Below are 65,757 nucleotides of genomic sequence, written 5' to 3' on the forward strand. Positions count from 1 at the left end.
GAGAGATAGAGAGGTCAGAGAGGGAGAGAGAGAGAGAGGTTAGAGAAGGAGAGAGAGACGTCAGAGAGGGAGAGAGAGAGAGGTCAGAGAGTAAGAGAGAGAGAGATGTCAATGAGGGAGAGAGAGAGGTCAGAGAGGGAGAGAGAGAGAGAGAGAGGTCAGAGAGAGAGAGGAAGAGAGAGAGAAAGAGGTCAGAGTGGGAGAGAGAGAGAGAGAGGTCAGAGAGGGAGCGAGAGAGAGGTCAGAGAGTGAGAGAGTGAGAGAGATCAGTGAGGGAGAGGTCAGAGAGGGAGAGAGAGAGAGAGAGAGGGGGAGGTCAGAGTGGGAGAGGGAGTTGAAGAGAGAGAGAGGTCAGTCGGGGAGAGAGGTCAGATAGGGAGAGAGAGATAGAGAGGTCAGAGAGGGAGAGAGAGAGAGACGTCAGAGAGGGAGAGAGAGAGGGAGGTCAGTGAGACAGAGGGAGAGGAAGAGAGAGAGAGGTCAGAGAGGGAGAGAGAGAGAGGTCAGAGAAGGAGAGAGAGTGAGAGAGAGTTCAGAGAGGGAGAGAGGGATGTCAGAGAGTGAGAAAGAGATAGACAGAGATGTCAGAGAAGGAGAGAGAGAGGTCAGAGAGGGAGAGAGAGAGTGAGATGTGAGAGGGAGAGAGAGAGAGATTAGACATGGAGAGAGGGAGGTCAGAGAGGGAGAGAGAGAGAGGTCAGAGATGGAGAGAGAGAGAGAGGTCAGAGGGAGAGAGAGAGAGATATTCGGGAGAGAGAGAGAGAGGTCAGAGAGGGAGAGAGGGAGAAGTCAGATAGAGAGATAGGTCACAGAGGGAGAGATAGGTGTCCAAGAGGGAGAAAGAGAGAGAGGTCAGAGAAGTAGAGGGAGAGGAAGAGAGAGAGAGAGACAGGTCAGGGATGGAGAGAGAGGTCAGAGAGGTAGAAAGAGTGAGAGAGAGTTCAGAGATGGAGAGAGGGATATCGCAGAGGGAGAGAGAGATAGAGAGAGAGGTCAGAGAAGGAGAGTGAGAGGTCAGAGAGGAGGAGGGCTAGAGAGAGAGAGTTCAGAGAGGGAGGGGGAGCAGGAGAGAGATAGAGAGAGAGAGTGGTCAGAGAGGGAAAGAGAGAGACGTCAGAGAGGGATAGAGAGAGATAGATCAGAGAGTGAGAGAGAGAGAGAGGTCAGAGCAGGAGAGAGACAGAGGTCAGAGAGAAAAAGAGAGAGAGGTTAGAAAGGGAGAGTGAGAGAGAGAGAGGTCAGAGAGGGAGAGCGAGAGAGGTCATAGAGTGAGAGAGAGAGAGAGGTCAGTGAGGTAGAGAGAGAGGTCAGAGAGGGAGAGAGAGAGAGAAGGTCAGAGAGGGAGAGGAAGAGAGAGAGAAAGAGGTCAGATTGTGAGAGAGAGAGAGGTCAGAGAGGGAGAGAGGGAGAAGTCAGATAGAGAGATAGGTCACAGAGGGAGAGATAGGTGTCCAAGAGGGAGAAAGAGAGAGAGGTCAGGGAAGGAGAGGGAGAGGACCAGAGAGAGAGAGACAGGTCAGAGATGGAGAGAGAGAGAGGTCAGAGAGGTAGAAACAGTGAGAGAGAGTTCAGAAAGGGAGAGAGGGATATCAGAGAGGGAGAGAGAGATAGAGAGAGAGGTCAGAGAAGGAGAGAGAGAGGTCAGAGAGTAAGAGGGCTAGAGAGAGAGAGTTCAGAGAGGGAGGGGGAACAGTAGAGAGATAGAGAGAGAGAGAGGTCAGAGAGGGAAAGAGAGAGAATTCAGAGAGGGATAGAGAGAGAGAGATCAGAGAGTGAGAGAGAGAGAGAGGTCAGAGCAGGAGAGAGACAGAGGTCAGAGGGAATGAGAGAGAGAGGTTAGAAAGGGAGAGTGAGAGAGAGAGAGGTCAGGGAGGGAGAGCGAGAGAGGTCAGAGAGTGAGAGAGAGAGAGGTCAGTGAGGGAGAGAGAGAGGTCAGAGAGTGAGAGAGAGAGAGAAGGTCAGAGAGGGAGAGGAAGAGAGAGAGAAAGAGGTCAGATTGTGAGAGAGAGAGCTCAGAGAGGGAGAGAGAGAGAAGTCAGAGAGGGAGAGAGGGAGAAGTCAGATAGAGAGATAGGTCACAGAGGGTGAGATAGGGGGCCTAGAGGGAGAAAGAGAGAGAAGTCAGAGAAGGAGAGGGAGAGGAAGAGAGAGCGAGAAGTCAGAGAGGGAGTGAGAGAGGTCAGAGAAGGAGAGAGAGATGACAGAGAGGGAGAGAGAGGGAGTTCAGAGAGGGAGAGGAAGAGAGAGAGAGACAGGTCAGAGATGGAGAGAGAGAGAGGTCAGAGAGGTAGAAAGAGTGAGAGAGAGTTCAGAGAGGGAGAGAGGGATGTCAGAGAGGGAGAGAGATAGAGAGAGAGGTCAGAGAAGGAGAGAGAGAGGTCAGAGAGGGAGAGGGCAAGAGAGAGAGAGGTCAGAGAGGGAGGGGGAGCAGGAGAGAGATAGAGAGAGAGAGAGTTCAGAGAGAGAAAGAGAGAGAAGTCAGAGAGGGATATAGAGAGAGAGATCAGAGAGTGAGAGAGAGACAGATGTCAGAGGGAACGAGAGAGAGAGGTTAGAAAGGGAGAGTGAGAGAGTGGGAGGTCAGAGAGGGAGAGCGAGTGAGGTCAGAGAGTGAGAGAGAGAGAGATGTCAGTGAGGGAGAGAAAGAGGTCAGAGAGAGAGAGAGAGGTCAGAGAGGGAGAGAGAGTGAGAGAGCTCAGCGAGGGAGAGAGAGAGGTCAGAGAGTTAGAGAGAGAGAGATGTCAATGAGGGAGAGAGAGAGGTCAGAGTGGGAGAGAGAGAGAGAGAGAGGTCAGAGAGAGAGAGGAAGTGAGAGAGAAAGAGGTCAGAGTGGGAGAGAGAGAGAGGTCAGAGAGGGAGCGAGAGAGAGGTCAGAGAGAGAGAGAGTGAGAGAGATCAGTGAGGGAGAGGTCAGAGAGGGAGAGAGAGAGAGAGAGAGGGAGGTCAGAGTGGGAGAGGGAGTTGAAGAGAGAGAGAGGTCAGTCGGGGAGAGAGAGAGGTCAGAGAGGGAGAGAGAGATAGAGAGGTCAGAGCGGGAGAGAGAGAGAGAGGTTAGAGAAGGAGAGAGAGACGTCAGAGAGGGAGAGAGAGAGGGAGGTCAGCGAGATAGAGGGAGAGGAAGAGAGAGAGAGGTCAGAGAGGGAGAGAGAGAGAGGTCAGAGAGGGAGAGAGTGTTCAGAGAGGGAGAGAGGGATGTCAGAGAGGGAGATAGAGATAGAGAGAGATGTCAGAGAAGGAGAGAGAGAGGTCAGAGAGGGAGAGAGAGAGACAGGTCAGAGAGGGAGAGAGAGAGAGCGGTCAGAGAAGGAGAGAGAGACGTCAGAGAGGGAGAGAGAGAGGGAGGTCAGCGAGGAGAGGGAGAGGAAGAGAGAGAGACGTCAGAGAGAGAGAGAGAGGTCAGTGAGGGTGAGAGAGTGAGAGAGAGTTCAGAGAGGGATGTCAGAGAGGGAGAGAGATAGAGAGAGATGTCAGAGAAGGAGAGAGAGAGAGGTCAGAGGGAGAGAGAGAGAGAGGTCAGAGAGAGAGAGGAAGAGAGAGAGAAAGAGGTCAGATTGTGAGAGCGAGAGAGGTCAGAGAGGGAGAGAGGGAGAAGTCAGATAGAGAGATAGGTCACAGAGGGAGAGATAGGTGTCCAAGAGGTAGAAAGAGAGAGAGGTCAGGGAAGGAGAGGGAGAGGAAGAGAGAGAGAGAGACAGGTCAGAGATGGAGAGACAGAGAGGTCAGAGAGGTAGAAACAGTGAGAGAGAGTTCAGAGAGGGAGAGAGGGATATCAGAGAGGGAGAGAGAGATAGAGAGAGAGGTCAGAGAAGGAGAGAGAGAGGTCAGAGAGTAAGAGGGCTAGAGAGAGAGAGTTCAGAGAGGGAGGGGGAGCAGGAGAGAGATAGAGAGAGAGAGAGGTCAGAGAGGGAAAGAGAGAGAATTCAGAGAGGGATAGAGAGAGAGAGATCAGAGAGTGAGAGAGAGAAAGAGGTCAGAGCAGGAGAGAGACAGAGGTCAGAAGGAATGAGAGAGAGAGGTTAGAAAGGGAGAGTGAGAGAGAGAGAGGTCAGAGAGGGAGAGCGAGAGAGGTCAGAGAGTGAGAGAGAGAGAGAGGTCAGTGAGGGAGAGAGAGAGGTCAGAGAGTGAGAGAGAGAGAGAAGGTCAGAGAGAGAGAGGAAGAGAGAGAGAAAGAGGTCAGATTGTGAGAGAGAGAGAGGTCAGAGAGGGAGAGAGAGAGATGTCAGAGAGGGAGAGAGGGAGAAGTCAGATAGAGAGATAGGTCACAGAGGGTGAGATAGGGGGCCTAGAGGGAGAAAGAGAGAGAAGTCAGAGAAGGAGAGGGAGAGGAAGAGAGAGCGAGAAGTCAGAGAGGGAGAGAGAGAGGTCAGAGAAGGAGAGAGAGATGACAGAGAGGGAGAGAGAGGGAGTTCAGAGAGGGAGAGGAAGAGAGAGAGAGACAGGTCAGAGATGGAGAGAGAGAGAGGTCAGAGAGGTAGAAAGAGTGAGAGAGAGTTCAGAGAGGGAGAGAGGGATGTCAGAGAGGGAGAGAGATAGAGAGAGAGGTCAGAGAAGGAGAGAGAGAGGTCAGAGAGGGAGAGGGCAAGAGAGAGAGAGTTCAGAGAGGGAGGGGGAGCAGGAGTGAGATAGAGAGAGAGAGAGGTCAGAGAGAGAAAGAGAGAGAAGTCAGAGAGGGATATAGAGAGAGAGATCAGAGAGTGAGAGAGAGACAGATGTCAGAGGGAACGAGAGAGAGAGGTTAGAAAGGGAGAGTGAGAGAGAGAGAGGTCAGAGAGGGAGAGAGAGAGAGAAGGTCAGAGAGGGAGAGGAAGAGAGAGAGAAAGAGGTCAGATTGTGAGAGAGAGAGAGGTCAGAGAGGGAGAGAGGGAGAAGTCAGATAGAGAGATAGGTCACAGAGGGAGAGATAGGTGTCCAAGAGGGAGAAAGAGAGAGAGGTCAGGGAAGGAGAGGGAGAGGACCAGAGAGAGAGAGACAGGTCAGAGATGGAGAGAGAGAGAGGTCAGAGAGGTAGAAACAGTGAGAGAGAGTTCAGAGAGGGAGAGAGGGATATCAGAGAGGGAGAGAGAGATAGAGAGAGAGGTCAGAGAAGGAGAGAGAGAGGTCAGAGAGTAAGAGGGCTAGAGAGAGAGAGTTCAGAGAGGGAGGGGGAACAGTAGAGAGATAGAGAGAGAGAGAGGTCAGAGAGGGAAAGAGAGAGAATTCAGAGAGGGATAGAGAGAGAGAGATCAGAGAGTGAGAGAGAGAGAGAGGTCAGAGCAGGAGAGAGACAGAGGTCAGAGGGAATGAGAGAGAGAGGTTAGAAAGGGAGAGTGAGAGAGAGAGAGGTCAGGGAGGGAGAGCGAGAGAGGTCAGAGAGTGAGAGAGAGAGAGGTCAGTGAGGGAGAGAGAGAGGTCAGAGAGTGAGAGAGAGAGAGAAGGTCAGAGAGGGAGAGGAAGAGAGAGAGAAAGAGGTCAGATTGTGAGAGAGAGAGCTCAGAGAGGGAGAGAGAGAGAAGTCAGAGAGGGAGAGAGGGAGAAGTCAGATAGAGAGATAGGTCACAGAGGGTGAGATAGGGGGCCTAGAGGGAGAAAGAGAGAGAAGTCAGAGAAGGAGAGGGAGAGGAAGAGAGAGCGAGAAGTCAGAGAGGGAGTGAGAGAGGTCAGAGAAGGAGAGAGAGATGACAGAGAGGGAGAGAGAGGGAGTTCAGAGAGGGAGAGGAAGAGAGAGAGAGACAGGTCAGAGATGGAGAGAGAGAGAGGTCAGAGAGGTAGAAAGAGTGAGAGAGAGTTCAGAGAGGGAGAGAGGGATGTCAGAGAGGGAGAGAGATAGAGAGAGAGGTCAGAGAAGGAGAGAGAGAGGTCAGAGAGGGAGAGGGCAAGAGAGAGAGAGGTCAGAGAGGGAGGGGGAGCAGGAGAGAGATAGAGAGAGAGAGAGTTCAGAGAGAGAAAGAGAGAGAAGTCAGAGAGGGATATAGAGAGAGAGATCAGAGAGTGAGAGAGAGACAGATGTCAGAGGGAACGAGAGAGAGAGGTTAGAAAGGGAGAGTGAGAGAGTGGGAGGTCAGAGAGGGAGAGCGAGTGAGGTCAGAGAGTGAGAGAGAGAGAGATGTCAGTGAGGGAGAGAAAGAGGTCAGAGAGAGAGAGAGAGGTCAGAGAGGGAGAGAGAGTGAGAGAGCTCAGCGAGGGAGAGAGAGAGGTCAGAGAGTTAGAGAGAGAGAGATGTCAATGAGGGAGAGAGAGAGGTCAGAGAGGGAGAGAGAGAGAGAGAGAGGTCAGAGAGAGAGAGGAAGTGAGAGAGAAAGAGGTCAGAGTGGGAGAGAGAGAGAGGTCAGAGAGGGAGCGAGAGAGAGGTCAGAGAGAGAGAGAGTGAGAGAGATCAGTGAGGGAGAGGTCAGAGAGGGAGAGAGAGAGAGAGAGAGAGGGAGGTCAGAGTGGGAGAGGGAGTTGAAGAGAGAGAGAGGTCAGTCGGGGAGAGAGAGAGGTCAGAGAGGGAGAGAGAGATAGAGAGGTCAGAGCGGGAGAGAGAGAGAGAGGTTAGAGAAGGAGAGAGAGACGTCAGAGAGGGAGAGAGAGAGGGAGGTCAGCGAGATAGAGGGAGAGGAAGAGAGAGAGAGGTCAGAGAGGGAGAGAGAGAGAGGTCAGAGAGGGAGAGAGTGTTCAGAGAGGGAGAGAGGGATGTCAGAGAGGGAGATAGAGATAGAGAGAGATGTCAGAGAAGGAGAGAGAGAGGTCAGAGAGGGAGAGAGAGAGACAGGTCAGAGAGGGAGAGAGAGAGAGCGGTCAGAGAAGGAGAGAGAGACGTCAGAGAGGGAGAGAGAGAGGGAGGTCAGCGAGGAGAGGGAGAGGAAGAGAGAGAGACGTCAGAGAGAGAGAGAGAGGTCAGTGAGGGTGAGAGAGTGAGAGAGAGTTCAGAGAGGGATGTCAGAGAGGGAGAGAGATAGAGAGAGATGTCAGAGAAGGAGAGAGAGAGAGGTCAGAGGGAGAGAGAGAGAGAGGTCAGAGAGAGAGAGGAAGAGAGAGAGAAAGAGGTCAGATTGTGAGAGCGAGAGAGGTCAGAGAGGGAGAGAGGGAGAAGTCAGATAGAGAGATAGGTCACAGAGGGAGAGATAGGTGTCCAAGAGGTAGAAAGAGAGAGAGGTCAGGGAAGGAGAGGGAGAGGAAGAGAGAGAGAGAGACAGGTCAGAGATGGAGAGACAGAGAGGTCAGAGAGGTAGAAACAGTGAGAGAGAGTTCAGAGAGGGAGAGAGGGATATCAGAGAGGGAGAGAGAGATAGAGAGAGAGGTCAGAGAAGGAGAGAGAGAGGTCAGAGAGTAAGAGGGCTAGAGAGAGAGAGTTCAGAGAGGGAGGGGGAGCAGGAGAGAGATAGAGAGAGAGAGAGGTCAGAGAGGGAAAGAGAGAGAATTCAGAGAGGGATAGAGAGAGAGAGATCAGAGAGTGAGAGAGAGAAAGAGGTCAGAGCAGGAGAGAGACAGAGGTCAGAAGGAATGAGAGAGAGAGGTTAGAAAGGGAGAGTGAGAGAGAGAGAGGTCAGAGAGGGAGAGCGAGAGAGGTCAGAGAGTGAGAGAGAGAGAGAGGTCAGTGAGGGAGAGAGAGAGGTCAGAGAGTGAGAGAGAGAGAGAAGGTCAGAGAGAGAGAGGAAGAGAGAGAGAAAGAGGTCAGATTGTGAGAGAGAGAGAGGTCAGAGAGGGAGAGAGAGAGATGTCAGAGAGGGAGAGAGGGAGAAGTCAGATAGAGAGATAGGTCACAGAGGGTGAGATAGGGGGCCTAGAGGGAGAAAGAGAGAGAAGTCAGAGAAGGAGAGGGAGAGGAAGAGAGAGCGAGAAGTCAGAGAGGGAGAGAGAGAGGTCAGAGAAGGAGAGAGAGATGACAGAGAGGGAGAGAGAGGGAGTTCAGAGAGGGAGAGGAAGAGAGAGAGAGACAGGTCAGAGATGGAGAGAGAGAGAGGTCAGAGAGGTAGAAAGAGTGAGAGAGAGTTCAGAGAGGGAGAGAGGGATGTCAGAGAGGGAGAGAGATAGAGAGAGAGGTCAGAGAAGGAGAGAGAGAGGTCAGAGAGGGAGAGGGCAAGAGAGAGAGAGTTCAGAGAGGGAGGGAGAGCAGGAGTGAGATAGAGAGAGAGAGAGGTCAGAGAGAGAAAGAGAGAGAAGTCAGAGAGGGATATAGAGAGAGAGATCAGAGAGTGAGAGAGAGACAGATGTCAGAGGGAACGAGAGAGAGAGGTTAGAAAGGGAGAGTGAGAGAGTGAGAGGTCAGAGACGGAGAGCGAGTGAGGTCAGAGAGTGAGAGAGAGAGAGATGTCAGTGAGGGAGAGAAAGAGGTCAGAGAGAGAGAGGTCAGAGAGGGAGAGAGAGAGTGAGAGAGCTCAGCAAGGGAGAGAGAGAGGTCAGAGAGTAAGAGAGAGAGAGATGTCAATGAGGGAGAGAGAGAGGTCAGAGAGGGAGAGAGAGAGAGAGAGGTCAGAGAGAGAGAGGAAGTGAGAGAGAAAGAGGTCAGAGTGGGAGAGAGAGAGAGGTCAGAGAGGGAGCGAGAGAGAGGTCAGAGAGAGAGATTTTGAGAGAGATCAGTGAGGGAGAGGTCAGAGAGGTAGAGAGAGAGAGAGAGAGAGGGAGGTCAGAGTGGGAGAGGGAGTTGAAGAGAGAGAGAGGTCAGTCGGGGAGAGAGAGAGGTCAGAGAGGGAGAGAGAGATAGAGAGGTCAGAGCGGGAGAGAGAGAGAGAGGTTAGAGAAGGAGAGAGAGACGTCAGAGAGGGAGAGAGAGAGGGAGGTCAGCGAGATAGAGGGAGAGGAAGAGAGAGAGAGGTCAGAGAGGGAGAGAGAGAGAGGTCAGAGAGGGAGAGAGTGTTCAGAGAGGGAGAGAGGGATGTCAGAGAGGGAGATAGAGATAGAGAGAGATGTCAGAGAAGGAGAGAGAGAGGTCAGAGAGGGAGAGAGAGAGACAGGTCAGAGAGGGAGAGAGAGAGAGCGGTCAGAGAAGGAGAGAGAGACGTCAGAGAGGGAGAGAGAGAGGGAGGTCAGCGAGGAGAGGGAGAGGAAGAGAGAGAGACGTCAGAGAGAGAGAGAGAGGTCAGTGAGGGTGAGAGAGTGAGAGAGAGTTCAGAGAGGGATGTCAGAGAGGGAGAGAGATAGAGAGAGATGTCAGAGAAGGAGAGAGAGAGAGGTCAGAGGGAGAGAGAGAGAGAGGTCAGAGAGAGAGAGGAAGAGAGAGAGAAAGAGGTCAGATTGTGAGAGCGAGAGAGGTCAGAGAGGGAGAGAGGGAGAAGTCAGATAGAGAGATAGGTCACAGAGGGAGAGATAGGTGTCCAAGAGGTAGAAAGAGAGAGAGGTCAGGGAAGGAGAGGGAGAGGAAGAGAGAGAGAGAGACAGGTCAGAGATGGAGAGACAGAGAGGTCAGAGAGGTAGAAACAGTGAGAGAGAGTTCAGAGAGGGAGAGAGGGATATCAGAGAGGGAGAGAGAGATAGAGAGAGAGGTCAGAGAAGGAGAGAGAGAGGTCAGAGAGTAAGAGGGCTAGAGAGAGAGAGTTCAGAGAGGGAGGGGGAGCAGGAGAGAGATAGAGAGAGAGAGAGGTCAGAGAGGGAAAGAGAGAGAATTCAGAGAGGGATAGAGAGAGAGAGATCAGAGAGTGAGAGAGAGAAAGAGGTCAGAGCAGGAGAGAGACAGAGGTCAGAAGGAATGAGAGAGAGAGGTTAGAAAGGGAGAGTGAGAGAGAGAGAGGTCAGAGAGGGAGAGCGAGAGAGGTCAGAGAGTGAGAGAGAGAGAGAGGTCAGTGAGGGAAAGAGAGAGGTCAGAGAGTGAGAGAGAGAGAGAAGGTCAGAGAGAGAGAGGAAGAGAGAGAGAAAGAGGTCAGATTGTGAGAGAGAGAGAGGTCAGAGAGGGAGAGAGAGAGAAGTCAGAGAGGGAGAGAGGGAGAAGTCAGATAGAGAGATAGGTCACAGAGGGTGAGATAGGGGGCCTAGAGGGAGAAAGAGAGAGAAGTCAGAGAAGGAGAGGGAGAGGAAGAGAGAGCGAGAAGTCAGAGAGGGAGAGAGAGAGGTCAGAGAAGGAGAGAGAGATGACAGAGAGGGAGAGAGAGGGAGTTCAGAGAGGGAGAGGAAGAGAGAGAGAGACAGGTCAGAGATGGAGAGAGAGAGAGGTCAGAGAGGTAGAAAGAGTGAGAGAGAGTTCAGAGAGGGAGAGAGGGATGTCAGAGAGGGAGAGAGATAGAGAGAGAGGTCAGAGAAGGAGAGAGAGAGGTCAGAGAGGGAGAGGGCAAGAGAGAGAGAGTTCAGAGAGGGAGGGGGAGCAGGAGAGAGATAGAGAGAGAGAGAGGTCAGAGAGAGAAAGAGAGAGAAGTCAGAGAGGGATATAGAGAGAGAGATCAGAGAGTCAGAGAGAGACAGAGGTCAGAGGGAACGAGAGAGAGAGGTTAGAAAGGGAGAGTGAGAGAGTGAGAGGTCAGAGAGGGAGAGCGAGTGAGGTCAGAGAGTGAGAGAGAGAGAGATGTCAGTGAGGGAGAGAAAGAGGTCAGAGAGAGAGAGAGGTCAGAGAGGGAGAGAGAGGGAGAGAGAGAGAGGTCAGAGAGGGAGAGAGAGTGAGAGAGCTCAGAGAGGGAGAGAGAGAGAGGTCAGAGAGTAAGAGAGAGAGAGATGTCAATGAGGGAGAGAGTGAGGTCAGACAGGGAGAGAGAGAGAGAGAGAGGTCAGAGAGAGAGAGGAAGAGAGAGAGAAAGAGGTCAGAGTGGGAGAGAGATAGAGGTCAGAGAGGGAGCGAGAGAGAGGTCAGAGAGAGAGAGAGTGAGAGAGATCAGTGAGGGAGAGGTCAGAGGGGGAGAGAGAGAGAGAGAGAGAGGGAGGTCAGAGTGGGAGAGGGAGTTGAAGAGAGAGAGAGGTCAATCGGGGAGAGAGAGAGGTCAGAGAGGGAGAGAGAGATAGAGAGGTCAGAGAGGGAGAGAGAGAGAGAGGTTAGAGAAGGAGAGAGAGACGTCAGAGAGGGAGAGAAAGAGGGAGGTCAGCGAGATAGAGGGAGAGGAAGAGAAAGAGAGGTCAGAGAGGGAGAGAGAGAGAGGTCAGAGAGGGAGAGAGTGTTCAGAGAGGGAGAGAGGGATGTCAGAGAGGGAGAAAGAGATAGAGAGAGGTGTCAGAGAAGGAGAGAGAGATGTCAGAGAGGGAGAGAGATAGAGAGAGATGTCAGAGAAGGAGAGAGAGAGGTCAGAGGGAGAGAGAGAGAGAGGTCAGAGAGACAGAGAGGTCAGAGAGGGAAAGATAGAGGTCTGTGATGGAGAGATAGAGAGAGGTCAGAGAGGGAGAGAGAGAGAGAGGTCAGAGAAGGAGAGAGAGACATCAGAGAGGGGGAGAGAGTTGGAGGTCAGAGAGCTAGAGGGAGAGGAAGAAAGAGAGAGAGAGGTCAGAGAGCAAGAGGTCAGAGAGGGAGAGAGTGAGAGAGAGTTCAGAGAGGGAGAGAATGATGTCAGAGAGGGAGAGAGAGATGTCAGAGGAGAAAGAGAGGTCAGAGATGGAGAGGGAGAGAGAGAGAGAGTTCAGAGAGGTTGGGGGAGCAGGAGAGAGATAGAGAGAGAGAGATCAGAGAGGGAAACAGAAAGAGAGTTCAGAGAGCGAGAGAGAGAGGTTAGAGAAGGAGAGAGAGAGAGAGAGGTCAGTGAGGGTGAGAGAGAGAGAGGTCAGTGAGGGTGAGAGAGAGGTCAGAGAGAGAGAGAGAGATCACAGAGAGAGAGCAAAAGAGAAAGAGAGAGAAGTCAGAGAGAGAGAGAGGTCAGAGATGGAGAGAGAGCGAGAGGTCAGAGTGGGAGAGGGAGAGAGAGAGGTCAGAGAGGGAAAGAGAGAGGAGGTCAGAGTGGGACAGCAAGAGAAGTCATTGAGGGAGTGGGAGAGGGAGAGGAAGAGAAAGTGAGAGGTCAGAAAGGAAGAGATAGAGCGATCAGAGAGGGAGAGAGAGTGAGAGAGAGTTCAGAGAGGGAAAGAGGGATGTCAGAGTGGGAGAGAGAGATAGAGATAGAGGTCAGAGAAGGAGACAGAGAGGTCAGAGAGGGAGAGAGAGAGAGAGTTCAGAGAGGGAGGGGGAGCAGTAGTGAGTTAGAGAGAGAGGTCAGAGAGGGAAAATGAGGGAAGTCAGGGAGGGATAGAGAGAGAGAGGAAAGAGAGTGAGTGAGAGAGAAAGGTCAGTTAGGGAGAGAGAGAGAGGTCAGAGAGGGAGAGAGAGAGAGAGAGGTCAGAGAGGGAGAGGGAGTGGAAGAGAGGTCAGAGAGGGAGAGAGAGAGGTCAGAGAGGGGGAGTGAGAGAATTCAGAGAGGGAGAGAGAGAGGTCAGAGCGGTAGAGAGAGATAGAGAGAGAGGTCAGAGAATGAGAGAGAGAGTGGTCAGAGAGTGAGGGAGAGAAAGAGGTCAGAGAGGGAGAGAGAGAGGTCAGAGGGGGAGAGAGAGATAGAGAGAGAGGTCAGACTAAGAGAGAGAGAGGACAGAGAGGAAGAGAGAGAGAGGTCAGAGAGGGAGAGCGAGAGAAGTCAGAGAGGGAGAGGGAGTGGAAGAGAGAGAGAGGACAGAGAGGGAGAGAGAGAGAGAGGTTAGAGCAGGAGAGAGAGACGTCAGAGAGGGAGAGAGAGAGGGAGGTCAGCGAGATAGAGGGAGAGGAAGAGAGACAGATGTCAGAGAGGGAAAGAGAGAGAGGTCAGAGAGGGAGAGAGAGTGAGAGAGAGTTCAGAGAGGGAGAGAGGGATGTCAGAGAGGGAGAGAGAGATAGAGAGAGATGTCAGAGAAGGAGAGAGAGAGGTCTGAGGGAGAGAGAGAGAGAGGTCAGAGAGAGAGAAAGGTCAGAGAGGGAGAGAGGGAGAAGTCAGATAGAGAGATAGGTCACAGAGGGAGAGATAGGGGTCCAAGAGGGAGAAAAAGAGAGAGGTCAGAGAAGGAGAGGGAGAGTAAGAGAGAGAGAGAAGTCAGAGAGGGAGAGAGAGAGGTCAGAGAAGGAGAGAGAGATGACAGAGAGGGAGAGAGAGGGAGTTCAGAGAGGGAGGGGGAGAGGAAGAGAGAGAGAGACAGGTCAGAGATGGAGAGAGAGAGAGGTAGAAAGAGTGAGAGAGAGTTCAAAGAGGGAGAGAGAGATGTCAGAGAGGGAGAGATAGATAGAGAGGTCAGAGTAGGAGAGAGAGAGGTCAGAGAGGGCGAGGACTAGAGAGAGAGAGTTCAGAAAGGGAGGGGGAGCAGGAGAGAGAAGAGGGAGAGAGAGGTCAGAGAGAGAAAGAGAGAGAAGTCAGAGAGGAATAGAGAGAGAGAGATCAGAGAGTGAGAGAGAGAGAGAGGTCAGAGGAGGAGAGAGACAGAGGTCAGTGGCAACGAGAGAGAGAGGTTAGAAAGGGAGTGTGAGAGAGCGGTCAGAGAGTGAGAGAGAGAGAGAGGTCAGTGAGGGAGAGAAAGAGGTCAGAGAGGGAGAGAGAGAGAGGTCAGAGAGGGAGAGAGAGAGGTCAGAGGGGGAGAGAGAGATAGAGAGAGAGGTCAGACTAAGAGAGAGAGAGGACAGAGAGGAAGAGAGAGAGGTCAGAAAGGGAGAGAGAGAGAGAGGTCAGAGAGAGAGAGAGGCCAGAGAGGGAGAGAGGGAGAAGTCAGATAGAGAGATAGGTCACAGAGGGAGAGATAGGGGTCCAAGAGGGAGAAAAAGAGAGATGTCAGAGAAGGAGAGGGAGAGTAAGAGAGAGAGAGAAGTCAGAGAGGGAGAGAGAGAGGTCAGAGAAGGAGAGAGAGATGACAGAGAGGGAGAGAGAGGGAGTTCAGAGAGGGAGGGCGAGAGGAAGAGAGAGAGAGACAGGTCAGAGATGGAGAGAGAGAGAGGTCAGAGAGGTAGAAAGAGTGAGAGAGAGTTCAAAGAGGGAGAGAGAGATGTCAGAGAGGGAGAGATAGATAGAGAGGTCAGAGTAGGAGAGAGAGAGGTCAGAGAGGGCGAGGGCTAGAGAGAGAGAGTTCAGAAAGGGAGGGGGAGCAGGAGAGAGAAGAGAGAGAGAGAGGTCAGAGAGAGAAAGAAAGAGAAGTCAGAGAGGAATAGAGAGAGACAGAGATCAGAGAGTGAGAGAGAGAGAGAGGTCAGAGGAGGAGAGAGACAGAGGTCAGAGGCAACGAGAGAGAGAGGTTAGAAAGGGAGAGTGAGAGAGAGAGATGTCAGAGAGGGAGAGCGAGAGATGTCAGAGAGTGAGAGATAGAGAGAGAGGTCAGTGAGGGAGAGAAAGAGGTCAGAGAGGGAGAGAGAGAGAGGTCAGAGAGGGAGAGAGAGAGGTCAGAGGGGGAGAGAGAGATAGAGAGCGAGGTCAGACTAAGAGAGAGAGAGGACAGAGAGGAAGAGAGAGAGAGGTCAGAAAGGGAGAGAGAGAGACGTCAGAGAGGGAGAGCGAGAGAAGTCAGAGAGGGAGAGGGAGTGAGAGAGAGAGAGGACAGAGAGGGAGAGAGAGAGAGAGGTTAGAGCAGGAGAGAGAGACGTCAGAGAGGGAGAGAGAGAGGGAGGTCAGCGAGATAGAGGGAGAGGAAGAGAGACAGATGTCAGAGAGGGAGAGAGAGAGAGGTCAGAGAGAGAGAGAGAGTGAGAGAGAGTTCAGAGAGGGAGAGAGGGATGTCAGAGAGGGAGAGAGAGATAGAGAGAGATGTCAGAGAAGGAGAGAGAGAGGTCAGAGGGAGAGAGAGAGAGAGGTCAGAGAGAGAGAGAGGTCAGAGAGGGAGAGAGGGAGAAGTCAGATAGAGAGATAGGTCACAGAGGGAGAGATAGGGGTCCAAGAGGGAGAAAAAGAGAGAGGTCAGAGAAGGAGAGGGAGAGTAAGAGAGAGAGAGAAGTCAGAGAGGGATAGAGAGAGGTCAGAGAAGGAGAGAGTGATGACAGAGAGGGAGAGAGAGGGAGTTCAGAGAGGGAGGGGGAGAGGAAGAGAGAGAGAGACAGGTCAGAGATGGAGAGAGAGAGAGGTCAGAGAGGTAGAAAGAGTGAGAGAGAGTTCAAAGAGGGAGAGAGAGATGTCAGAGAGGGAGAGATAGATAGAGAGGTCAGAGTAGGAGAGAGAGAGGTCAGAGAGGGCGAGGGCTAGAGAGAGAGAGTTCAGAAAGGGAGGGGGAGCAGGAGAGAGAAGAGAGAGAGAGAGGTCAGAGAGAGAAAGAAAGAGAAGTCAGAGAGGGATATAGAGAGAGAGATCAGAGAGTGAGAGAGAGAGAGAGGTCAGAGGAGGAGAGAGACAGAGGTCGGAGGCAACGAGAGAGAGAGGTTAGAAAGGGAGTGTGAGAGAGAGGTCAGAGAGTGAGAGAGAGAGAGAGGTCAGTGAGGGAGAGAAAGAGGTCAGAGAGGGAGAGAGAGAGAGGTCAGAGAGGGAGAGAGAGAGGTCAGAGGGGGAGAGAGAGATAGAGAGAGAGGTCAGACTAAGAGAGAGAGAGGACAGAGAGGAAGAGAGAGAGAGGTCAGAAAGGGAGAGAGAGAGAGACGTCAGAGAGGGAGAGCGAGAGAAGTCAGAGAGGGAGAGGGAGTGGAAGAGAGAGAGAGGACAGAGAGGGAAAGAGAGAGAGGTCAGAGAGGGAAAGAGAGTGAGAGAGAGTTCAGAGAGGGAGAGAGGGATGTCAGAGAGGGAGAGAGAGATAGAGAGAGATGTCAGAGAAGGAGAGAGAGAGGTCAGAGGGAGAGAGAGAGAGAGGTCAGAGAGAGAGAGAGGTCAGAGAGGGAGAGAGGGAGAAGTCAGATAGAGAGATAGGTCACAGAGGGAGAGATAGGGGTCCAAGAGGGAGAAAAAGAGAGAGGTCAGAGAAGGAGAGGGAGAGTAAGAGAGAGAGAGAAGTCAGAGAGGGAGAGAGAGATGACAGAGAGGGAGAGAGAGGAAGTTCAGAGAGGGAGGGGGAGAGGAAGAGAGAGAGAGACAGGTCAGAGATGGAGAGAGAGAGAGGTCAGAGAGGTAGAAAGAGTGAGAGAGAGTTCAAAGAGGGAGAGAGGGATGTCAGAGTGGGAGAGAGAGATAGAGGGAGAGGTCAGAGAAGGAGAGAGAGAGGTCAGAGAGGGAGAGGGCTGGAGAGAGAGAGTTCAGAGAGGGAGGGGGAGCAGGAGAGAGATAGAGAGAGAGAGAGAGGTCAGAGAGAGACAGAGAGAGAAGTCAGAGAGGGATAGAGAGAGAGAGATCAGAGAGTGAGAGAGAGAGAGAGGTCAGAGGAGGAGAGAGACAGAGGTCAGAGGGAACGAGAGAGAGAGGTTAGAAAGGGAGAGTGAGAGAGAAAGAGGTCAGAGAGGGAGAGCGAGAGAGGTCAGAGAGTGAGAGAGAGAGAGGTCAGTGAGGGAGAGAATGAGGTCAGAGAGGGAGAGATAGAGAGAGAGAGAGGTCAGTGAGGGAGAGAGAGGGAGAGAGAGGGAGGTCAGAGAGGGAGAGAGAGAGAGAGAGAGAGCTCAGAGAGGGAGAGAGAGGTCAGAGAGTGAGAGAGAGAGAGAGGTCAGTGAGGGAGAGAGAGAGGTCAGAGAGGTAGAGAGAGAGAGAGAGGTCAGAGAGGGAGAAAAAGAGAGAGACAAAGAGGTTAGATTGGGAGAGAGAGAGGTCAGAGAGGGAGAGAGAGAGAGATGTCAGCGTGGGAGAGGGAGAGAGAGAGGTCAAAGAGGGAAAGACAGCGAGGTCAGAGAGGGAGAGAGAGAAAGGTCAGAGAAGGAGAGAGAGAGGGGTCAGAGAGGGAGAGAGATAGAGTTGTCAGAGTGGGAGACGGTGAGAGAGAGAGGTCATAGATAGAGAGAGAGAGAGAGCTCAGAGAGGGGGAGCGAGAGAAGTCAGAGAGGGAGAGAGAGAATGAGATCTGATTGGGAGAGAGAGAATGAGATCTGATTGGGAGAGAGAGAGAGAGATTAGACAGGGAGAGAGGGAGGTCAGAGAGGGAGAGAGAGAGAAGTCAGAGAGGGAGAGAGGGAGAAGTCACATAGATAGATAGGTCACAGAGGGAGAGATAGGGGGCCAAGAGGGAGTAAGAGAGAGAGGTCAGAGAAGGAGAGGGAGAGGAAGAGAGAGAGAGAAGTCAGAGAGAGAGAGAGAGATGACAGAGAGGGAGAGAGAGGGTGTTCAGAGAGGGAGAGGAAGAGAGAGAGAGACAGGTCAGAGTTGGAGAGAGAGAGAGGTCAGAGAGGTAGAAAGAGTGAGAGAGAGTTCAGAGAGGGAGAGAGGGATGTCAGAGAGGGAGAGAGATAGAGAGAGAGGTCAGAGAAGGAGAGAGAGAGGTCAGAGAGGGAGAGAGCTAGAGAGAGAGAGTTCAGAGAGGGAGGGGGATCAGGAGAGACATAGAGAGAGAGAGGTCAGAGAGGGAAAGAGATAGAGAGGGAGAGGTTAGAGAGGGAGAGAGAGAGAGGTCAGAGAGGGAGAGAGGTCAGAGAGGGAGAGGGAGCAGGAGAGAGAGAGAGATGTCAGAGAGGGAGAGAAAGAGATAGAGGTACGTCAGAGAGAGAGAGGTCAGAGAGGGAGAGACAGACGTCAGAGAGGGAGAGAGAGGGAGTTCAGAGAGGGAGGGGGAGAGGAAGAGAGAGAGAGACAGGTCAGAGATGGAGAGAGAGAGAGGTCAGAGAGGTAGAAAGAGTGAGAGAGAGTTCAAAGAGGGAGAGAGAGATGTCAGAGAGGGAGAGATAGATAGAGAGGTCAGAGTAGGAGAGAGAGAGGTCAGAGAGGGCGAGGGCTAGAGAGAGAGAGTTCAGAAAGGGAGGGGGAGCAGGATAGAGAAGAGAGAGAGAGAGGTCAGAGAGAGAAAGAAAGAGAAGTCAGAGAGGGATATAGAGAGAGAGATCACAGAGTGAGAGAGAGAGAGAGGTCAGAGGAGGAGAGAGACAGAGGTCAGAGGCAATGAGAGAGAGAGGTTAGAAAGGGAGAGTGAGAGAGAGAAAGAGGTCAGACAGGGAGAGAGAGAGATCAGAGAGGGAGAGAGAGAGAGGGAGAGAGAGAGAGGGAGGTCAGAGTGGGAGAGGGAGTGAGAGAGAGGTCAAAGAGGGAAAGACAGAGAGGTCAGAGAGGGAGAGAGAGAAAGATGTCAGAGAAGGAGAGAGAGAGGGGTCAGAGATGGGGAGAGAGAGAGTGGTCAGAGTGGGAGAGGGAGAGAGAGAGAGAGAGAGAGGTCAGAGAGGGAGAGTGAGAGAAGTCGGAGAGGGAAAGAGAGAGTGAGATCAGAGAGGGAGAGAGAGAGAGAGATTAGACAGGGAGAGAGGGAGCTCAGAGAGGGACAGAGATAGAGGTCAGACAGGGAGAGAGAGAGAGAGGTCAGAGGGAGAGAGAGAGAGATATTCGGGAGAGAGAAAGAGAGAGGTCAGAGAGGGAGACAGGGAGAAGTCAGATAGAGAGATAGGTCACAGAGGGAGAGATAGGGGTCCAAGAGGGAGAAAGAGAGAGAGGTCAGAGAAGGAGAGGAATAGAGAGAGAGTCAGGTCAGAGATGGAGAGAGAGAGAGGTCAGAGAGGTAGAAAGAGTGAGAGAGAGTTCAGAGAGGGAGAGAGGGATGTCAGAGAGTGAGAGAGAGATAGAGAGAGAGGTCAGAGAAGGAGAGAGAGAGGTCAGAGAGGGAGGGCTAGAGAGAGTGAGTTCAGAGAGGGAGGTGGAGCAGGAGAGAGATAGAGAGAGAGAGGTCAGAGAGGGAAAGAGAGAGAACTCAGAGAGGGAGAGAGAGAGAGAGATCAGAGAGTGAGAGAGAGAGAGAGGTCAGAGGAGGAGAGAGACAGAGGTCAGAGGGAAGGAGAGGGAGAGGTTAGAAAGGGAGAGTGAGAGAGAGAGAGGTCAGAGAGTGAGAGAGAGAGAGAGGTCAGTGAGGGAGAGAAAGAGGTCAGAGAGAGAGAGATTGAGAGAGAGAGAGGTCAGAGATGGAGAGAGAGGGAGAGAGAGAGAGAGGTCAGAGAGGGAGAGAGAGAGAGAGAGATGTCAGAGAGTGAGAGAGAGAGAGAGGTCAGTGAGGGAGAGAGAGAGGTCAGAGAGTGAAAGAGAGAGAGAGATTTCAGAGAGGGAGAGGAAGAGAGAGAGAAAGAGGTCAGATTGGGAGAGAGAGAGGTCAGAGAGGGAGAGAGAGCGAGAGGTCAGATGGGAGAGAGAGAGAGAGAGATTTCAAAGAGGTAAAGACAGCGAGGTCAGAGTGGGAGAGAGAGAAAGAGGTCAGAGAAGGAGAGAGAGAGTTGTCAGAGTGGGAGAGGGAGAGAGAGAGAGGTCAGAGATAGAGAGAGAGAGAGAGAGAGGTCAGAGGGGGGAGCGAGAGAAGTCTGAGAGGGAGAGAAAGAGTGAGATCTGAGAGGGGGAGAGAGAGAGAGATTAGACAGGGAGAGAGGGAGGTCAGAGAGGGAGAGAGAGAGAAGTCAGAGAGGGAGAGAGGGAGAAGTCAGATAGAGAGATAGGTCACAGAGGGAGAGATAGGGGGCCAAGAGGGAGAAATAGAGAGAGGTCAGAGAAGGAGAGGGAGAGGAAGAGAGAGAGAGAAGTCAGAGAGGGAGAGAGAGAGAGGTCAGAGAAGGAGAGAGAGATGACAGAGAAGGAGAGAGAAGGTGTTCAGAGAGGGAGAGGAAGAGAGAGAGAGACAGGTCAGAGATGGAGAGAGAGAGAGGTCAGAGAGGTAGAAAGAGTGAGAGAGAGTTCAGAGAGGGAGAGAGGGATGTCAGAGAGGGAGAGAGATAGAGAGAGAGGTCAGAGAAGGAGAGAGAGAGGTCAGAGAGGGAGAGGGCTATACAGAGAGAGAGTTCAGAGAGGGAGGGGGAGAAGGAGAGAGATAGAGAGAGAGATGTCAGAGAGGGAAAGAGATAGAGAGGGAGAGGTCAGAGAGGGAGAGAGAGAGATGTCAAAGAGGGAGAGAAGAGAGAGAGAGGTCAGAGAGGGAGAGGGAGCAGGAGAGAGGGAGAGATGTCAGAGAGGGAGAGAAAGGGAGAGAGGTACGTCAGAGAGAGAGAGGTCAGAGAGGGAGAGACAGAGGTCAGAGAGGGAGAGAGAGAGGTCAGAAAGGGAGAGAGAGAGGTCAGAGAGCGAGAGAGGTCAGAGAGTGAGAGAGAGAGAGAGGTCAGTGAGGGAGAGAAACAGGTCAGAGAGAGAGAGAGAGGTCAGAGAGGGAGAGAGAGGGAAAGAGAGAGAGAGGTCAGAGAGGGAGAGAGAGTGAGACAGCTCAGAGAGGGAGAGAGAGAGAGGTCAGAGAGTAAGAGAGAGAGAGAGGTCAATGAAGGAGAGAGAGAGGTCAGAGAGGGAGAGAGAGAGAGGTCAGAGAGGGAGAGTGAGAGATTGGTCAGAGTAGGAGAGGGATAGAGAGAGAGGTCAGAGAGGGAGCAAGAGAGAGGTCAGAGAGTGAAAGTGTGAGAGAGATCAGTGAGGGAGAGAGAGAGGTCAGAGAGGGAGAGAGAGAGAGAGGGAGGTCAGAGTGGGAGAGGGAGATGAAGAGAGAGAGAGGTCAGTCGGGGAGAGAGACAGGTCAGAGAGGGAGAGAGAGAGAGAGAGGTAAGAGAGGGAGAGAGAGAGAGTAAGAGAAGGAGAGAGAGACGTCAGAGAGGGAGAGAGAGAGGGAGGTCAGCGAGATAGAGGGAGAGGAAGAGAGAGAAAGGTCAGAGAGGGAGAGAGAGAGGTCAGAGAGGGAGAGAGAGTGAGAGAGAGTTCAGAGAGGGAGAGAGGGGTGTCAGAGATGGAGAGAGAAATAGAGAGAGATGTCAGAGAAGGAGAGAGAGAGGTCAGAGAGGGAGAGAGAGAGACAGGTCAGAGAGGGAGAGAGTGAGAGCGGTCAGAGAAGGAGAGAGAGACGTCAGAGAGGGAGAGAGAGAGGGAGGTCAGCGAGGAGAGGGAGAGGAAGAGAGAGAGAGTTCAGAGAGAGAGAGAGAGGTCAGAGAGGGTGAGAGAGTGAGAGAGAGTTCAGAGAGGGAGAGAGGGATGTCAGAGAGGGAGAGAGATAGAGAGAGATGTCAGAGAAGGAGAGAGAGAGGTCAGAGGGAGAGAGAGAGAGAGGTCAGACAGAGAGAGAGAGGTCAGAGAGGGAGAGAGAGAGAGAGGACATAGAGGGGGAGAGAGAGAGAGAGTGAGGTCCGAGAGGGAGAGAGAGAGAGAGGTCAGAGAGAGAGGTCAGAGAGGGAAAGATAGAGGTCCGTGATGGAGAGATAGAGAGAGGTCAGAGAGGGAGAGGGGGAGGAAGAGAGAGAGAGAGGTCAGAGAGGGAGAGAGAGAGAGAGGTCAGAGAAGGAGAGAGAGACATCAGAGAGAGGGAGAGAGTTGGAGGTCAGAGAGCTAGAGGGAGAGGAAGAAAGAGAGAGAGAGGTCAGAGAGGGAGAGAGAGATGTCAGAGGAGAAAGAGAGGTCAGACATGGAGAGGGACAGAGAGAGAGAGTTCAGAGAGGTTGGGGGAGCAGGAGAGAGATAGAGAGAGAGAGGTCAGAGAGGGAAACAGAGAGAGAGTTCAGAGAGCGAGAGGGAGAGAGAGGTCAGAGAAGGAGAGAGAGAGAGAAGTCAGTGAGTATGAGAGAGAGGTCAGAGAGAGAGAGAGAGAGGTCACAGAGAGAGAGCAAAAGAGAAAGAGAGAGAAGTCAGAGAGAGAGAGAGGTCAGAGTGGGAGAGGGAGAGAGAGAGGTCAGAGAGGGAAAGAGAGAGGAGGTCAGAGCGGGAGAAAAGAGAAGTCATTGAGGGAGTGGGAGAGGGAGAGGAGAGAGAAAGTGAGAGGTCAGAAAGGAAGAGATAGAGAGGTCAGAGAGGGAGAGAGAGTGAGAGAGAGTTCAGAGAGGGAGAGAGGGATGTCAGAGTGGGAGAGAGAGATAGAGATAGAGATCAGAGAAGGAGACAGAGAGGTCAGAGAGGGAGAGAGAGAGACAGGTCAGAGAGGGAGAGAGAGAGAGCGGTCAGAGAAGGAGAGAGAGACATCAGAGATGGAGAGAGAGAGGGAGGTCAGCGAGGAGAGGGAGAGGAAGAGAGAGAGAGGTCAGAGGGAGAGAGGGATGTCAGAGAGGAAGAGAGAGATAGAGAGAGATGTCAGAGCTGGAGAGAGACAGGTCAGAGAGGGAGAGAGAGAGAGCGGTCAGAGAAGGAGAGAGAGACATCAGAGAGGGAGAGAGAGAGGGAGGTCAGCGAGGAGAGGGAGAAGAAGAGAGTGAGAGATCAGAGAGAGAGAGGTCAGAGAGGGTGAGAGAGTGAGAGAGAGTTCAGAGAGGGAGAGAGGGATGTCAGAGAGGGAGAGAGATAGAGAGAGATGTCAGAGAAGGAGAGAGAGATCACAGAGGGAGAGAGAGAGAGAGGTCAGAGAGAGAGAGAGGTCAGAGAGGGAGAGAGAGAGAGAGGACATAGAGGGCGGGAGAGAGAGAGAGTGAGGTCCGAGAGGGTGAGAGAGAGAGGTCAGAGAGAGAGAGAGGTCAGAGAGGGAGAGAGGGAGAAGTCAGATAGGGAGATAGGTCACAGAGGGAGAGATAGGGGTCCAAGAGGGAGAAAAGGAGAGAGGTCAGAGAAGGAGAGGGAGAGTAAGAGAGAGAGAGAAGTCAGAGAGGGAGAGAGAGAGAGGTCAGAGAAGGAGAGAGAGATGACAGAGAGGGAGAGAGAGGGAGTTCAGAGAGGGAGGGGGAGAGGAAGAGAGAGAGAGACAGGTCAGAGATGGAGAGAGAGAGAGGTCAGAGAGGTAGAAAGAGTGAGAGAGAAATCAAAGAGGGAGAGAGAGATGTCAGAGAGGGAGAGATAGATAGAGAGAGAGAGGTCAGAGAGAGAAAGAGAGAGAAGTCAGAGAGGGATAGAGAGAGAGAGAGATCAGAGAGTGAGAGAGAGAGAGAGGTCAGAGGAGGAGAGAGACAGAGGTCAGAGGGAACGAGAGAGAGAGGTTAGAAATGGAGAGTGAGAGAGAGAGAGGTCAGAGAGTGAGAGAGAGAGAAGTCAGTGAGGGAGAGAAAGAGGTCAGAGAGGGAGAGGGAGAGAGGTCAGAGAGGGAGAGAGAGGGAGAGAGAGAGACAGGTCAAAGAGGGAGAGAGAGAGAGATCTCAGAGAAGGAGAGAGAGAGAGGTCAGAGAGTGAGAGAGAGAGAGAGGTCAGTGAGGGAGAGAGAGAGGTCAGAGAGGGAGAGAGAGAGAGAGGTCAGAGAGGGAGAGGAAGAGAGAGAGAAAGAGGTTAGATTGGAAGAGAGAGAGAGCTCAGAGAGGGAGAGACAGAGAGGTCAAAGAAGGAAAGACAGAGAGGTCAGAGAGGGAGAGAGAGAAAGAGGTCAGAGAAGGAGAGAGAGGGGTCAGAGAGGGAGAGAGAGAGAGTGGTCAGAGTGGGAGAGGGAGAGAGAGAGTGGTCAGATATAGAGAGAGGGAGAGAGGTCAGAGAGGGAGAGTGAGAGAAGTCAGAGAGGGAGAGAGAGAGAGTGAGATCTGAGAGGGAGAGAGAGAGACCGAGATTAGACAGGGAGAGAGGGAGGTCAGAGAGGGAGAGAGATAGAGGTCAGACAGGGAGAGAGAGAGAGAGGTCAGAGAGGGATAAAGAGAGAGATATTCGGGAGAGAGAAAGAGAGAGGTCAGAGAGGGAAGAGGGAGAAATCAGATAGAGAGGAAGGTCCCAGAGGGAGAGATAGGGGTCCAAGAGGGAGAAAGAGAGAGAGGTCAGAGAAGGAGAGGGAGAGGAAGAGAGAGAGAGACAGGTCAGAGATGGAGAGAGAAAGAGGTCAGAGAGGTAGAAAGAGTGAGAGAGTGTTCAGAGAGGGAGAGAGGGATATCAGAGAGGGAGAGAGAGATAGAGAGAGAGGTCAGAGAAGGAGAGAGAGAGGTCAGAGAGGAAGAGGGCTAGAGAGAGAGAGTTCAGAGAGGGAGGGGGAGCAGGAGAGAGATAGAGAGAGAAAGAGGTCAGAGAGGGAAAGAGAGAGAATTCAGAGAGGGATAGCGAGAGAGAGATCAGGGAGTGAGAGAGAGAGAGAGGTCAGAGCAGGAGAGAGACAGAGCTCAGAGGGAATGAGAAAGAAAGGTTAGAAAGGGAGAGTGAGAGAGAGAGAGGTCAGAGAGGGAGAGCGAGAGAGGTCAGAGAGTGAGAGAGAGAGAGAGGTCTGTGAGGGAGAGAATGAGGTCAGAGAGGGAGAGATAGAGAGAGAGAGGTCAGTGAGGGAGAGAGAGGGAGAGAGAGAGAGAGGTCAGAGAGGGAGAGAGACAGAGAGAGAGCTCAGAGAGGGAGAGAGAGAGAGGTCAGAGAGTGAGAGAGAGAGAGAGGTCAGTGAGGGAGAGAGAGAGTTCAGAGAGGGAGAGGAAGAGAGAGGGAAAGAGGTCAGATTGGGAGAGAGAGAGGTCAGAGAGGGAGAGAGATAGAGAGAGTTCAGCGTGGGAGAGGGAGAGAGAGAGAGAAGTCAGAAAGGGAGAGAGAGATGACAGAGAGGGAGAGAGAGGGTGTTCAGAGAGGGAGAGGAAGAGAGAGAGACAGGTCAGAGATGGAGAGAGAGAGAGGTCAGAGAGGGAGAAAGAGTGAGAGAGAGTTCAGAGAGGGAGAGAGGGATGTCTGAGTGGGAGAGAGAGATAGAGAGAGAGGTCAGAGAAGGACAGAGAGAGGTCAGAGAGAGAGGGGGCTAGAGAGAGAGAGTTCAGAGAGGGAGGGGGTGCAGGAGAGAGATAGAGAGAGAGAGAGGTCAGAGAGGTAAAGAGAGAGAAGTCAGAGAGGGATAGAGAGAGAGAGATCAGAGAGTGAGAGAGAGAGAGAGGTCAGAGGAGGAGAGAGACAGCGGTCAGAGGGAACGAGAGGGAGAGGTTAGAAAGGGAGAGTGAGAGAGAGAGAGGTCAGAGAGGGAGAGCGAGAGAGGTCAGAGAGTGAGAGAGAGAGAGAGGTCATTGAGGGAGAGAGAGGGAGAGAGAGAGAGGTCAGAGAGGGAGAGAGAGAGAGAGAGAGCTCAGAGAGGGAGAGCGAGAGAGGTCAGAGAGTGAGAGAGAGAGAGAGGTCAGTAAGGGAGAGAGAGAGGTCAGAGAGGGAGAGGAAGAGAGAGAGAAAGAGGTCAGATTGGGAGAGAGAGAGGTCAGAGAGGGAGAGAGAGAGAGAGGTCAGCATGGGAGAGGTAGAGAGAGAGGTCAAAGAGGGAAAGACAGCGAGGTCAGAGAGGGAGAGAGAGAAAGGTCAGAGAAGGAGAGAGAGAGGTCAGAGAGGGAGAGGGCTAGAGAGAGAGAGTTCAGAGAGGGAGGGGGATCAGGAGAGAGATAGAGAGAGAGAGGTCAGAGAGGGAAAGAGATAGAGAGGTAGAGCTTAGAGAGGGAGAGAGAGAGAGGTCAGAGAGGGAGAGAAGAGAGAGAGAGGTCAGAGAGGGAGAGACAGACGTCAGAGAGTGAGAGAGAGAGAGGTCAGAAATGGAGAGAGAGAGAGAGAGGTCAGAGAGTGAGAGAGGTCAGTGAGGGAGAGAATGAGGTCAGAGAGGGAGATATAGAGAGAGAGAGAGGTCAGTGAGGGAGAGAAAGGGAGAGAGAGAGAGAGGTCAGAGAGGGAGAGAGAGAGAGAGAGCTCAGAGAGGGAGAGAGAGAGAGGTCAGTGAGGGAGAGAGAGAGGTCAGAGAGGGAGAGAGAGAGAGAGAGGTCAGCGTGGGAGAGGGAGAGAGAGAGAGGTCAAAGAGGGAAAGACAGCGAGGTCAGAGAGGAAGAGAGAGAGAGTTGTCAGAGTGGGAGAGGGAGAGAGAGAGAGGTCAGAGATAGAGAGAGAGAGAGAGCTCAGAGAGGGGGAGCGAGAGAAGTCGGAGAGGGAGAGAGAGAGTGAGATCTGAGAGGGAGAGAGAGAGAGAGATTAGACAGGGAGAGAGGGAGGTCAGAGAGGGAGAGAGAGAGAAGTCAGAGAGGGAGAGAGGGAGAAGTCAGATAGAGAGATAGGTCACAGAGGGAGAGATAGGGGGCCAAGAGGGAGTAAGAGAGAGAGGTCAGAGAAGGAGAGGGAGAGGAAGAGAGAGAGAGAAGTCAGAGAGGGAGAGAGAGATGACAGAGATGGAGAGAGAGGGTGTTCAGAGAGGAAGAGGAAGAGAGAGAGAGACAGGTCAGAGATGGAGAGAGAGAGAGGTCAGAGAGGTAGAAAGAGTGAGAGAGAGTTCAAAGAGGGAGAGAGGGATGTCAGAGTGGGAGAGAGAGATAGAGGGAGAGGTCAGAGAAGGAGAGAGAGAGGTCAGAGAGAGAGGGGGCTAGAGAGAGAGAGTTCAGAGAGGGAGGGGGAGCAGGAGAGAGATAGATAGAGAGAGAGGTCAGAGAGGGAAAGGAAGAGAGAGACAAAGAGGTTAGATTGGGAGAGAGAGAGGTCAGAGTGGGAGAGAGAGAGAGGTCAGCGTGGGAGAGGGAGAGAGAGAGTTCAAAGAGGGAAAGACAGCGAGGTCAGAGAGGGAGAGAGAGAGGGGTCAGAGAGGGAGAGAGATAGAGTTGTCAGAGTGGGAGAGGGTGAGAGAGAGAGGTCAGAGATAGAGAGAGAGAGAGAGGTCAGAGAGGGGGAGCGAGAGAAGTCAGAGATGGAGAGAGAGAAAGAGGTCAGAGAAGGAGAGAGAGAGGGGTCAGAGAGGGAGAGAGAGAGAGTTGTCAGAGTGGGAGAGGGAGAGAGAGAGAGGTCAGAGATGGAGAGAGAGAGAAAGAGGTTAGAGATGGAGAGCGAGAGAAGTCAGAGATGGAGAGAGAGGGTGAGATCTGAGAGGGAGAGAGAGAGAGAGATTAGACAGGGAGAGAGGGAGGTCAGAGAGGGAGAGAGAGAGAAGTCAGAGAGGGAGAGAGGGAGAAGTCAGATAGAGAGTTGGGTCACAGAGGGAGAGATAGGGGGCCAAGAGGGAGTAAGAGAGAGAGGTCAGAGAAGGAGAGGGAGAGGAAGAGAGAGAGAGAAGTCAGAGAGGGAGAGAGAGATGACAGAGAGGGAGAGAGAGGGTGTTCAGAGAGGGAGAGGAAGAGAGAGAGACAGGTCAGAGATGGAGAGAGAGAGAGGTCAGAGAGGGAGAAAGAGTGAGAGAGAGTTCAGAGAGGGAGAGAGGGATGTCAGAGTGGGAGAGAGAGATAGAGAGAGAGGTCAGAGAAGGACAGAGAGAGGTCAGAGAGAGAGGGGGCTAGAGAGAGAGAGTTCAGAGAGGGAGGGGGTGCAGGACAGAGATAGAGAGAGAGAGAGGTCAGAGAGGGAAAGAGAGAGAAGTCAGAGAGGGATAGAGAGAGAGAGATCAGAGAGTGAGAGAGAGAGAGAGGTCAGAGGAGGAGAGAGACAGCGGTCAGAGGGAACGAGAGGGAGAGGTTAGAAAGGGAGAGTGAGAGAGAGAGAGGTCAGAGAGGGAGAGAGAGGGAGAGAGAGAGAGGTCAGAGAGTGAGAGAGAGAGAGAGAGAGCTCAGAGAGGGAGAGCGAGAGAGGTCAGAGAGTGAGAGAGAGAGAGGTCAGTGAGGGAGAGAGAGAGGTCAGAGAGGGAGAGGAAGAGAGAGAGAAAGAGGTCAGATTGGGAGAGAGAGAGGTCAGAGAGGGAGAGAGAGAGAGAGGTCAGAGAGGGAGAGAGAGAGAGAGAGAGCTCAGAGAGGGAGAGAGACAGAGGTAGGAGAGTGAGAGAGAGAGAGAGGTCAGTGAGGGAGAGGGAGAGGTCAGAGAGGGAGAGAGAGAGAGAGAGAGCTCAGAGAGGGAGAGAGAGAGAGGTAGGAGAGTGAGAGAGAGAGAGAGGTCAGTGAGGGAGAGGGAGAGGTCAGAGAGGGAGAGAGAGAGAGATGTCAGAGAGGGAGAGGAAGAGAGTGAAAAAGAGGTCAGATTGGGAGAGAGAGAGGTCAGAGAGGGAGAGAGAGAGAGAGAGGTCAGTGTGGGAGAGGGAGAGAGAGAGAGGTCAAAGTGGGAAAGACAGCGAGGTCAGAGAGGGAGAGAGAGAAAGAGGTCAGAGAAGGAGAGAGTGAGGGTTCAGAGAGGGAGAGAGAGAGTGGTCAGAGATAGAGAGAGAGAGGTCAGAGAGGGGGAGCGAGAGAAGTCAGAGAGGGAGAGAGAGAGTGAGATCTGAGAGAGAGAGAGAGAGAGAGATTAGACAGGGAGAGAGGGAGGTCAGAGAGGGAGAGAGAGAGAAGTCAGAGAGGGAGAGAGGGAGAAGTCAGATAGACAGATAGGTCACAGAGGGAGAGATAGGGGGCCAAGAGGGAGTAAGAGAGAGAGGTCAGAGAAGGAGAGGGAGAGGAAGAGAGAGAGAGAAGTCAGAGAGGGAGAGAGAGATGACAGAGAGGGAGAGAGAGGGTGTTCAGAGAGGGAGAGGAAGAGAGAGAGAGAGAGGTCAGAGATGGAGAGAGAGAGAGGTCAGAGAGGTAGAAAGAGTGAGAGAGAGTTCAGAGAGGGAGAGAGGGATGTCAGAGTGGGAGAGAGAGATAGAGGGAGAGGTCAGAGAAGGAGAGAGAGAGGTCAGAGAGAGAGGGGGCTAGAGAGAGAGAGTTCAGAGAGGGAGGGGGATCAGGAGAGAGATAGAGAGAGAGAGGTCAGAGAGGGAAAGAGCTAGAGAGGGAGAGGTTAGAGAGGGAGAGAGAGAGAGAGAGCTCAGAGAGGGAGAGAGAGAGAGGTAGGAGAGTGAGAGAGAGAGAGAGGTCAGTGAGGGAGAGGGAGAGGTCAGAGAGGGAGGGGGCTAGAGAGAGAGAGTTCAGAGAGGGAGGGGGTGCAGGAGAGAGATAGAGAGAGAGAGAGGTCAGAGAGGGAAAGAGAGAGAAGTCAGAGAGGGATAGAGAGAGAGAGATCAGAGAGTGAGAGAGAGAGAGAGGTCAGAGGAGGAGAGAGACAGAGGTCAGAGGGAACGAGAGGGAGAGGTTAGAAAGGGAGAGTGAGAGAGAGAGAGGTCAGAGAGGGAGAGCGAGAGAGGTCAGAGAGTGAGAGAGAGAGAGAGGTCAGTGAGGGAGAGAATGAGGTCAGAGAGGGAGAGATAGAGAGAGAGAGAGGTCAGAGAGGGAGAGAGAGAGAGAGAGAGCTCAGAGAGGGAGAGAGAGAGGTCAGTGAGGGAGAGAGAGAGGTCAGCGAGGTAGAGAGAGAGAGAGAGGTCAGAGAGGGAGAGAAAGGGAGAGAGAGAGAGAGGTCAGAGAGGGAGAGAGAGAGAGAGAGAGAGCTCAGAGAGGGAGAGAGAGAGAGGTAGGAGAGTGAGAGAGATAGAGAGGTCAGTGAGGGAGAGGGAGAGGTCAGAGAGGGAGAGAGAGAGAGATGTCAGAGAGGGAGAGGAAGAGAGAGAGAAAGAGGTCAGATTGGGAGAGAGAGAGGTCAGAGAGGGAGAGAGAGAGACAGGTCAGCGTGGGAGAGGGAGAGAGAGAGAGGTCAAAGTGGGAAAGACAGCGAGGTCAGAGAAGGAGAGAGAGAAAGAGGTCAGAGAAGGAGAGAGTGAGGGTTCAGAGAGGGAGAGAGAGAGTGGTCAGAGATAGAGAGAGAGAGGTCAGAGAGGGGGAGCGAGAGAAGTCAGAGAGGGAGAGAGAGAGTGAGATCTGAGAGAGAGAGAGAGAGAGAGATTAGACAGGGAGAGAGGGAGGTCAGAGAGGGAGAGAGAGAGAAGTCAGAGAGGGAGAGAGGGAGAAGTCAGATAGACATATAGGTCACAGAGGGAGAGATAGGGGGCCAAGAGGGAGTAAGAAAGAGAGGTCAGAGAAGGAGAGGGAGAGGAAGAGAGAGAGAGAAGTCAGAGAGGGAGAGAGAGATGACAGAGAGGGAGAGAGAGGGTGTTCAGAGATGGAGAGGAAGAGAGAGAGAGAGAGGTCAGAGATGGAGAGAGAGAGAGGTCAGAGAGGTAGAAAGAGTGAGAGAGAGTTCAGAGAGGGAGAGAGGGATGTCAGAGTGGGAGAGAGAGATAGAGGGAGAGGTCAGAGAAGGAGAGAGAGAGGTCAGAGAGAGAGGGGGCTAGAGAGAAAGAGTTCAGAGAGGGAGGGGGTGCAGGAGAGAGATAGAGAGAGAGAGGTCAGAGAGGGAAAGAGCTAGAGAGGGAGAGAATAGAGAGGGAGAGAGAGAGAGGTCAGAGAGGGAGAGAGGTCAGAGAGGGAGAGGGAGCAGGAGAGAGAGAGAGATGTCAGAGAGGGAGAGAAAGAGATAGAGGTACGTCAGAGAGAGAGAGGTCAGAGAGGGAGAGACAGACGTCAGAGAGGGAGAGAGAGAGAGGTCAGAAATGGAGAGAGAGAGAGGTCAGAGAGTGAGAGAGGTCAGTGAGGGAGAGAATGAGGTCCGAGAGGGAGAGATAGAGAGAGTGAGAGGTCAGTGAGGGAGAGAAAGGGAGAGAGAGAGAGGGGTCGGAGAGGGAGAGAGAGAGAGAGAGAGCTCAGAGAGGGAGAGAGAGAGAGGTAGGAGAGTGAGAGAGAGAGAGAGGTCAGTGAGGGAGAAGGAGAGGTCAGAGAGGGAGAGAGAGAGAGAGAGAGCTCAGAGAGGGAGAGAGAGAGAGGTAGGAGAGTGAGAGAGAGAGAGAGGTCAGTGAGGGAGAGGGAGAGGTCAGAGAGGGAGAGAGAGAGAGATGTCAGAGAGGGAGAGGAAGAGAGAGAGAAAGAGGTCAGATTGGGAGAGAGAGAGGTCAGAGAGGGAGAGAGAGAGAGAGAGGTCAGTGTGGGAGAGGGAGAGAGAGAGGTCAAAGTGGGAAAGACAGCGAGGTCAGAGAGGGAGAGAGAGAAAGAGGTCAGAGAAGGAGAGAGTGAGGGTTCAGAGAGGGAGAGAGAGAGTGGTCAGAGATAGAGAGAGAGAGGTCAGAGAGGGGGAGCGAGAGAAGTCAGAGAGGGAGAGAGAGAGTGAGATCTGAGAGAGAGAGAGAGAGAGAGATTAGACAGGGAGAGAGGGAGGTCAGAGAGGGAGAGAGGGAGAAGTCAGAGAGGGAGAGAGGGAGAAGTCAGATAGACAGATAGGTCACAGAGGGAGAGATAGGGGGCCAAGAGGGAGTAAGAGAGAGAGGTCAGAGAAGGAGAGGGAGAGGAAGAGAGAGAGAGAAGTCAGAGAGGGAGAGAGAGATGACAGAGAGGGAGAGAGAGGGTGTTCAGAGAGGGAGAGGAAGAGAGAGAGAGAGAGGTCAGAGATGGAGAGAGAGAGAGGTCAGAGAGGTAGAAAGAGTGAGAGAGAGTTCAGAGAGGGAAGAAGGGATGTCAGAGCGGGAGAGAGAGATAGAGGGAGAGGTCAGAGAAGGAGAGAGAGAGGTCAGAGAGAGAGGGGGCTAGAGAGAGAGAGTTCAGAGAGGGAGGGGTTGCAGGAGAGAGATAGAGAGAGAGAGAGGTCAGAGAGGGAAAGAGAGAGAAGTCAGAGAGGGATAGAGAGAGAGGGATCAGAGAGTGAGAGAGAGAGAGAGGTCAGAGGAGGAGAGAGACAGAGGTCAGAGGGAACGAGAGGGAGAGGTTAGAAAGGGAGAGTGAGAGAGAGAGAGGTCAGAGAGGGAGAGCGAGAGAGGTCAGAGAGTGAGAGAGAGAGAGAGGTCAGTGAGGGAGAGAATGAGGTCAGAGAGGGAGAGATAGAGAGAGAGAGAGGTCAGAGAGGGAGAGAGAGAGAGAGAGAGCTCAGAGAGGGAGAGAGAGAGGTCAGTGAGGGAGAGAGAGAGGTCAGAGAGGTAGAGAGAGAGAGAGAGGTCAGAGAGGGAGAGGAAGAGAGAGAGAAAGAGGTCAGATTGGGAGAGAGAGAGGTTAGAGAGGGAGAGAGAGAGAGAGGTCAGCGTGGTAGAGGGAGAGAGAGAGGTCAAAGAGGGAAAGACAGCGAGGTCAGAGAGGGAGAGAGAGAAAGGTCAGAGAAGGAGAGAGAGAGGGGTCAGAGAGGGAGAGAGATAGATTTGTCAGAGTGGGAGAGGGTGAGAGAGAGAGATCAGAGATAGAGAGAGAGAGAGAGGTCAGAGAGGGGGAGCGAGAGAAGTCAGAGAGGGAGAGAGAGAATGAGATCTGATTGGGAGAGAGAGAGAGAGAGATTAGACAGGGAGAGAGGGAGGTCAGAGAGGGAGAGAGAGAGAAGTCAGAGAGGGAGAGAGGGAGAAGACAGATAGACAGATAGGTCACAGAGGGAGAGATAGGGGGACAAGAGGGAGTAAGAGAGAGAGGTCAGAGAAGGAGAGGGAGAGGAAGAGAGAGAGAGAGGTCAGAGAGGGAGAGAGGTCAGAGAGGGAGAGGGAGCAGGAGAGAGAGAGAGATGTCAGAGAGGGAGAGAAAGAGATAGAGGTACGTCAGAGAGAGAGAGGTCAGAGAGGGAGAGACAGACGTCAGAGAGGGAGAGAGAGAGAGGTCAGAAATGGAGAGAGAGAGAGAGAGGTCAGAGAGTGAGAGAGGTCAGTGAGGGAGAGAATGAGGTCCGAGAGGGAGAGATAGAGAGAGTGAGAGGTCAGTGAGGGAGAGAAAGGGAGAGAGAGAGAGAGGTCAGAGAGGGAGAGAGAGAGAGAGAGAGCTCAGAGAGGGAGAGAGAGAGAGGTAGGAGATTAAGAGAGAGAGAGAGGTCAGTGAGGGAGAGGGAGAGGTCAGAGAGGGAGAGAGAGAGAGATGTCAGAGAGGGAGAGGAAGAGAGAGAAAAAGAGGTCAGATTGGGAGAGAGAGAGGTCAGAGAGGGAGAGAGAGAGAGAGAGGTCAGCGTGGGAGAGGGAGAGAGAGAGAGGTCAAAGTGGGAAAGACAGCGAGGTCAGAGAGGGAGAGAGAGAAAGAGGTCAGAGAAGGAGAGAGTGAGGGGTCAGAGAGGGAGAGAGAGAGTGGTCAGAGATAGAGAGAGAGAGGTCAGAGAGGGGGAGCGAGAGAAGTCAGAGAGGGAGAGAGAGAGTGAGATCTGAGAGAGAGAGAGAGAGAGAGATTAGACAGGGAGAGAGGGAGGTCAGAGAGGGAGAGAGAGAGAAGTCAGAGAGGGAGAGAGGGAGAAGTCAGATAGACAGATAGGTCACAGAGGGAGAGATAGGGGGCCAAGAGGGAGTAAGAGAGAGAGGTCAGAGAAGGAGAGGGAGAGGAAGAGAGAGAGAGAAGTCAGAGAGGGAGAGAGAGATGACAGAGAGGGAGAGAGAGGGTGTTCAGAGAGGGAGAGGAAGAGAGAGAGAGAGAGGTCAGAGATGGAGAGAGAGAGAGGTCAGAGAGGTAGAAAGAGTGAGAGAGAGTTCAGAGAGGGAGAGAGGGATGTCAGAGTGGGAGAGAGAGATAGAGGGAGAGGTCAGAGAAGGAGAGAGAGAGGTCAGAGAGAGAGGGGGCTAGAGAGAAAGAGTTCAGAGAGGGAGGGGGTGCAGGAGAGAGATAGAGAGAGAGAGGTCAGAGAGGGAAAGAGCTAGAGAGGGAGAGGTTAGAGTGGGAGAGAGAGAGAGGTCAGAGAGGCAGAGAGGTCAGAGAGGGAGAGGGAGCAGGAGAGAGAGAGAGATGTCAGAGAGGGAGAGAAAGAGATAGAGGTACGTCAGAGAGAGAGAGGTCAGAGAGGGAGAAACAGACGTCAGAGAGGGAGAGAGAGAGAGGTCAGAAATGGAGAGAGAGAGAGAGAGGTCAGAGAGTGAGAGAGGTCAGTGAGGGAGAGAATGAGGTCCGAGAGGGAGAGATAGAGAGAGTGAGAGGTCAGTGAGGGAGAGAAAGGGAGAGAGAGAGAGAGGTCAGAGAGGGAGAGAGAGAGAGAGCTCAGAGAGGGAGAGAGAGAGAGGTAGGAGAGTGAGAGAGAGAGAGAGGTCAGTGAGGGAGAAGGAGAGGTCAGAGAGGGAGAGAGAGAGAGAGAGAGCTCAGAGAGGGAGAGAGAGAGAGGTAGGAGAGTGAGAGAGAGAGAGAGGTCAGTGAGGGAGAGGGAGAGGTCAGAGAGGGAGAGAGAGAGAGATGTCAGAGAGGGAGAGGAAGAGAGAGAGAAAGAGGTCAGATTGGGAGAGAGAGAGGTCAGAGAGGGAGAGAGAGAGAGAGAGGTCAGTGTGGGAGAGGGAGAGAGAGAGAGGTCAAAGTGGGAAAGACAGCGAGGTCAGAGAGGGAGAGAGAGAAAGAGGTCAGAGAAGGAGAGAGTGAGGGGTCAGAGAGGGAGAGAGAGAGTGGTCAGAGATAGAGAGAGAGAGGTCAGAGAGGGGGAGCGAGAGAAGTCAGAGAGGGAGAGAGAGAGTGAGATCTGAGAGAGAGAGAGAGAGAGAGATTAGACAGGGAGAGAGGGAGGTCAGAGAGGGAGAGAGAGAGAAGTCAGAGAGGGAGAGAGGGAGAAGTCAGATAGACAGATAGGTCACAGAGGGAGAGATAGGGGGCCAAGAGGGAGTAAGAGAGAGAGGTCAGAGAAGGAGAGGGAGAGGAAGAGAGAGAGAGAAGTCAGAGAGGGAGAGAGAGATGACAGAGAGGGAGAGAGAGGGTGTTCAGAGAGGGAGAGGAAGAGAGAGAGAGAGAGGTCAGAGATGGAGAGAGAGAGAGGTCAGAGAGGTAGAAAGAGTGAGAGAGAGTTCAGAGAGGGAGAGAGGGATGTCAGAGTGGGAGAGAGAGATAGATGGAGAGGTCAGAGAAGGAGAGAGAGAGGTCAGAGAGTGAGGGGGCTAGAGAGAAAGAGTTCAGAGAGGGAGGGGGTGCAGGAGAGAGATAGAGAGAGAGAGGTCAGAGAGGGAAAGAGCTAGAGAGGGAGAGGTTAGAGAGGGAGAGAGAGAGAGGTCAGAGAGGGAGAGAGGTCAGAGAGGGAGAGGGAGCAGGAGAGAGAGAGAGATGTCAGAGAGGGAGAGAAAGAGATAGAGGTACGTCAGAGAGAGAGAGGTCAGAGAGGGAGAGACAGACGTCAGAGAGGGAGAGAGAGAGAGGTCAGAAATGGAGAGAGAGAGAGAGAGGTCAGAGAGTGAGAGAGGTCAGTGAGGGAGAGAATGAGGTCCGAGAGGGAGAGATAGAGAGAGTGAGAGGTCAGTGAGGGAGAGAAAGGGAGAGAGAGAGAGAGGTCAGAGAGGGAGAGAGAGAGAGAGAGAGCTCAGAGAGGGAGAGAGAGAGAGGTAGGAGAGTGAGAGAGAGAGAGAGGTCAGTGAGGGAGAAGGAGAGGTCAGAGAGGGAGAGAGAGAGAGAGAGAGCTCAGAGAGGGAGAGAGAGAGAGGTAGGAGAGTGAGAGAGAGAGAGAGGTCAGTGAGGGAGAGGGAGAGGTCAGAGAGGGAGAGAGAGAGAGATGTCAGAGAGGGAGAGGAAGAGAGAGAGAAAGAGGTCAGATTGGGAGAGAGAGAGGTCAGAGAGGGAGAGAGAGAGAGAGAGGTCAGTGTGGGAGAGGGAGAGAGAGAGAGGTCAAAGTGGGAAAGACAGCGAGGTCAGAGAGGGAGAGAGAGAAAGAGGTCAGAGAAGGAGAGAGTGAGGGTTCAGAGAGGGAGAGAGAGAGTGGTCAGAGATAGAGAGAGAGAGGTCAGAGAGGGGGAGCGAGAGAAGTCAGAGAGGGAGAGAGAGAGTGAGATCTGAGAGAGAGAGAGAGAGAGATTAGACAGGGAGAGAGGGAGGTCAGAGAGGGAGAGAGAGAGAAGTCAGAGAGGGAGAGAGGGAGAAGTCAGATAGACAGATAGGTCACAGAGGGAGAGATAGGGGGCCAAGAGGGAGTAAGAGAGAGAGGTCAGAGAAGGAGAGGGAGAGGAAGAGAGAGAGAGAAGTCAGAGAGGGAGAGAGAGATGACAGAGAGGGAGAGAGAGGGTGTTCAGAGAGGGAGAGGAAGAGAGAGAGAGAGAGGTCAGAGATGGAGAGAGAGAGAGGTCAGAGAGGTAGAAAGAGTGAGAGAGAGTTCAGAGAGGGAGAGAGGGATGTCAGAGTGGGAGAGAGAGATAGATGGAGAGGTCAGAGAAGGAGAGAGAGAGGTCAGAGAGAGAGGGGGCTAGAGAGAAAGAGTTCAGAGAGGGAGGGGGTGCAGGAGAGAGATAGAGAGAGAGAGGTCAGAGAGGGAAAGAGCTAGAGAGGGAGAGGTTAGAGAGGGAGAGAGAGAGAGGTCAGAGAGGGAGAGAGGTCAGAGAGGGAGAGGGAGCAGGAGAGAGAGAGAGATGTCAGAGAGGGAGAGAAAGAGATAGAGGTACGTCAGAGAGAGAGAGGTCAGAGAGGGAGAGACAGACGTCAGAGAGGGAGAGAGAGAGAGGTCAGAAATGGAGAGAGAGAGAGAGAGGTCAGAGAGTGAGAGAGGTCAGTGAGGGAGAGAATGAGGTCCGAGAGGGAGAGATAGAGAGAGTGAGAGGTCAGTGAGGGAGAGAAAGGGAGAGAGAGAGAGAGGTCAGAGAGGGAGAGAGAGAGAGAGAGAGCTCAGAGAGGGAGAGAGAGAGAGGTAGGAGAGTGAGAGAGAGAGAGAGGTCAGTGAGGGAGAAGGAGAGGTCAGAGAGGGAGAGAGAGAGAGAGAGAGCTCAGAGAGGGAGAGAGAGAGAGGTAGGAGAGTGAGAGAGAGAGAGAGGTCAGTGAGGGAGAGGGAGAGGTCAGAGAGGGAGAGAGAGAGAGATGTCAGAGAGGGAGAGGAAGAGAGAGAGAAAGAGGTCAGATTGGGAGAGAGAGAGGTCAGAGAGGGAGAGAGAGAGAGAGAGGTCAGTGTGGGAGAGGGAGAGAGAGAGAGGTCAAAGTGGGAAAGACAGCGAGGTCAGAGAGGGAGAGAGAGAAAGAGGTCAGAGAAGGAGAGAGTGAGGGTTCAGAGAGGGAGAGAGAGAGTGGTCAGAGGTAGAGAGAGAGAGGTCAGAGAGGGTGAGCGAGAGAAGTCAGAGAGGGAGAGAGAGAGTGAGATCTGAGTGAGAGAGAGAGAGAGAGATTAGACAGGGAGAGAGGGAGGTCAGAGAGGGAGAGAGAGAGAAGTCAGAGAGGGAGAGAGGGAGAAGTCAGATAGACAGATAGGTCACAGAGGGAGAGATAGGGGGCCAAGAGGGAGTAAGAGAGAGAGGTCAGAGAAGGAGAGGGAGAGGAAGAGAGAGAGAGAAGTCAGAGAGGGAGAGAGAGATGACAGAGAGGGAGAGAGAGGGTGTTCAGAGAGGGAGAGGAAGAGAGAGAGAGAGAGGTCAGAGATGGAGAGAGAGAGAGGTCAGAGAGGTAGAAAGAGTGAGAGAGAGTTCAGAGAGGGAGAGAGGGATGTCAGAGTGGGAGAGAGAGATAGAGGGAGAGGTCAGAGAAGGAGAGAGAGAGGTCAGAGAGAGAGGGGGCTAGAGAGAGAGAGTTCAGAGAGGGAAGAGGTGCAGGAGAGAGATAGAGAGAGAGAGAGGTCAGAGAGGGAAAGAGAGAGAAGTCAGAGAGGGATAGGGAGAGAGAGATCAGAGAGTGAGAGAGAGAGAGAGGTCAGAGGAGGAGAGAGACAGAGGTCAGAGGGAACGAGATGGAGAGGTTAGAAAGGGAGAGTGAGAGAGAGAGAGGTCAGAGAGGGAGAGCGAGAGAGGTCAGAGAGTGAGAGAGAGAGAGAGGTCAGTGAGGGAGAGAATGAGGTCAGAGAGGGAGAGATAGAGAGAGAGAGAGGTCAGAGAGGGAGAGAGAGAGAGAGAGAGCTCAGAGAGGGAGAGAGAGAGGTCAGTGAGGGAGAGAGAGAGGTCAGAGAGGTAGAGAGAGAGAGAGAGGTCAGAGAGGGAGAGGAAGAGAGAGAGAAAGAGGTCAGATTGGGAGAGAGAGAGGTTAGAGAGGGAGAGAGAGAGAGAGGTCAGCGTGGGAGAGGGAGAGAGAGAGGACAAAGAGGGAAAGACAGCGAGGTCAGAGAGGGAGAGAGAGAAAGGTCAGAGAAGGAGAGAGAGAGGGGTCAGAGAGGGAGAGAGATAGAGTTGTCAGAGTGGGAGAGGGTGAGAGAGAGAGGTCAGAGATAGAGAGAGAGAGAGAGGTCAGAGAGGGAGAGAGAGAGAGAGGTCAGCGTGGGAGAGGGAGAGAGAGAGGTGAAAGAGGGAAAGACAGCGAGGTCAGAGAGGGAGAGAGAGAAAGGTCAGAGAAGGAGAGAGAGAGGGGTCAGAGAGGGAGAGAGATAGAGTTGTCAGAGTGGGAGAGAGTGAGAGAGAGAGGTCAGAGATAGAGAGAGAGAGAGAGGTCAGAGAGGGGGAGCGAGAGAAGTCAGAGAGGGAGAGAGAGAATGAGATCTGATTGGGAGAGAGAGAGAGAGAGATTAGACAGGGAGAGAGGGAGGTCAGAGAGGGAGAGAGAGAGAAGTCAGAGAGGGAGAGAGGGAGAAGACAGATAGACAGATAGGTCACAGAGGGAGAGATAGGGGGACAAGAGGGAGTAAGAGAGAGAGGTCAGAGAAGGAGAGGGAGAGGAAGAGAGAGAGAGAGGTTAGAGAGGGAGAGAGGTCAGAGAGGGAGAGGGAGCAGGAGAGAGAGAGAGATGTCAGAGAGGGAGAGAAAGAGATAGAGGTACGTCAGAGAGAGAGAGGTCAGAGAGGGAGAGACAGACGTCAGAGAGGGAGAGAGAGAGAGGTCAGAAATGGAGAGAGAGAGAGAGAGGTCAGAGAGTGAGAGAGGTCAGTGAGGGAGAGAATGAGGTCCGAGAGGGAGAGATAGAGAGTTTGAGAGGTCAGTGAGGGAGAGAAAGGGAGAGAGAAAGAGAGGTCAGAGAGGGAGAGAGAGAGAGAGAGAGCTCAGAGAGGAAGAGAGAGAGAGGTAGGAGAGTGAGAGAGAGAGAGAGGTCAGTGAGGGAGAGGGAGAGGTCAGAGTGGGAGAGAGAGAGAGATGTCAGAGAGGGAGAGGAAGAGAGAGAGAAAGAGGTCAGATTGGGAGAGAGAGAGGTCAGAGAGGGAGAGAGAGAGAGAGAGGTCAGCGTGGGAGAGGGAGAGAGAGAGAGGTCAAAGTGGGAAAGACAGCGAGGTCAGAGAGGGAGAGAGAGAAAGAGGTCAGAGAAGGAGAGAGTGAGGGGTCAGAGAGGGAGAGAGAGAGTGGTCAGAGATAGAGAGAGAGAGGTCAGAGAGGGGGAGCGAGAGAAGTCAGAGAGGGAGAGAGAGAGTGAGATCTGAGAGAGAGAGAGAGAGAGAGATTAGACAGGGAGAGAGGGAGGTCAGAGAGGGAGAGAGAGAGAAGTCAGAGAGGGAGAGAGGGAGAAGTCAGATAGACATATAGGTCACAGAGGGAGAGATAGGGGGCCAAGAGGGAGTAAGAGAGAGAGGTCAGAGAAGGAGAGGGAGAGGAAGAGAGAGAGAGAAGTCAGAGAGGGAGAGAGAGATGACAGAGAGGGAGAGAGAGGGTGTTCAGAGAGGGAGAGGAAGAGAGAGAGAGAGAGGTCAGAGATGGAGAGAGAGAGAGGTCAGAGAGGTAGAAAGAGTGAGAGAGAGTTCAGAGAGGGAGAGAGGGATGTCAGAGTGGGAGAGAGAGATAGAGGGAGAGGTCAGAGAAGGAGAGAGAGAGGTCAGAGAGAGAGGGGGCTAGAGAGAAAGAGTTCAGAGAGGGAGGGGGTGCAGGAGAGAGATAGAGAGAGAGAGAGGTCAGAGAGGGAAAGAGAGAGAAGTCAGAGAGGGATAGAGAGAGAGAGATCAGAGAGTGAGAGAGAGAGAGAGGTCAGAGGAGGAGAGAGACAGAGGTCAGAGGGAACGAGAGGGAGAGGTTAGAAAGGGAGAATGAGAGAGAGAGAGGTCAGAGTGTGAGAGCGAGAGAGGTCAGAGAGTGAGAGAGAAAGAGAGGTCAGTGAGGGAGAGAATGAGGTCAGAGAGGGAGAGATAGAGAGAGAGAGAGGTCAGAGAGGGAGAGAGAGAGAGAGAGCTCAGAGAGGGAGAGAGAGAGGTCAGTGAGGGAGAGAGAGAGGTCAGAGAGGTAGAGAGAGAGAGAGAGGTCAGAGAGGCAGAGGAAGAGAGAGAGAAAGAGGTCAGATTGGGAGAGAGAGAGGTTAGAGAGGGAGAGAGAGAGAGAGGTCAGCGTGGGAGAGGGAGAGAGAGAGGTCAAAGAGGGAAAGACAGCGAGGTCAGAGAGGGAGAGAGAGAAAGGTCAGAGAAGGAGAGAGAGAGGGGTCAGAGAGGGAGAGAGATAGAGTTGTCAGAGTGGGAGAGGGTGAGAGAAAGAGATCAGAGATGGAGAGAGAGAGAGAGGTCAGAGAGGGGGAGCGAGAGAAGTCAGAGAGGGAGAGAGAGAATGAGATCTGATTGGGAGAGAGAGAGAGAGAGATTAGACAGGGAGAGAGGGAGGTCAGAGTGGGAGAGAGAGAGAAATCAGAGAGGGAGAGAGGGAGAAGACAGATAGACAGATAGGTCACAGAGGGAGAGATAGGGGGACAAGAGGGAGTAAGAGAGAGAGGTCAGAGAAGGAGAGGGAGAGGAAGAGAAAGAGAGAGGTCAGAGAGGGAGAGAGGTCAGAGAGGGAGAGGGAGCAGGAGAGAGAGAGAGATGTCAGAGAGGGAGAGAAAGAGATAGAGGTACGTCAGAGAGAGAGAGGTCAGAGAGGGAGAGACAGACATCAGAGAGGGAGAGAGAGAGAGGTCAGAAATGGAGAGAGAGAGAGAGAGGTCAGAGAGTGAGAGAGGTCAGTGAGGGAGAGAATGAGGTCCAAGAGGGAGAGATAGAGAGAGTGAGAGGTCAGTGAGGGAGAGAAAGGGAGAGAGAGAGAGAGGTCAGAGAGGGAGAGAGAGAGAGAGAGAGCTCAGAGAGGGAGAGAGAGAGAGGTAGGAGAGTGAGAGAGAGAGAGAGGTCAGCGAGGGAGAGGGAGAGGTCAGAGAGTCAGAGGGAGAGAGATGTCAGAGAGGGAGAGGAAGAGAGAGAGAAAGAGGTCAGATTGGGAGAGAGAGAGGTCAGAGAGGGAGAAAGAGAGAGAGAGGTCAGCGTGGGAGATGGAGAGAGAGAGAGGTCAAAGTGGGAAAGACAGCGAGGTCAGAGAGGGAGAGAGAGAAAGAGGTCAGAGAAGGAGAGAGTGAGGGGTCAGAGAGGGAGAGAGAGAGTGGTCAGAGATAGAGAGAGAGAGGTCAGAGAGGGGGAGTGAGAGAAGTCAGAGAGGGAGAGAGAGAGTGAGATCTGAGAGAGAGAGAGACAGAGAGATTAGACAGGGAGAGAGGGAGGTCAGAGAGGGAGAGAGAGAGAAGTCAGAGAGGGAGAGAGGGAGAAGTCAGATAGACAAATAGGTCACAAAGAGGGAGAGATAGGGGGCCAAGAGGGAGTAAGAGAGAGAGGTCAGAGAAGGAGAGGGAGAGGAAGAGAGAGAGAGAAGTCAGAGAGGGAGAGAGAGATGACAGAGAGGGAGAGAGAGGGTGTTCAGAGAGGGAGAGGAAGAGAGAGAGAGAGAGGTCAGAGATGGAGAGAGAGAGAGGTCAGAGAGGTAGAAAGAGTGAGAGAGAGTTCAGAGAGGGAGAGAGTGATGTCAGAGTGGGAGAGAGAGATAGAGGGAGAGGTCAGAGAAGGAGAGAGAGAGGTCAGAGAGAGAGGGGGCTAGAGAGAGAGAGTTCAGAGAGGGAGGGGGTGCAGGAGAGAGATAGAGAGAGAGAGAGGTCAGAGAGGGAAAGAGAGAGAAGTCAGAGAGGGATAGAGAGAGAGAGATCAGAGAGTGAGAGAGAGAGAGAGGTCAGAGGAGGAGAGAGACAGAGGTCAGAGGGAACGAGAGGGAGAGGTTAGAAAGGGAGAGTGAGAGAGAGAGAGGTCAGAGAGGGAGAGCGAGAGAGGTCAGAGAGTGAGAGAGAGAGAGAGGTCAGTGAGGGAGAGAATGAGGTCAGAGAGGGAGAGATAGAGAGAGAGAGAGGTCAGAGAGGGAGAGAGAGAGAGAGAGAGCTCAGAGAGGGAGAGAGAGAGGTCAGTGAGGGAGAGAGAGAGGTCAGAGAGGTAGAGAGATAGAGAGAGGTCAGAGAGGGAGAGGAAGAGAGAGAGAAAGAGGTCAGATTGGGAGAGAGAGAGGTTAGAGAGGGAGAGAGAGAGAGAGGTCAGCGTGGGAGAGGGAGAGAGAGAGGTCAAAGAGGGAAAGACAGCGAGGTCAGAGAGGGAGAGAGAGAAAGGTCAGAGAAGGAGAGAGAGAGGGGTCAGAGAGGGAGAGAGATAGAGTTGTCAGAGTGGGAGAGGGTGAGAGAGAGAGGTCAGAGATAGAGAGAGAGAGGTCAGAGAGGGGGAGCGAGAGAAGTCAGAGAGGGAGAGAGAGAATGAGATCTGATTGGGAGAGAGAGAGAGAGAGATTAGACAGGGAGAGAGGGAGGTCAGAGAGGGGGAGAGAGAGAGAAGTCAGAGAGGGAGAGAGGGAGAAGACAGATAGACAGATAGGTCACAGAGGGAGAGATAGGGGGCCAAGAGGGAGTAAGAGAGAGAGGTCAGAGAAGGAGAGGGAGAGGAAGAGAGAGAGAGAAGTCAGAGAGGGAGAGAGAGATGACAGAGAGGGAGAGAGAGGGTGTTCAGAGAGGGAGAGGAAGAGAGAGAGAGACAGGTCAGAGTTGGAGAGAGAAAAAGGTCAGAGAGGTAGAAAGAGTGAGAGAGAGTTCAGAGAGGGAGAGAGTGATGTCAGAGAGGGAGAGAGATAGAGGGAGAGGTCAGAGAAGGAGAGAGAGAGGTCAGAGAGGGAGAGGGCTAGAAAGAGAGAGTTCAGAGAAGGAGGGTGATCAGGAGAGAGATAGAGAGAGAGAGGTCAGAGAGGGAAAGAGATAGAGAGGGAGAGGTTAGAGAGGGAGAGAGAGAGAGGTCAGAAAGGGAGAGAAGAGAGAGAGAGGTCAGAGAGGGAGAGGGAGCAGGAGAGAGAGAGAGATGTCAGAGAGGGAGAGAAAGAGATAGAGGTACGTCAGAGAGAGAGAGGTCAGAGAGGGAGAGACAGACGTCAGAGAGTGAGAGAGAGAGAGGTCAGAAATGGAGAGAGAGAGAGAGAGGTCAGAGAGTGAGAGAGGTCAGTGAGGGAGAGAATGAGGTCAGAGAGGGAGAGATAGAGAGAGAGAGAGGTCAGTGAGGGAGAGAAAGGGAGAGAGAGAGAGAGGTCAGAGAGGGAGAGAGAGAGAGAGAGCTCAGAGAGGGAGAGAGAGAGAGGTCAGTGAGGGAGAGAGAGAGGTCAGAGAGGGAGAGAGAGAGAGGTCAGATAGGGAGAGGAAGAGAGAGAGAAAGAGGTCAGATTGGGAGAGAGAGAGGTCAGAGAGGGAGAGAGAGAGAGAGAGGTCAGCGTGGGAGAGGGAGAGAGAGAGAGGTCAAAGAGGGAAAGACAGCGAGGTCAGAGAGGAAGAGAGAGAGTTGTCAGAGTGGGAGAGGGAGAGAGAGAGAGGTCAGAGATAGAGAGAGAGAGAGAGAGGTCAGAGAGGGGGAGCGAGAGAAGTCAGAGAGGGAGAGAGAGAGTGAGATCTGAGAGGGAGAGAGAGAGAGAGATTAGACAGGGAGAGAGGGAGGACAGAGAGGGAGAGAGAGAGAAGTCAGAGAGGGAGAGAGGGAGAAGTCAGATAGAGAGATAGGTCACAGAGGGAGAGATAGGGGGCCAAGAGGGAGTAAGAGAGAGAGGTCAGAGAAGGAGAGGGAGAGGAAGAGAGAGAGAGAAGTCAGAGAGGGAGAGAGAGATGACAGAGATGGAGAGAGAGGGTGTTCAGAGAGGGAGAGGAAGAGAGAGAGAGACAGGTCAGAGATGGAGAGAGAGAGAGGTCAGAGAGGTAGAAAGAGTGAGAGAGAGTTCAGAGAGGGAGAGAGGGATGTCAGAGTGGGAGAGAGAGATAGAGGGAGAGGTCAGAGAAGGAGAGAGAGAGGTCAGAGAGAGAGGGGGCTAGAGAGAGAGAGTTCAGAGAGGGAGGGGGTGCAGGAGAGAGATAGAGAGAGAGAGAGGTCAGAGAGGGAAAGAGAGAGAAGTCAGAGAGGGATAGAGAGAGAGAGATCAGAGAGTGAGAGAGAGAGAGAGGTCAGAGGAGGAGAGAGACAGAGGTCAGAGGGAACGAGAGGGAGAGGTTAGAAAGGGAGAGTGAGAGAGAGAGAGGTCAGAGAGGGAGAGCGAGAGAGGTCAGAGAGTGAGAGAGAGAGAGAGGTCAGTGAGGGAGAGAATGAGGTCAGAGAGGGAGAGATAGAGAGAGAGAGAGGTCAGTGAGGGAGAGAGAGGGAGAGAGAGGGAGGTCAGAGAGGGAGAGAGAGAGAGAGAGAGAGCTCAGAGAGGGAGAGAGAGGTCAGAGAGTGAGAGAGAGAGAGAGGTCAGTGAGGGAGAGAGAGAGGTCAGAGAGGTAGAGAGAGAGAGAGAGGTCAGAGAGGGAGAAAAAGAGAGAGACAAAGAGGTTAGATTGGGAGAGAGAGAGGTCAGAGAGGGAGAGAGAGAGAGATGTCAGCGTGGGAGAGGGAGAGAGAGAGGTCAAAGAGGGAAAGACAGCGAGGTCAGAGAGGGAGAGAGAGAAAGGTCAGAGAAGGAGAGAGAGAGGGGTCAGAGAGGGAGAGAGATAGAGTTGTCAGAGTGGGAGACGGTGAGAGAGAGAGGTCATAGATAGAGAGAGAGAGAGAGCTCAGAGAGGGGGAGCGAGAGAAGTCAGAGAGGGAGAGAGAGAATGAGATCTGATTGGGAGAGAGAGAATGAGATCTGATTGGGAGAGAGAGAGAGAGATTAGACAGGGAGAGAGGGAGGTCAGAGAGGGAGAGAGAGAGAAGTCAGAGAGGGAGAGAGGGAGAAGTCACATAGATAGATAGGTCACAGAGGGAGAGATAGGGGGCCAAGAGGGAGTAAGAGAGAGAGGTCAGAGAAGGAGAGGGAGAGGAAGAGAGAGAGAGAAGTCAGAGAGAGAGAGAGAGATGACAGAGAGGGAGAGAGAGGGTGTTCAGAGAGGGAGAGGAAGAGAGAGAGAGACAGGTCAGAGTTGGAGAGAGAGAGAGGTCAGAGAGGTAGAAAGAGTGAGAGAGAGTTCAGAGAGGGAGAGAGGGATGTCAGAGAGGGAGAGAGATAGAGAGAGAGGTCAGAGAAGGAGAGAGAGAGGTCAGAGAGGGAGAGAGCTAGAGAGAGAGAGTTCAGAGAGGGAGGGGGATCAGGAGAGACATAGAGAGAGAGAGGTCAGAGAGGGAAAGAGATAGAGAGGGAGAGGTTAGAGAGGGAGAGAGAGAGAGGTCAGAGAGGGAGAGAGGTCAGAGAGGGAGAGGGAGCAGGAGAGAGAGAGAGATGTCAGAGAGGGAGAGAAAGAGATAGAGGTACGTCAGAGAGAGAGAGGTCAGAGAGGGAGAGACAGACGTCAGAGAGGGAGAGAGAGGGAGTTCAGAGAGGGAGGGGGAGAGGAAGAGAGAGAGAGACAGGTCAGAGATGGAGAGAGAGAGAGGTCAGAGAGGTAGAAAGAGTGAGAGAGAGTTCAAAGAGGGAGAGAGAGATGTCAGAGAGGGAGAGATAGATAGAGAGGTCAGAGTAGGAGAGAGAGAGGTCAGAGAGGGCGAGGGCTAGAGAGAGAGAGTTCAGAAAGGGAGGGGGAGCAGGATAGAGAAGAGAGAGAGAGAGGTCAGAGAGAGAAAGAAAGAGAAGTCAGAGAGGGATATAGAGAGAGAGATCACAGAGTGAGAGAGAGAGAGAGGTCAGAGGAGGAGAGAGACAGAGGTCAGAGGCAATGAGAGAGAGAGGTTAGAAAGGGAGAGTGAGAGAGAGAAAGAGGTCAGACAGGGAGAGAGAGAGATCAGAGAGGGAGAGAGAGAGAGGGAGAGAGAGAGAGGGAGGTCAGAGTGGGAGAGGGAGTGAGAGAGAGGTCAAAGAGGGAAAGACAGAGAGGTCAGAGAGGGAGAGAGAGAAAGATGTCAGAGAAGGAGAGAGAGAGGGGTCAGAGATGGGGAGAGAGAGAGTGGTCAGAGTGGGAGAGGGAGAGAGAGAGAGAGAGAGAGGTCAGAGAGGGAGAGTGAGAGAAGTCGGAGAGGGAAAGAGAGAGTGAGATCAGAGAGGGAGAGAGAGAGAGAGATTAGACAGGGAGAGAGGGAGCTCAGAGAGGGACAGAGATAGAGGTCAGACAGGGAGAGAGAGAGAGAGGTCAGAGGGAGAGAGAGAGAGATATTCGGGAGAGAGAAAGAGAGAGGTCAGAGAGGGAGACAGGGAGAAGTCAGATAGAGAGATAGGTCACAGAGGGAGAGATAGGGGTCCAAGAGGGAGAAAGAGAGAGAGGTCAGAGAAGGAGAGGAATAGAGAGAGAGTCAGGTCAGAGATGGAGAGAGAGAGAGGTCAGAGAGGTAGAAAGAGTGAGAGAGAGTTCAGAGAGGGAGAGAGGGATGTCAGAGAGTGAGAGAGAGATAGAGAGAGAGGTCAGAGAAGGAGAGAGAGAGGTCAGAGAGGGAGGGCTAGAGAGAGTGAGTTCAGAGAGGGAGGTGGAGCAGGAGAGAGATAGAGAGAGAGAGGTCAGAGAGGGAAAGAGAGAGAACTCAGAGAGGGAGAGAGAGAGAGAGATCAGAGAGTGAGAGAGAGAGAGAGGTCAGAGGAGGAGAGAGACAGAGGTCAGAGGGAAGGAGAGGGAGAGGTTAGAAAGGGAGAGTGAGAGAGAGAGAGGTCAGAGAGTGAGAGAGAGAGAGAGGTCAGTGAGGGAGAGAAAGAGGTCAGAGAGAGAGAGATTGAGAGAGAGAGAGGTCAGAGATGGAGAGAGAGGGAGAGAGAGAGAGAGGTCAGAGAGGGAGAGAGAGAGAGAGAGAGGTCAGAGAGTGAGAGAGAGAGAGAGGTCAGTGAGGGAGAGAGAGAGGTCAGAGAGTGAAAGAGAGAGAGAGATTTCAGAGAGGGAGAGGAAGAGAGAGAGAAAGAGGTCAGATTGGGAGAGAGAGAGGTCAGAGAGGGAGAGAGAGCGAGAGGTCAGATGGGAGAGAGAGAGAGAGAGATTTCAAAGAGGTAAAGACAGCGAGGTCAGAGTGGGAGAGAGAGAAAGAGGTCAGAGACGGAGAGAGAGAGTTGTCAGAGTGGGAGAGGGAGAGAGAGAGAGGTCAGAGATAGAGAGAGAGAGAGAGAGAGGTCAGAGGGGGGAGCGAGAGAAGTCTGAGAGGGAGAGAAAGAGTGAGATCTGAGAGGGGGAGAGAGAGAGAGATTAGACAGGGAGAGAGGGAGGTCAGAGAGGGAGAGAGAGAGAAGTCAGAGAGGGAGAGAGGGAGAAGTCAGATAGAGAGATAGGTCACAGAGGGAGAGATAGGGGGCCAAGAGGGAGAAATAGAGAGAGGTCAGAGAAGGAGAGGGAGAGGAAGAGAGAGAGAGAAGTCAGAGAGGGAGAGAGAGAGAGGTCAGAGAAGGAGAGAGAGATGACAGAGAAGGAGAGAGAAGGTGTTCAGAGAGGGAGAGGAAGAGAGAGAGAGACAGGTCAGAGATGGAGAGAGAGAGAGGTCAGAGAGGTAGAAAGAGTGAGAGAGAGTTCAGAGAGGGAGAGAGGGATGTCAGAGAGGGAGAGAGATAGAGAGAGAGGTCAGAGAAGGAGAGAGAGAGGTCAGAGAGGGAGAGGGCTATACAGAGAGAGAGTTCAGAGAGGGAGGGGGAGAAGGAGAGAGATAGAGAGAGAGATGTCAGAGAGGGAAAGAGATAGAGAGGGAGAGGTCAGAGAGGGAGAGAGAGAGATGTCAAAGAGGGAGAGAAGAGAGAGAGAGGTCAGAGAGGGAGAGGGAGCAGGAGAGAGGGAGAGATGTCAGAGAGGGAGAGAAAGGGAGAGAGGTACGTCAGAGAGAGAGAGGTCAGAGAGGGAGAGACAGAGGTCAGAGAGGGAGAGAGAGAGGTCAGAAAGGGAGAGAGAGAGGTCAGAGAGCGAGAGAGGTCAGAGAGTGAGAGAGAGAGAGAGGTCAGTGAGGGAGAGAAACAGGTCAGAGAGAGAGAGAGAGGTCAGAGAGGGAGAGAGAGGGAAAGAGAGAGAGAGGTCAGAGAGGGAGAGAGAGTGAGACAGCTCAGAGAGGGAGAGAGAGAGAGGTCAGAGAGTAAGAGAGAGAGAGAGGTCAATGAAGGAGAGAGAGAGGTCAGAGAGGGAGAGAGAGAGAGGTCAGAGAGGGAGAGTGAGAGATTGGTCAGACAGAGAGAGAGAGGTCAGAGAGGGAGAGAGAGAGAGAGGACATAGAGGGGGAGAGAGAGAGAGAGTGAGGTCCGAGAGGGAGAGAGAGAGAGAGGTCAGAGAGAGAGGTCAGAGAGGGAAAGATAGAGGTCCGTGATGGAGAGATAGAGAGAGGTCAGAGAGGGAGAGGGGGAGGAAGAGAGAGAGAGAGGTCAGAGAGGGAGAGAGAGAGAGAGGTCAGAGAAGGAGAGAGAGACATCAGAGAGAGGGAGAGAGTTGGAGGTCAGAGAGCTAGAGGGAGAGGAAGAAAGAGAGAGAGAGGTCAGAGAGGGAGAGAGAGATGTCAGAGGAGAAAGAGAGGTCAGACATGGAGAGGGACAGAGAGAGAGAGTTCAGAGAGGTTGGGGGAGCAGGAGAGAGATAGAGAGAGAGAGGTCAGAGAGGGAAACAGAGAGAGAGTTCAGAGAGCGAGAGGGAGAGAGAGGTCAGAGAAGGAGAGAGAGAGAGAAGTCAGTGAGGATGAGAGAGAGGTCAGAGAGAGAGAGAGAGAGGTCACAGAGAGAGAGCAAAAGAGAAAGAGAGAGAAGTCAGAGAGAGAGAGAGGTCAGAGTGGGAGAGGGAGAGAGAGAGGTCAGAGAGGGAAAGAGAGAGGAGGTCAGAGCGGGAGAAAAGAGAAGTCATTGAGGGAGTGGGAGAGGGAGAGGAGAGAGAAAGTGAGAGGTCAGAAAGGAAGAGATAGAGAGGTCAGAGAGGGAGAGAGAGTGAGAGAGAGTTCAGAGAGGGAGAGAGGGATGTCAGAGTGGGAGAGAGAGATAGAGATAGAGATCAGAGAAGGAGACAGAGAGGTCAGAGAGGGAGAGAGAGAGACAGGTCAGAGAGGGAGAGAGAGAGAGTGGTCAGAGAAGGAGAGAGAGACATCAGAGATGGATAGAGAGAGGGAGGTCAGCGAGGAGAGGGAGAGGAAGAGAGAGAGAGGTCAGAGGGAGAGAGGGATGTCAGAGAGGAAGAGAGAGATAGAGAGAGATGTCAGAGCTGGAGAGAGACAGGTCAGAGAGGGAGAGAGAGAGAGCGGTCAGAGAAGGAGAGAGAGACATCAGAGAGGGAGAGAGAGAGGGAGGTCAGCGAGGAGAGGGAGAAGAAGAGAGTGAGAGATCAGAGAGAGAGAGGTCAGAGAGGGTGAGAGAGTGAGAGAGAGTTCAGAGAGGGAGAGAGGGATGTCAGAGAGGGAGAGAGATAGAGAGAGATGTCAGAGAAGGAGAGAGAGATCACAGAGGGAGAGAGAGAGAGAGGTCAGAGAGAGAGAGAGGTCAGAGAGGGAGAGAGAGAGAGAGGACATAGAGGGCGGGAGAGAGAGAGAGTGAGGTCCGAGAGGGTGAGAGAGAGAGGTCAGAGAGAGAGAGAGGTCAGAGAGGGAGAGAGGGAGAAGTCAGATAGGGAGATAGGTCACAGAGGGAGAGATAGGGGTCCAAGAGGGAGAAAAGGAGAGAGGTCAGAGAAGGAGAGGGAGAGTAAGAGAGAGAGAGAAGTCAGAGAGGGAGAGAGAGAGAGGTCAGAGAAGGAGAGAGAGATGACAGAGAGGGAGAGAGAGGGAGTTCAGAGAGGGAGGGGGAGAGGAAGAGAGAGAGAGACAGGTCAGAGATGGAGAGAGAGAGAGGTCAGAGAGGTAGAAAGAGTGAGAGAGAAATCAAAGAGGGAGAGAGAGATGTCAGAGAGGGAGAGATAGATAGAGAGAGAGAGGTCAGAGAGAGAAAGAGAGAGAAGTCAGAGAGGGATAGAGAGAGAGAGAGATCAGAGAGTGAGAGAGAGAGAGAGGTCAGAGGAGGAGAGAGACAGAGGTCAGAGGGAACGAGAGAGAGAGGTTAGAAATGGAGAGTGAGAGAGAGAGAGGTCAGAGAGTGAGAGAGAGAGAAGTCAGTGAGGGAGAGAAAGAGGTCAGAGAGGGAGAGGGAGAGAGGTCAGAGAGGGAGAGAGAGGGAGAGAGAGAGACAGGTCAAAGAGGGAGAGAGAGAGAGATCTCAGAGAAGGAGAGAGAGAGAGGTCAGAGAGTGAGAGAGAGAGAGAGGTCAGTGAGGGAGAGAGAGAGGTCAGAGAGGGAGAGAGAGAGAGAGGTCAGAGAGGGAGAGGAAGAGAGAGAGAAAGAGGTTAGATTGGAAGAGAGAGAGAGCTCAGAGAGGGAGAGACAGAGAGGTCAAAGAAGGAAAGACAGAGAGGTCAGAGAGGGAGAGAGAGAAAGAGGTCAGAGAAGGAGAGAGAGGGGTCAGAGAGGGAGAGAGAGAGAGTGGTCAGAGTGGGAGAGGGAGAGAGAGAGTGGTCAGATATAGAGAGAGGGAGAGAGGTCAGAGAGGGAGAGTGAGAGAAGTCAGAGAGGGAGAGAGAGAGAGTGAGATCTGAGAGGGAGAGAGAGAGACCGAGATTAGACAGGGAGAGAGGGAGGTCAGAGAGGGAGAGAGATAGAGGTCAGACAGGGAGAGAGAGAGAGGTCAGAAAGGGATAAAGAGAGAGATATTCGGGAGAGAGAAAGAGAGAGGTCAGAGAGGGAAGAGGGAGAAATCAGATAGAGAGGAAGGTCCCAGAGGGAGAGATAGGGGTCCAAGAGGGAGAAAGAGAGAGAGGTCAGAGAAGGAGAGGGAGAGGAAGAGAGAGAGAGACAGGTCAGAGATGGAGAGAGAAAGAGGTCAGAGAGGTAGAAAGAGTGAGAGAGTGTTCAGAGAGGGAGAGAGGGATATCAGAGAGGGAGAGAGAGATAGAGAGAGAGGTCAGAGAAGGAGAGAGAGAGGTCAGAGAGGAAGAGGGCTAGAGAGAGAGAGTTCAGAGAGGGAGGGGGAGCAGGAGAGAGATAGAGAGAGAGAGAGGTCAGAGAGGGAAAGAGAGAGAATTCAGAGAGGGATAGCGAGAGAGAGATCAGGGAGTGAGAGAGAGAGAGAGAGGTCAGAGCAGGAGAGAGACAGAGCTCAGAGGGAATGAGAAAGAAAGGTTAGAAAGGGAGAGTGAGAGAGAGAGAGGTCAGAGAGGGAGAGCGAGAGAGGTCAGAGAGTGAGAGAGAGAGAGAGGTCTGTGAGGGAGAGAATGAGGTCAGAGAGGGAGAGATAGAGAGAGAGAGGTCAGTGAGGGAGAGAGAGGGAGAGAGAGAGAGAGGTCAGAGAGGGAGAGAGACAGAGAGAGAGCTCAGAGAGGGAGAGAGAGAGAGGTCAGAGAGTGAGAGGGAGAGAGAGGTCAGTGAGGGAGAGAGAGAGTTCAGAGAGGGAGAGGAAGAGAGAGGGAAAGAGGTCAGATTGGGAGAGAGAGAGGTCAGAGAGGGAGAGAGATAGAGAGAGTTCAGCGTGGGAGAGGGAGAGAGAGAGAGAAGTCAGAAAGGGAGAGAGAGATGACAGAGAGGGAGAGAGAGGGTGTTCAGAGAGGGAGAGGAAGAGAGAGAGACAGGTCAGAGATGGAGAGAGAGAGAGGTCAGAGAGGGAGAAAGAGTGAGAGAGAGTTCAGAGAGGGAGAGAGGGATGTCTGAGTGGGAGAGAGAGATAGAGAGAGAGGTCAGAGAAGGACAGAGAGAGGTCAGAGAGAGAGGGGGCTAGAGAGAGAGAGTTCAGAGAGGGAGGGGGTGCAGGAGAGAGATAGAGAGAGAGAGAGGTCAGAGAGGTAAAGAGAGAGAAGTCAGAGAGGGATAGAGAGAGAGAGATCAGAGAGTGAGAGAGAGAGAGAGGTCAGAGGAGGAGAGAGACAGCGGTCAGAGGGAACGAGAGGGAGAGGTTAGAAAGGGAGAGTGAGAGAGAGAGAGGTCAGAGAGGGAGAGCGAGAGAGGTCAGAGAGTGAGAGAGAGAGAGAGGTCATTGAGGGAGAGAGAGGGAGAGAGAGAGAGGTCAGAGAGGGAGAGAGAGAGAGAGAGAGCTCAGAGAGGGAGAGCGAGAGAGGTCAGAGAGTGAGAGAGAGAGAGAGGTCAGTGAGGGAGAGAGAGAGGTCAGAGAGGGAGAGGAAGAGAGAGAGAAAGAGGTCAGATTGGGAGAGAGAGAGGTCAGAGAGGGAGAGAGAGAGAGAGGTCAGCATGGGAGAGGTAGAGAGAGAGGTCAAAGAGGGAAAGACAGCGAGGTCAGAGAGGGAGAGAGAGAAAGGTCAGAGAAGGAGAGAGAGAGGTCAGAGAGGGAGAGGGCTAGAGAGAGAGAGTTCAGAGAGGGAGGGGGATCAGGAGAGAGATAGAGAGAGAGAGGTCAGAGAGGGAAAGAGATAGAGAGGTAGAGCTTAGAGAGGGAGAGAGAGAGAGGTCAGAGAGGGAGAGAAGAGAGAGAGAGGTCAGAGAGGGAGAGACAGACGTCAGAGAGTGAGAGAGAGAGAGGTCAGAAATGGAGAGAGAGAGAGAGAGGTCAGAGAGTGAGAGAGGTCAGTGAGGGAGAGAATGAGGTCAGAGAGGGAGATATAGAGAGAGAGAGAGGTCAGTGAGGGAGAGAAAGGGAGAGAGAGAGAGAGGTCAGAGAGGGAGAGAGAGAGAGAGAGCTCAGAGAGGGAGAGAGAGAGAGGTCAGTGAGGGAGAGAGAGAGGTCAGAGAGGGAGAGAGAGAGAGAGAGGTCAGCGTGGGAGAGGGAGAGAGAGAGAGGTCAAAGAGGGAAAGACAGCGAGGTCAGAGAGGAAGAGAGAGAGAGTTGTCAGAGTGGGAGAGGGAGAGAGAGAGAGGTCAGAGATAGAGAGAGAGAGAGAGCTCAGAGAGGGGGAGCGAGAGAAGTCAGAGAGGGAGAGAGAGAGTGAGATCTGAGAGGGAGAGAGAGAGAGAGATTAGACAGGGAGAGAGGGAGGTCAGAGAGGGAGAGAGAGAGAAGTCAGAGAGGGAGAGAGGGAGAAGTCAGATAGAGAGATAGGTCACAGAGGGAGAGATAGGGGGCCAAGAGGGAGTAAGAGAGAGAGGTCAGAGAAGGAGAGGGAGAGGAAGAGAGAGAGAGAAGTCAGAGAGGGAGAGAGAGATGACAGAGATGGAGAGAGAGGGTGTTCAGAGAGGAAGAGGAAGAGAGAGAGAGACAGGTCAGAGATGGAGAGAGAGAGAGGTCAGAGAGGTAGAAAGAGTGAGAGAGAGTTCAAAGAGGGAGAGAGGGATGTCAGAGTGGGAGAGAGAGATAGAGGGAGAGGTCAGAGAAGGAGAGAGAGAGGTCAGAGAGAGAGGGGGCTAGAGAGAGAGAGTTCAGAGAGGGAGGGGGAGCAGGAGAGAGATAGATAGAGAGAGAGGTCAGAGAGGGAAAGGAAGAGAGAGACAAAGAGGTTAGATTGGGAGAGAGAGAGGTCAGAGTGGGAGAGAGAGAGAGGTCAGCGTGGGAGAGGGAGAGAGAGAGTTCAAAGAGGGAAAGACAGCGAGGTCAGAGAGGGAGAGAGAGAGGGGTCAGAGAGGGAGAGAGATAGAGTTGTCAGAGTGGGAGAGGGTGAGAGAGAGAGGTCAGAGATAGAGAGAGAGAGAGAGGTCAGAGAGGGGGAGCGAGAGAAGTCAGAGATGGAGAGAGAGAAAGAGGTCAGAGAAGGAGAGAGAGAGGGGTCAGAGAGGGAGAGAGAGAGAGTTGTCAGAGTGGGAGCGGGAGAGAGAGAGAGGTCAGAGATGGAGAGAGAGAGAAAGAGGTTAGAGATGGAGAGCGAGAGAAGTCAGAGATGGAGAGAGAGGGTGAGATCTGAGAGGGAGAGAGAGAGAGAGATTAGACAGGGAGAGAGGGAGGTCAGAGAGGGAGAGAGAGAGAAGTCAGAGAGGGAGAGAGGGAGAAGTCAGATAGAGAGTTGGGTCACAGAGGGAGAGATAGGGGGCCAAGAGGGAGTAAGAGAGAGAGGTCAGAGAAGGAGAGGGAGAGGAAGAGAGAGAGAGAAGTCAGAGAGGGAGAGAGAGATGACAGAGAGGGAGAGAGAGGGTGTTCAGAGAGGGAGAGGAAGAGAGAGAGACAGGTCAGAGATGGAGAGAGAGAGAGGTCAGAGAGGGAGAAAGAGTGAGAGAGAGTTCAGAGAGGGAGAGAGGGATGTCAGAGTGGGAGAGAGAGATAGAGAGAGAGGTCAGAGAAGGACAGAGAGAGGTCAGAGAGAGAGGGGGCTAGAGAGAGAGAGTTCAGAGAGGGAGGGGGTGCAGGACAGAGATAGAGAGAGAGAGAGGTCAGAGAGGGAAAGAGAGAGAAGTCAGAGAGGGATAGAGAGAGAGAGATCAGAGAGTGAGAGAGAGAGAGAGGTCAGAGGAGGAGAGAGACAGCGGTCAGAGGGAACGAGAGGGAGAGGTTAGAAAGGGAGAGTGAGAGAGAGAGAGGTCAGAGAGGGAGAGAGAGGGAGAGAGAGAGAGGTCAGAGAGTGAGAGAGAGAGAGAGAGAGCTCAGAGAGGGAGAGCGAGAGAGGTCAGAGAGTGAGAGAGAGAGAGGTCAGTGAGGGAGAGAGAGAGGTCAGAGAGGGAGAGGAAGAGAGAGAGAAAGAGGTCAGATTGGGAGAGAGAGAGGTCAGAGAGGGAGAGAGAGAGAGAGGTCAGAGAGGGAGAGAGAGAGAGAGAGAGCTCAGAGAGGGAGAGAGAGAGAGGTAGGAGAGTGAGAGAGAGAGAGAGGTCAGTGAGGGAGAGGGAGAGGTCAGAGAGGGAGAGAGAGAGAGAGAGAGCTCAGAGAGGGAGAGAGAGAGAGGTAGGAGAGTGAGAGAGAGAGAGAGGTCAGTGAGGGAGAGGGAGAGGTCAGAGAGGGAGAGAGAGAGAGATGTCAGAGAGGGAGAGGAAGAGAGTGAAAAAGAGGTCAGATTGGGAGAGAGAGAGGTCAGAGAGGGAGAGAGAGAGAGAGAGGTCAGTGTGGGAGAGGGAGAGAGAGAGAGGTCAAAGTGGGAAAGACAGCGAGGTCAGAGAGGGAGAGAGAGAAAGAGGTCAGAGAAGGAGAGAGTGAGGGTTCAGAGAGGGAGAGAGAGAGTGGTCAGAGATAGAGAGAGAGAGGTCAGAGAGGGGGAGCGAGAGAAGTCAGAGAGGGAGAGAGAGAGTGAGATCTGAGAGAGAGAGAGAGAGAGAGATTAGACAGGGAGAGAGGGAGGTCAGAGAGGGAGAGAGAGAGAAGTCAGAGAGGGAGAGAGGGAGAAGTCAGATAGACAGATAGGTCACAGAGGGAGAGATAGGGGGCCAAGAGGGAGTAAGAGAGACAGGTCAGAGAAGGAGAGGGAGAGGAAGAGAGAGAGAGAAGTCAGAGAGGGAGAGAGAGATGACAGAGAGGGAGAGAGAGGGTGTTCAGAGAGGGAGAGGAAGAGAGAGAGAGAGAGGTCAGAGATGGAGAGAGAGAGAGGTCAGAGAGGTAGAAAGAGTGAGAGAGAGTTCAGAGAGGGAGAGAGGGATGTCAGAGTGGGAGAGAGAGATAGAGGGAGAGGTCAGAGAAGGAGAGAGAGAGGTCAGAGAGAGAGGGGGCTAGAGAGAGAGAGTTCAGAGAGGGAGGGGGATCAGGAGAGAGATAGAGAGAGAGAGGTCAGAGAGGGAAAGAGCTAGAGAGGGAGAGGTTAGAGAGGGAGAGAGAGAGAGGTCAGAGAGGGAGAGAGGTCAGAGAGGGAGAGGGAGCAGGAGAGAGAGAGAGATGTCAGAGAGGGAGAGAAAGAGATAGAGGTACGTCAGAGAGAGAGAGGTCAGAGAGGGAGAGACAGACGTCAGAGAGGGAGAGAGAGAGAGGTCAGAAATGGAGAGAGAGAGAGAGAGGTCAGAGAGTGAGAGAGGTCAGTGAGGGAGAGAATGAGGTCCGAGAGGGAGAGATAGAGAGAGTGAGAGGTCAGTGAGGGAGAGAAAGGGAGAGAGAGAGAGAGGTCAGAGAGGGAGAGAGAGAGAGAGAGAGCTCAGAGAGGGAGAGAGAGAGAGGTAGGAGAGTGAGAGAGAGAGAGAGGTCAGTGAGGGAGAGGGAGAGGTCAGAGAGGGAGAGAGAGAGAGAGAGAGCTCAGAGAGGGAGAGAGAGAGAGGTAGGAGAGTGAGAGAGAGAGAGAGGTCAGTGAGGGAGAGGGAGAGGTCAGAGAGGGAGGGGGCTAGAGAGAGAGAGTTCAGAGAGGGAGGGGGTGCAGGAGAGAGATAGAGAGAGAGAGAGGTCAGAGAGGGAAAGAGAGAGAAGTCAGAGAGGGATAGAGAGAGAGAGATCAGAGAGTGAGAGAGAGAGAGAGGTCAGAGGAGGAGAGAGACAGAGGTCAGAGGGAACGAGAGGGAGAGGTTAGAAAGGGAGAGTGAGAGAGAGAGAGGTCAGAGAGGGAGAGCGAGAGAGGTCAGAGAGTGAGAGAGAGAGAGAGGTCAGTGAGGGAGAGAATGAGGTCAGAGAGGGAGAGATAGAGAGAGAGAGAGGTCAGAGAGGGAGAGAGAGAGAGAGAGAGCTCAGAGAGGGAGAGAGAGAGGTCAGTGAGGGAGAGAGAGAGGTCAGAGAGGTAGAGAGAGAGAGAGAGGTCAGAGAGGGAGAGAAAGGGAGAGAGAGAGAGAGGTCAGAGAGGGAGAGAGAGAGAGAGAGAGAGCTCAGAGAGGGAGAGAGAGAGAGGTAGGAGAGTGAGAGAGAGAGAGAGGTCAGTGAGGGAGAGGGAGAGGTCAGAGAGGGAGAGAGAGAGAGATGTCAGAGAGGGAGAGGAAGAGAGAGAGAAAGAGGTCAGATTGGGAGAGAGAGAGGTCAGAGAGGGAGAGAGAGAGACAGGTCAGCGTGGGAGAGGGAGAGAGAGAGAGGTCAAAGTGGGAAAGACAGCGAGGTCAGAGAAGGAGAGAGTGAGGGGTCAGAGAGGGAGAGAAAGAGTGGTCAGAGATAGAGAGAGAGAGGTCAGAGAGGGGGAGCGAGAGAAGTCAGAGAGGGAGAGAGAGATTGAGATCTGAGAGAGAGAGAGAGAGAGAGATTAGACAGGGAGAGAGGGAGGTCAGAGAGGGAGAGAGAGAGAAGTCAGAGAGGGAGAGAGGGAGAAGTCAGATAGACATATAGGTCACAGAGGGAGAGATAGGGGGCCAAGAGGGAGTAAGAAAGAGACGTCAGAGAAGGAGAGGGAGAGGAAGAGAGAGAGAGAAGTCAGAGAGGGAGAGAGAGATGACAGAGAGGGAGAGAGAGGGTGTTCAGAGAGGGAGAGGAAGAGAGAGAGAGAGAGGTCAGAGATGGAGAGAGAGAGAGGTCAGAGAGGTAGAAAGAGTGAGAGAGAGTTCAGAGAGGGAGAGAGGGATGTCAGAGTGGGAGAGAGAGATAGAGGGAGAGGACAGAGAAGGAGAGAGAGAGGTCAGAGAGAGAGGGGGCTAGAGAGAAAGAGTTCAGAGAGGGAGGGGGTGCAGGAGAGAGATAGAGAGAGAGAGGTCAGAGAGGGAAAGAGCTAGAGAGGGAGAGGTTAGAGAGGGAGAGAGAGAGAGAGGTCAGAGAGGGAGAGAGGTCAGAGAGGGAGAGGGAGCAGGAGAGAGAGAGAGATGTCAGAGAGGGAGAGAAAGAGATAGAGGTACATCAGAGAGAGAGAGGTCAGAGAGGGAGAGACAGACGTCAGAGAGGGAGAGAGAGAGATGTCAGAAATGGAGAGAGAGAGAGAGAGGTCAGAGAGTGAGAGAGGTCAGTGAGGGAGAGAATGAGGTCCGAGAGGGAGAGATAGAGAGAGTGAGAGGTCAGTGAGGGAGAGAAAGGGAGAGAGAGAGAGAGGTCAGAGAGGGAGAGAGAGAGAGAGAGAGCTCAGAGAGGGAGAGAGAGAGAGGTAGGAGAGTGAGAGAGAGAGAGAGTCAGTGAGGGAGAGGGAGAGGTCAGAGAGGGAGAGAGAGAGAGATGTCAGAGAGGGAGAGGAAGAGAGAGAGAAAGAGGTCAGATTGGGAGAGAGAGAGGTCAGAGAGGGAGAGAGAGAGAGAGAGGTCAGTGTGGGAGAGGGAGAGAGAGAGAGGTCAAAGTGGGAAAGACAGCGAGGTCAGAGAGGGAGAGAGAGAAAGAGGTCAGAGAAGGAGAGAGTGAGGGTTCAGAGAGGGAGAGAGAGAGTGGTCAGAGATAGAGAGAGAGAGGTCAGAGAGGGGGAGCGAGAGAAGTCAGAGAGGGAGAGAGAGAGTGAGATCTGAGAGAGAGAGAGAGAGAGAGAGATTAGACAGGGAGAGAGGGAGGTCAGAGAGGGAGAGAGAGAGAAGTCAGAGAGGGAGAGAGGGAGAAGTCAGATAGACATATAGGTCACAGAGGGAGAGATAGGGGGCCAAGAGGGAGTAAGAAAGAGAGGTCAGAGAAGGAGAGGGAGAGGAAGAGAGAGAGAGAAGTCAGAGAGGGAGAGAGAGATGACAGAGAGGGAGAGAGAGGGTGTTCAGAGATGGAGAGGAAGAGAGAGAGAGAGAGGTCAGAGATGGAGAGAGAGAGAGGTCAGAGAGGGAGAGAGGGATGTCAGAGTGGGAGAGAGAGATAGAGGGAGAGGTCAGAGAAGGAGAGAGAGAGGTCAGAGAGAGAGGGGGCTAGAGAGAAAGAGTTCAGAGAGGGAGGGGGTGCAGGAGAGAGATAGAGAGAGAGAGGTCAGAGAGGGAAAGAGCTAGAGAGGGAGAGGTTAGAGAGGGAGAGAGAGAGAGGTCAGAGAGGGAGAGAGGTCAGAGAGGGAGAGGGAGCAGGAGAGAGAGAGAGATGTCAGAGAGGGAGAGAAAGAGATAGAGGTACGTCAGAGAGAGAGAGGTCAGAGAGGGAGAGACAGACGTCAGAGAGGGAGAGAGAGAGAGGTCAGAAATGGAGAGAGAGAGAGGTCAGAGAGTGAGAGAGGTCAGTGAGGGAGAGAATGAGGTCCGAGAGGGAGAGATAGAGAGAGTGAGAGGTCAGTGAGGGAGAGAAAGGGAGAGAGAGAGGGAGGTCGGAGAGGGAGAGAGAGAGAGAGAGAGCTCAGAGAGGGAGAGAGAGAGAGGTAGGAGAGTGAGAGAGAGAGAGAGGTCAGTGAGGGAGAAGGAGAGGTCAGAGAGGGAGAGAGAGAGAGAGAGCTCAGAGAGGGAGAGAGAGAGAGGTAGGAGAGTGAGAGAGAGAGAGAGGTCAGTGAGGGAGAGGGAGAGATCAGAGAGGGAGAGAGAGAGAGATGTCAGAGAGGGAGAGGAAGAGAGAGAGAAAGAGGTCAGATTGGGAGAGAGAGAGGTCAGAGAGGGAGAGAGAGAGAGAGGTCAGTGTGGGAGAGGGAGAGAGAGAGAGGTCAAAGTGGGAAAGACAGCGAGGTCAGAGAGGGAGAGAGAGAAAGAGGTCAGAGAAGGAGAGAGTGAGGGTTCAGAGAGGGAGAGAGAGAGTGGTCAGAGATAGAGAGAGAGAGGTCAGAGAGGGGGAGCGTGAGATGTCAGAGAGGGAGAGAGAGAGTGAGATCTGAGAGAGAGAGAGAGAGAGAGATTAGACAGGGAGAGAGGGAGGTCAGAGAGGGAGAGAGGGAGAAGTCAGAGAGGGAGAGAGGGAGAAGTCAGATAGACAGATAGGTCACAGAGGGAGAGATAGGGGGCCAAGAGGGAGTAAGAGAGAGAGGTCAGAGAAGGAGAGGGAGAGGAAGAGAGAGAGAGAAGTCAGAGAGGGAGAGAGAGATGACAGAGAGGGAGAGAGAGGGTGTTCAGAGAGGGAGAGGAAGAGAGAGAGAGAGAGGTCAGAGATGGAGAGAGAGAGAGGTCAGAGAGGTAGAAAGAGTGAGAGAGAGTTCAGAGAGGGAAGAAGGGATGTCAGAGTGGGAGAGAGAGATAGAGGGAGAGGTCAGAGAAGGAGAGAGAGAGGTCAGAGAGAGAGGGGGCTAGAGAGAGAGAGTTCAGAGAGGGAGGGGTTGCAGGAGAGAGATAGAGAGAGAGAGAGGTCAGAGAGGGAAAGAGAGAGAAGTCAGAGAGGGATATAGAGAGAGGGATCAGAGAGTGAGAGAGAGAGAGTCAGAGGAGGAGAGAGACAGAGGTCAGAGGGAACGAGAGGGAGAGGTTAGAAAGGGAGAGTGAGAGAGAGAGAGGTCAGAGAGGGAGAGCGAGAGAGGTCAGAGAGTGAGAGAGAGAGAGAGGTCAGTGAGGGAGAGAATGAGGTCAGAGAGGGAGAGATAGAGAGAGAGAGAGGTCAGAGAGGGAGAGAGAGAGAGAGAGAGCTCAGAGAGGGAGAGAGAGAGGTCAGTGAGGGAGAGAGAGAGGTCAGAGAGGTAGAGAGAGAGAGAGAGGTCAGAGAGGGAGAGGAAGAGAGAGAGAAAGAGGTCAGATTGGGAGAGAGAGAGGTTAGAGAGGGAGAGAGAGAGAGAGGTCAGCGTGGGAGAGGGAGAGAGAGAGGTCAAAGAGGGAAAGACAGCGAGGTCAGAGAGGGAGAGAGAGAAAGGTCAGAGAAGGAGAGAGAGAGGGGTCAGAGAGGGAGAGAGATAGAGTTGTCAGAGTGGGAGAGGGTGAGAGAGAGAGGTCAGAGATAGAGAGAGAGAGAGAGGTAAGAGAGGGGGAGCGAGAGAAGTCAGAGAGGGAGAGAGAGAATGAGATCTGATTGGGAGAGAGAGAGAGAGAGATTAGACAGGGAGAGAGGGAGGTCAGAGAGGGAGAGAGAGAGAAGTCAGAGAGGGAGAGAGGGAGAAGACAGATAGACAGATAGGTCACAGAGGGAGAGATAGGGGGACAAGAGGGAGTAAGAGAGAGAGGTCAGAGAAGGAGAGGGAGAGGAAGAGAGAGAGAGAGGTCAGAGAGGGAGAGAGGTCAGAGAGGGAGAGGGAGCAGGAGAGAGAGAGAGATGTCAGAGAGGGAGAGAAAGAGATAGAGGTACGTCAGAGAGAGAGAGGTCAGAGAGGGAGAGACAGACGTCAGAGAGGGAGAGAGAGAGAGGTCAGAAATGGAGAGAGAGAGAGAGAGGTCAGAGAGTGAGAGAGGTCAGTGAGGGAGAGAATGAGGTCCGAGAGGGAGAGATAGAGAGAGTGAGAGGTCAGTGAGGGAGAGAAAGGGAGAGAGAGAGAGAGGTCAGAGAGGGAGAGAGAGAGAGAGAGAGCTCAGAGAGGGAGAGAGAGAGAGGTAGGAGAGTGAGAGAGAGAGAGAGGTCAGTGAGGGAGAGGGAGAGGTCAGAGAGGGAGAGAGAGAGAGATGTCAGAGAGGGAGAGGAAGAGAGAGAAAAAGAGGTCAGATTGGGAGAGAGAGAGGTCAGAGAGGGAGAGAGAGAGAGAGAGGTCAGTGTGGGAGAGGGAGAGAGAGAGAGGTCAAAGTGGGAAAGACAGCGAGGTCAGAGAGGGAGAGAGAGAAAGAGGTCAGAGAAGGAGAGAGTGAGGGTTCAGAGAGGGAGAGAGAGAGTGGTCAGAGATAGAGAGAGAGAGGTCAGAGAGGGGGAGCGAGAGAAGTCAGAGAGGGAGAGAGAGAGTGAGATCTGAGTGAGAGAGAGAGAGAGAGATTAGACAGGGAGAGAGGGAGGTCAGAGAGGGAGAGAGAGAGAAGTCAGAGAGGGAGAGAGGGAGAAGTCAGATAGACAGATAGGTCACAGAGGGAGAGATAGGGGGCCAAGAGGGAGTAAGAGAGAGAGGTCAGAGAAGGAGAGGGAGAGGAAGAGAGAGAGAGAAGTCAGAGAGGGAGAGAGAGATGACAGAGAGGGAGAGAGAGGGTGTTCAGAGAGGGAGAGGAAGAGAGAGAGAGAGAGGTCAGAGATGGAGAGAGAGAGAGGTCAGAGAGGTAGAAAGAGTGAGAGAGAGTTCAGAGAGGGAGAGAGGGATGTCAGAGTGGGAGAGAGAGATAGAGGGAGAGGTCAGAGAAGGAGAGAGAGAGGTCAGAGAGAGAGGGGGCTAGAGAGAAAGAGTTCAGAGAGGGAGGGGGTGCAGGAGAGAGATAGAGAGAGAGAGGTCAGAGAGGGAAAGAGCTAGAGAGGGAGAGGTTAGAGAGGGAGAGAGAGAGAGGTCAGAGAGGGAGAGAGGTCAGAGAGGGAGAGGGAGCAGGAGAGAGAGAGAGATGTCAGAGAGGGAGAGAAAGAGATAGAGGTACGTCAGAGAGAGAGAGGTCAGAGAGGGAGAAACAGACGTCAGAGAGGGAGAGAGAGAGAGGTCAGAGAGGGAGAGAGGTCAGAGAGGGAGAGGGAGCAGGAGAGAGAGAGAGATGTCAGAGAGGGAGAGAAAGAGATAGAGGTACGTCAGAGAGAGAGAGGTCAGAGAGGGAGAGACAGACGTCAGAGAGGGAGAGAGAGAGAGGTCAGAAATGGAGAGAGAGAGAGAGAGGTCAGAGAGTGAGAGAGGTCAGTGAGGGAGAGAATGAGGTCCGAGAGGGAGAGATAGAGAGAGTGAGAGGTCAGTGAGGGAGAGAAAGGGAGAGAGAGAGAGAGGTCAGAGAGGGAGAGAGAGAGAGAGAGAGCTCAGAGAGGGAGAGAGAGAGAGGTAGGAGAGTGAGAGAGAGAGAGAGGTCAGTGAGGGAGAAGGAGAGGTCAGAGAGGGAGAGAGAGAGAGAGAGAGCTCAGAGAGGGAGAGAGAGAGAGGTAGGAGAGTGAGAGAGAGAGAGAGGTCAGTGAGGGAGAGGGAGAGGTCAGAGAGGGAGAGAGAGAGAGATGTCAGAGAGGGAGAGGAAGAGAGAGAGAAAGAGGTCAGATTGGGAGAGAGAGAGGTCAGAGAGGGAGAGAGAGAGAGAGAGGTCAGTGTGGGAGAGGGAGAGAGAGAGAGGTCAAAGTGGGAAAGACAGCGAGGTCAGAGAGGGAGAGAGAGAGAAAGAGGTCAGAGAAGGAGAGAGTGAGGGGTCAGAGAGGGAGAGAGAGAGTGGTCAGAGATAGAGAGAGAGAGGTCAGAGAGGGGGAGCGAGAGAAGTCAGAGAGGGAGAGAGAGAGTGAGATCTGAGAGAGAGAGAGAGAGAGAGATTAGACAGGGAGAGAGGGAGGTCAGAGAGGGAGAGAGAGAGAAGTCAGAGAGGGAGAGAGGGAGAAGTCAGATAGACAGATAGGTCACAGAGGGAGAGATAGGGGGCCAAGAGGGAGTAAGAGAGAGAGGTCAGAGAAGGAGAGGGAGAGGAAGAGAGAGAGAGAAGTCAGAGAGGGAGAGAGAGATGACAGAGAGGGAGAGAGAGGGTGTTCAGAGAGGGAGAGGAAGAGAGAGAGAGAGAGGTCAGAGATGGAGAGAGAGAGAGGTCAGAGAGGTAGAAAGAGTGAGAGAGAGTTCAGAGAGGGAGAGAGGGATGTCTGAGTGGGAGAGAGAGATAGATGGAGAGGTCAGAGAAGGAGAGAGAGAGGTCAGAGAGTGAGGGGGCTAGAGAGAAAGAGTTCAGAGAGGGAGGGGGTGCAGGAGAGAGATAGAGAGAGAGAGGTCAGAGAGGGAAAGAGCTAGAGAGGGAGAGGTTAGAGAGGGAGAGAGAGAGAGGTCAGAGAGGGAGAGAGGTCAGAGAGGGAGAGGGAGCAGGAGAGAGAGAGAGATGTCAGAGAGGGAGAGAAAGAGATAGAGGTACGTCAGAGAGAGAGAGGTCAGAGAGGGAGAGACAGACGTCAGAGAGGGAGAGAGAGAGAGGTCAGAAATGGAGAGAGAGAGAGAGAGGTCAGAGAGTGAGAGAGGTCAGTGAGGGAGAGAATGAGGTCCGAGAGGGAGAGATAGAGAGAGTGAGAGGTCAGTGAGGGAGAGAAAGGGAGAGAGAGAGAGAGGTCAGAGAGGGAGAGAGAGAGAGAGAGAGCTCAGAGAGGGAGAGAGAGAGAGGTAGGAGAGTGAGAGAGAGAGAGAGGTCAGTGAGGGAGAAGGAGAGGTCAGAGAGGGAGAGAGAGAGAGAGAGAGCTCAGAGAGGGAGAGAGAGAGAGGTAGGAGAGTGAGAGAGAGAGAGAGGTCAGTGAGGGAGAGGGAGAGGTCAGAGAGGGAGAGAGAGAGAGATGTCAGAGAGGGAGAGGAAGAGAGAGAGAAAGAGGTCAGATTGGGAGAGAGAGAGGTCAGAGAGGGAGAGAGAGAGAGAGAGGTCAGTGTGGGAGAGGGAGAGAGAGAGAGGTCAAAGTGGGAAAGACAGCGAGGTCAGAGAGGGAGAGAGAGAAAGAGGTCAGAGAAGGAGAGAGTGAGGGTTCAGAGAGGGAGAGAGAGAGTGGTCAGAGATAGAGAGAGAGAGGTCAGAGAGGGGGAGCGAGAGAAGTCAGAGAGGGAGAGAGAGAGTGAGATCTGAGAGAGAGAGAGAGAGAGAGATTAGACAGGGAGAGAGGGAGGTCAGAGAGGGAGAGAGAGAGAAGTCAGAGAGGGAGAGAGGGAGAAGTCAGATAGACAGATAGGTCACAGAGGGAGAGATAGGGGGCCAAGAGGGAGTAAGAGAGAGAGGTCAGAGAAGGAGAGGGAGAGGAAGAGAGAGAGAGAAGTCAGAGAGGGAGAGAGAGATGACAGAGAGGGAGAGAGAGGGTGTTCAGAGAGGGAGAGGAAGAGAGAGAGAGAGAGGTCAGAGATGGAGAGAGAGAGAGGTCAGAGAGGTAGAAAGAGTGAGAGAGAGTTCAGAGAGGGAGAGAGGGATGTCAGAGTGGGAGAGAGAGATAGAGGGAGAGGTCAGAGAAGGAGAGAGAGAGGTCAGAGAGAGAGGGGGCTAGAGAGAAAGAGTTCAGAGAGGGAGGGGGTGCAGGAGAGAGATAGAGAGAGAGAGGTCAGAGAGGGAAAGAGCTAGAGAGGGAGAGGTTAGAGAGGGAGAGAGAGAGAGGTCAGAGAGGGAGAGAGGTCAGAGAGGGAGAGGGAGCAGGAGAGAGAGAGAGATGTCAGAGAGGGAGAGAAAGAGATAGAGGTACGTCAGAGAGAGAGAGGTCAGAGAGGGAGAGACAGACGTCAGAGAGTGAGAGAGAGAGAGGTCAGAAATGGAGAGAGAGAGAGAGAGGTCAGAGAGTGAGAGAGGTCAGTGAGGGAGAGAATGAGGTCCGAGAGGGAGAGATAGAGAGAGTGAGAGGTCAGTGAGGGAGAGAAAGGGAGAGAGAGAGAGAGGTCAGAGAGGGAGAGAGAGAGAGAGAGAGCTCAGAGAGGGAGAGAGAGAGAGGTAGGAGAGTGAGAGAGAGAGAGAGGTCAGTGAGGGAGAGGGAGAGGTCAGAGAGTCAGAGGGAGAGAGATGTCAGAGAGGGAGAGGAAGAGAGAGAGAAAGAGGTCAGATTGGGAGAGAGAGAGGTCAGAGAGGGAGAGAGAGAGAGAGAGGTCAGCGTGGGAGATGGAGAGAGAGAGAGGTCAAAGTGGGAAAGACAGCGAGGTCAGAGAGGGAGAGAGAGAAAGAGGTCAGAGAAGGAGAGAGTGAGGGGTCAGAGAGGGAGAGAGAGAGTGGTCAGAGATAGAGAGAGAGAGGTCAGAGAGGGGGAGCGAGAGAAGTCAGAGAGGGAGAGAGAGAGTGAGATCTGAGAGAGAGAGAGACAGAGAGATTAGACAGGGAGAGAGGGAGGTCAGAGAGGGAGAGAGAGAGAAGTCAGAGAGGGAGAGAGGGAGAAGTCAGATAGACAAATAGGTCACAAAGAGGGAGAGATAGGGGGCCAAGAGGGAGTAAGAGAGAGAGGTCAGAGAAGGAGAGGGAGAGGAAGAGAGAGAGAGAAGTCAGAGAGGGAGAGAGAGATGACAGAGAGGGAGAGAGAGGGTGTTCAGAGAGGGAGAGGAAGAGAGAGAGAGAGAGGTCAGAGATGGAGAGAGAGAGAGGTCAGAGAGGGAGAGAGAGAGAGAGAGAGCTCAGAGAGGGAGAGAGAGAGGTCAGTGAGGGAGAGAGAGAGGTCAGAGAGGTAGAGAGAGAGAGAGAGGTCAGAGAGGGAGAGGAAGAGAGAGAGAAAGAGGTCAGATTGGGAGAGAGAGAGGTTAGAGAGGGAGAGAGAGAGAGAGGTCAGCGTGGGAGAGGGAGAGAGAGAGGTCAAAGAGGGAAAGACAGCGAGGTCAGAGAGGGAGAGAGAGAAAGGTCAGAGAAGGAGAGAGAGAGGGGTCAGAGAGGGAGAGAGATAGAGTTGTCAGAGTGGGAGAGGGAGAGAGAGAGGTCAGAGATAGAGAGAGAGAGGTCAGAGAGGGGGAGCGAGAGAAGTCAGAGAGGGAGAGAGAGAGTGAGATCTGATTGGGAGAGAGAGAGAGAGAGATTAGACAGGGAGAGAGAGAGGTCAGAGAGGGGGAGAGAGAGAGAAGTCAGAGAGGGAGAGAGGGAGAAGACAGATAGACAGATAGGTCACAGAGGGAGAGATAGGGGGCCAAGAGGGAGTAAGAGAGAGAGGTCAGAGAAGGAGAGGGAGAGGAAGAGAGAGAGAGAAGTCAGAGAGGGAGAGAGAGATGACAGAGAGGGAGAGAGAGGGTGTTCAGAGAGGGAGAGGAAGAGAGAGAGAGACAGGTCAGAGTTGGAGAGAGAAAAAGGTCAGAGAGGTAGAAAGAGTGAGAGAGAGTTCAGAGAGGGAGAGAGTGATGTCAGAGAGGGAGAGAGATAGAGGGAGAGGTCAGAGAAGGAGAGAGAGAGGTCAGAGAGGGAGAGGGCTAGAGAGAGAGAGTTCAGAGAAGGAGGGTGATCAGGAGAGAGATAGAGAGAGAGAGGTCAGAGAGGGAAAGAGATAGAGAGGGAGAGGTTAGAGAGGGAGAGAGAGAGAGGTCAG

This window comes from Carcharodon carcharias, chromosome 8, assembly GCF_017639515.1.
Source record: "Carcharodon carcharias isolate sCarCar2 chromosome 8, sCarCar2.pri, whole genome shotgun sequence".
NCBI lineage: Eukaryota > Metazoa > Chordata > Chondrichthyes > Lamniformes > Lamnidae > Carcharodon > Carcharodon carcharias.